Source organism: Gigantopelta aegis, chromosome 3 (assembly GCF_016097555.1).
Source record: "Gigantopelta aegis isolate Gae_Host chromosome 3, Gae_host_genome, whole genome shotgun sequence".
NCBI classification, from domain to species: Eukaryota; Metazoa; Mollusca; class Gastropoda; order Neomphalida; family Peltospiridae; genus Gigantopelta; species Gigantopelta aegis.
This window is the reverse complement of record NC_054701.1, coordinates 8,855,269-8,923,321: the sequence shown is the minus strand read 5'-3', so window position 1 is coordinate 8,923,321 and position 68,053 is coordinate 8,855,269. Positions and strand designations below refer to the sequence as shown.

At 37.0% G+C, this 68,053-nt stretch overlaps 1 protein-coding gene across 1 annotated transcript; it reads left to right on the top strand.

Annotated features, from left to right (window-relative positions):
* The first annotated feature begins 10,608 nt into the window (after positions 1-10,608).
* Positions 10,609-29,143, top strand: LOC121367481 (translocon-associated protein subunit delta-like). The gene is made up of 6 exons (XM_041491677.1): positions 10,609-10,762; positions 14,661-14,779; positions 19,354-19,425; positions 24,383-24,472; positions 27,875-27,940; positions 28,989-29,143. The coding sequence occupies exons 1-6, from the start codon at positions 10,699-10,701 to the stop codon at positions 29,091-29,093; spliced, it is 516 nt and encodes a 171-aa protein (XP_041347611.1). The 5' UTR covers positions 10,609-10,698; the 3' UTR covers positions 29,094-29,143.
* The last annotated feature ends 38,910 nt before the right edge of the window (positions 29,144-68,053 follow it).

Sequence of the window (68,053 nt, the reverse complement as noted above, 5' to 3'; positions counted from 1 at the left end):
ACTAGAGCACATTAATTAATTATCGGCTATTGGATGTCAAACATTTGCTAATTCTGACATTCTTTGAGAACAAATGCTCTTTTATATGTGCCATTCCACAGACAGGATAGCACATACACGTACACCAGTCGTGGTGCACTGGCTGGAACGAGAAATAGCCCAATTGGCCCACTAACGGGGATCGATCCTAGACAGACCGCGCATCAGGCGATCGCTTTATTACTGGGATACGTCCTATCCTAGAGACTGATCCCGAGATCAACGTGCCTGAACAGTGTTTGGTAGTGGTGCAGGCTGTCAGCTTAAGCGTGTCACATAAATATTACCTAAATTAGTTGAGAATGAAGACCCTCAAAATGGGCAATCACATAGTGAAAAAAAAAAAGATTTATGAAAAAAAGGAAATATAAATAAATATAATATGTATAATTTCATGTACTATCAGGAACGAAGTAATACTATTAGAAAATCCACAATAGGTTGGCAGGCAGGTTAACGTGTGAGGTTATCTTTTGAATTTAAATTATATTTCCACATTGAAAAATAACTGAATGCTGTTTTGATGGAAACGAGACGTAGATTTGCTATGTAATTTCATTTTTAACCATGGGTTCTTGACAGCACGTTATAATATTGGATACCAAGGTCATACATGTGTAGAATCAAATAATATGTTGTTATTTATTACAAATGAATGTATAAATAGTCTAATATGTCACTTGCAATTGAGATACTACACCTTTAAGGTTAATACCAATGTCCATATGGTAAGTAAATCATTGCCATCTGTAAATACTGTTTTGTTATAAATGCTTGAATTGGTCTACTTGATATCATGACACTTAAAACAACTGACATTCGTAACTGTATGAACCTCAGCTTTCCACTATTTTCGGCAATGCTTAAAAAATACATCATTTCAGCTGTTTAATATTAATACAATAACTGTTGTCGTTATCTGTTAATGTTGAGTCAGTAAATGTTGTTGTTTATTAAAATAACATACAGACACACTTTCATAAACATCAACAATTATCACGATCAATACATAAAGAACACATTTGTAAGAACGAATTTGATTGGATCAGTACTAATATCCCAGGAGGCAAATCCTTCGTCGCCAATAAAATTAAATTTGCGACAGTAAACCAACGATATACGTCGGCAAATCGGAAAAAACAGTAGGTCAAAACAGTTTTGGATGTAGGGTACTGGGGAGTGGCAGTCTTCCCTTAGTGAAACACCTGACAGTTGGGGCATCGTATAACCTGCAGTGGCTGTTGGTGTTGTTATTGTTGTTGTTGATGATGATGATCATCATCATCATCATCATTATGATGATGATGATACTTTTTGTTTTGTTTTTGTTGTTGTTTTGTTGTTGTTTTTTTCTTTTGGGGTCCCTTTTTTGTTTTTACATTTAGCATGATACAATGATACAGTACAATTCAATATTTTTATGGAGTAATTATCAAAACATCTGAGAGAGAGAGAGAGAGAGAGAGAGAGAGAGAGAGAGAGAGAGAGAGAGAGAGAGAGAGAGAGAGAGAGAGAGAGAGAGAGAGAGAGAGAGAGAGATACAGAGAGATACAGAGAGACAGACACAGACAGACAGACAGAGAGAAAGAAAGAAAGACAGAGAGAAAGAAAGACAGAAAGACAAACAGACAGACAGATAGGCAGACAGATAGACAGAGAAAGAGAGACAGAGACATACAAACAGACAGACAGACAGACAGAAAGACAGACAGACGTACACAGAGAGAGAGAGAGAGAGAGAGAGAGAGAGAGAGAGAGAGAGAGAGACAGACAGACAGACAGACAGACAGAAAGACAGAGAGAAAGACAAACAGACAGATAGGCAGACAGATAGACAGAGAAAGAGAGACAGAAACAGAGAGACAGACAGAGAGAGAGAGAGAGAGAGAGAGAGAGAGAGAGAGAGAGAGAGAGAGAGAGAGAGATATTATTACATTATTACATTGGGAACGGGACGTGACCCAGTGGTAAAGCATTCGCTTGATGCGCGGTCGATTTGGGTTCGATCCCCGTCGGGCCCATTAGGTTATTTCTCGTTCCAGCCAGTGCACCACGACTGGTATATCAAAGGCCCTTGCTACTACTGTGAAAATGTAACGGGTTTCCTCCCTATGACTATGTCAAAATTACCAAATGTATGACAACCTATAGCAGATGATTAATAAATCAATGTGCTCTAGTGGTGCCGTTAAGCAAAACAAACTTTTTATTATTATTGCATTGTATGATGATGATGATGATGATGATGATGATGCTGATGATAATCTTATCGTGTTATGAAGGGGGAAAAAACACTGTGTTTGGTGTGTACTCAAAGTTCGCATGGTTAGAAATGTACACAGATGCTCACGTGTTATCCAGGTAATAAAATAACAAACACTTTGATACAACAACAAGTCTCACCAATACGTACACTGTAGCTCTTTAGTATGGTAGTCATTTGGGATGGAGGATAGTGGATAGAGGAGGATAAAATAACAAACACTTTGATACAACAACAAGTCTCACCAATACTTACACTGTAGCTCTTTAGTATGGTAGTCATTTGGGATGGAGGATAGTGGATAGAGGAGGATAAAATAACAAACACTTTGATACAACAACAAGTCTCACCAATACTTACACTATAGCTCTTTAGCATGGAAGTCATTGGGGATGGAGGATAGTGGATAGAGGCTGAAGGAGGGGGGAAATAACAAACAAACAAAACAAAACAGACAAAAAAAGAAAGACATCAAGAAAATGTCATCTTGGTCTGAGAAGACTAACACATGTTCAAGGTTATGTTAGAAAATTAAAAAATATATACTACTATATAAAGAATGATTGGTTTATTCCATGGAACATAAACACAATTTAATGGATAAACAATGAAAATAAACTGAAAGTGGAGATTTACATTGAACATTATCATAGTTGTCATCATCGTCGTCGTCGTCGTCGTCGTTGCCTTCGTGTTTTGTTGTTTTTACTATCTTGTTTTGCTGTTGTTATTGCTCCAGAGACGAGCGTTAATAGAGGCATGTTTTAGTTTTTAAAGTGTCCATTAAGAACTATCCCAGATCTAACTTATAAAATTTGTTTCACATAAAATCTGCGACACGTCGCAGACCAAACAAAAAATTTATGACAACACACTTGAAGACGGTCCACGATGGAACTGCGATGGATCTACGAAGTTAAAACATACATGGATGGTCCTGAATCTACTGCCATTGTAGGCTGTTTCCTATTAACTGAGCCCTTTGCACTACTAAAATCGCATGCTAAATATAGTTTTGTTTTGCTCAGGAAAGTCAGTTATATTCTGTGTTTTTCTGATCGCCCCATTTTTTTCTAAATTTTACTTCTTAATGCTCTTTTGGGGTTTTTGGGTTGGGGTTTTTAATTGTTTTTTTTTATGTTATATAATTATAATATATATACGAAATTATTGGCAAATAAAATCAAGTTTAAACTACCAGTACTACAAGCGATATGACAACGAGAAACACGTCAATTGTTCTGAAACTGATATTGTATTTAATACATGATTTCAATAGTTGAAAGGGTTCTGTTATTTGGATTGCCGTCATTTTACAGCATGCTCCTCACATAAATTTATTACACTGTAAACATATAAATACACATCTATTAATAAACAGTCATGTCAAAAGTGAATATAAAATTAAGGGATACTAAATAAATGACAAGTCATGTCAAATTTGATATGTAAACTATTTTGCCTCGCTATATACATGCACTTAAATGGTTTTAATGCAAGCAAACCGAGGCCAGTCTCTTTAATCAACGTTTCATGTCTGTCCCAAAGCATCTGCCTCGTTCTGCGACGTGTCTCAGATTGGATAGCAACCAGGAATTAGCTAGGTCAAATCACAGAAAACTTAAATGTCACATAGCACCGTTTCCGGTAATTGACCAATTGAAATTCATGTCAAGTGTTGTTGAATATTAACACATTTCCAGTGGTGTAGCATACGACACGATGGCCGGCAGATTACGACACTTAATTTGGTGTCAAAAGCACAGCAAACGTCCGCTTCCATGTTATACAAACTTAATATACAAGTATATATAAATACATTAGGACTGACTGACTTTCGGCCGAATTATTTTAAATGTTGTTTGGCTATTGGAAGAAATAATAAATTCGTACATATTTTACATTAAAAAAATAAGAAGAAGTCGATATTGAAATAAAACGTTACAATTTTCAGAAAATGCATTGATAGTCGTATTTTAAGCCAAAAGTGTAAGTAAATTGTAATTGTTTAATGTAATGCCGAAATGGCTACCATCTCAGGATACTTCATTTAAGATTTCTTTGTTTACTGTTTCTCTCTTGTTTTGAGTTCAGCGAGCAATTTGAAAGCATTAGGGCCTAGGAGATACGCTTCCATATCATAACATTTCTCTCTTTCAATAGAGTGAAACGAAAGTTGTTTATCATTAAAAAAATGAATTTTGGACTATTTTATAACAAGTGTTTGCATTGTAAGAGATTATCAGTATAATTATAGGCTATAACCTATAATGACCATCCAAGTAGAAATAATGACAATACGACGCTTAAGCAACTTTGTTTTGTAAATATCTTTCTCTCTCTCTCTCTCTCTCTCTCTCTCTCTCTCTCTCTCTCTCTCTCTCTCTCTCTCTCTCTCTCTCTCTCTCTCTCTATAGTAGTATATGTCTGTCTGCCTGTCTCCATGTGTCTGTCCGTCTGTCTATCTATCTATCTATCTATCTATCTATCTATATACCAATCAAACTATCGTCTGTCTGTGTCTGTCTGTATTTCTATCTATCTGTGTCTTCCCCTCCCCCGGTAGCTGGGACACATCTCATTCGTACCTTTTCTGCGTGTGTTGATTTAATTTAAAATCAACTGTTACAGACCATAGTGACTATGCAGTGTAACCTAGAAATGGGTCTAGACTCTAGCACTCGAGACATGCTTCTCCAGAAAATGTATTGAAAAAAAAAAAACCATTGCTTGAGTTGGGTGAGGATCGACCACCAAAGCCCAACCGCTGCACACGCGCTTGTTCGTTTTTGGCCCCTTTTTTTAAAATTACCTTTTGCGATACTGATGAAAACAGTGAAGCAGAAATTAACTCAAGAATCTCCAAGGCAAGCCAGACCTTTGCATCGCACCGAAACATCCCAGGGGCCAAATTCATAAAAGCTTGCTAAGCCTAGTTACTTGCTAAACTGGCTTCTAACTCCAGTTTGTTGCTAAGTGTTATTCATAAAACCCTTCTAATGGTAGCAAGCTTCTAAGTTGCTTGCTAAGTGTAGAGTTGATCGGGAGTACCTCTAACTCATTAGCAAGCTGCTAAGTCACTTGTTTGTGTTACGTCGTGCAGTCAAGATGGCACGTAGAATTTTGCAGTTGGCGGGGTTACCACGAGCAATGCGACGGGAATGTATTTTGAGGGATCGTAAGAACCCTTTGGATGTCTTTTCCGACTCTGAAGTTATAAAACGCTATAGATTTTCGCGCATGGGAATAATGCGTATTACGGATATAGTAGCCGTGGATATTCAACACGAAACAAGACGAAATTGCGCCCTTCTGTCCTATCAGCAAGTCCTCATAGCTTTGCAATACTATGTGTCTGGAACATTTCATATCATTGTTAGCGATCTTCTACATATATCACAATCTACAGCTTGCAGATCGATCCACCGTGTATCCACTTCCCTAGCCCGAGTACTCTGACTGTAAGAGACGGACATTTGGACATAAATACGCTCTCATTACAGTCAGAGACCAAGCTATGTATTTTTTTGGCAATTCCCGACAACCAAAAAGTTGGCAAAGATTTCCGCTCTAATAGCACAACAATCCTATGTTTACATCGATAATTTTCGAGTTAATTGATAAAAAAAATCCACATATTAATCACTAATACACACACTACAGAAAGAAACCCGACAGCACCCACATTCAGCTAAGCTTCGGCAAACTCCGGACAGCAGAATTCTAAGTTCGCCTACCTATATCGTGACGTTGCGTCACATGATCGCCCACTCAGCCATTCCGTCTACTAGGCGGAATCGCCCAGTGGGCGATCACGTGATCTACGTCACGAAATAAGTCACCGAGCTTTATAATTCTTGCGACGGAGTGTCACGAAGCGTAGCTGAATGTGGGTGCTGTCGGATTTCTTTCTGTACTATGTGTATTAGTGATTAATATACTCTTCAAAAAAAGAAACGCAAAAGGGTACAAATGGGTTATAACTCCGATTTTATGTTTCCTACCGGTTCATGCTTTGTGAATATAAGGTCATTGCATGTCCCAAACACATTCCCACGGTTACATTCGATAAAACGCAGCTACTGTACAATAAAGTTCCAAAATGTGAATATTCGCAAAAACGCAGCCACGTGCAAACCATGTCACCACTGCACGTGCGTTGTCTGCACGTGCAACATGAACACCGACAGTATAAAAGTGCAGGGTGTTCGCTTGCCTGGCCTCTGTATCTGGCCGACAGTTGACAATCCAGGACATGCCACGTCTCAGTGAACCGCAGAGAAACAATGCCATCGGCCGACTAGACGCAGGCGAATCCAGAACGGCCGTTGCCAGGGCATTCCATGTGTCCCCAAGCACCATCTCCAGACTGTGGGACCGTTACCAGCAATATGGATCAACACGTGACCTCCCTAGATCCGGTCGACCACGGGTCACTACCCCCGGGCAGGACCGCTACATCCGGGTACGCCACCTTCGGGAACGATTGACTACTGCCACCTCCACAGCCGCAGCAATACCAGGTTTGCGCAGGATATCCGACCAGACCGTACGGAACCGCCTACGTGAGGTAGGAATTCGTGCCAGACGTCCAGTTCGAGGTGTCATCTTAACACCACAACACCGTCGACTCCGACTGCAGTGGTGCCAGATTCATCGACAATGGCCTCAACTGCGATGGAGACAGGTGTGGTTCAGTGACGAGTCCCGATTTCTGCTCCGACGTCATGATGGAAGATGTCGCGTGTATAGGCGTCGTGGTGAACGTTATGCGGCAAACTGCGTGCAGGAAGTGGACAGATTCGGCGGGGGTAGTGTCATGGTGTGGGCAGCCATCTCACACACTGGCAGAAACTGACCTGGTCCACGTGCAGGGCAACCTGAATGCACAGGGCTACATTGACCAGATCCTCCGGCCACACATCGTTCCAGTTATGGCCAACGCCAACGCAGTGTTCCAACATGACAACGCCAGGCCTCACACAGCACGTCTCACAACGGCTTTCCTACAGAACAACAACATTAATGTCCTTCCTTGGCCATCGACATCACCGGATTTGAACCCAATTGAGCATCTATGGGACGAGTTGGACCGACGCCTCCGACAGCGACAACCACAACCCCAGACCCTGCCCGAGCTGGCAGCAGCCTTGCAGGCCGAGTGGGCCACCATCCCCCGGGACGTCATCCGTACTCTGGTTGCTTCAATGGGCAGGCGGTGCCAGGCAGTTGTCAACACACGCGGAGGCCACACCCGGTATTGACTCCAGATGACCTTGACCTTGGTGGTGTGTCCTATCACTTACTCACAATGGACTAGAGTGAATTGTGAACAATCCTGCAACATTTGGTAATTATCGGACTCACCATTCAATAATTAAATCAATTCTCCAAATGTTACGACAATGTGGTTTTGCGTTTCTTCTTTTGAAGAGTATATGTCCAAATGTCCGTCTAGTTCTCTTACAGTCAGAGTACTCGGGCTACCACTTCTCTAGCACAGAAAATAGATGACTTTGTGAAATTTCCAAATAACGCCGAGACTCAAAGAATTAAGGACGAGCTTTTCCAAATAGGACAGTTCCCTCGTGTTATCGGATGTGTAGATGGCAAACATCTTTCTGGGGTGCGTTGAGTGTATCTTTAAATTCCTCGTACTTTTGCGCCGAAAATAAATTTTCATTTTGCGAATAATTAGACTTTCTGCTTTTTTGTTGCTACATTTAACTCACAACTCATATCGAATGTTCAATAAAGATGTAACTATTATCTTATCACAAAATTACCAACATTACATTTGAAATGGACATGTGTGTAAAGAAATTGACATGGTGTTGTCAAGGATTGGACGTGTGCTTATCAGGCAGCTATGGAGCAGCATGTTTAACATGGTTTTATGAATTACATTTTAGCTGCCAGCTCTGTAGCAATGAACTAGGCATTTAGAAACGGGCTAACATCTAGCAATCAACTAAGTTAGATGCCTTTTTATGAATTTGGCCCCTGGAAAGCAAGCAACATTAGTTTGAAGACAAAGGTACGCCTTTTTAAAAGCATTGTGTTAAGCAATCTACTGTATGGAGCAGAATCCTGGAAAATGACCAAGACCATTGGTCAGAAGTTGGAGGTCTTTCAGAATCGGTGCCTTCGCAGGATTCTGAATATCTTCTGGCCCAACATCATAACCAACGAAGAACTCCATAAACAAACCTCCACACAGTTATTAGTATCGGAGATCTAGCGCCGAAGATGGCGCTGGATTGGCCATGTCATCAGAATGCTTCAAACAGCCCTATCAAGAGTGGCACTCCGATGGAACCCTCCTGGAAAAAGGAAACGAGGAAGACCGAAAGAAACATGGAGGAGGACAGTAGAGAAGGAATTCCGAGAGGGCAGTCTGAGTTAGGGACTGCTGGAGAAGCTGGCAAAAGACAGGCGGCAATGGCGATCTCTGGTTACAGCCATATGTGCTTCTTAGCAGGAAGGGGATTAAGTAAGTAAGTAAGATACTGTGACATTTAAAAACTTTAATATACACATGTGGAGTAATTTTACTGTTTACAACTTGTAGTCTAACAAGAATTGTCTCCCCTTCTACAATGTGTTACTTATAGTGTTATATTTCAATCTATTAAACTTAATATTCTGTTTTGGTCTGTAACAAAATGTATATAAAATTATATCAACTTTAGCAATAACTTTATTGCAGTTTTAATATTTCACTTACGGAATTAATTATTATAATGTTGACCATAATGCATTGCTAAAACAGGCTTCATACACTTCAAATGGCTTCATTTTTTCATGACTTTTTTTGTTTGTTTTTTGTTTACATTTTTCCTGGAGTCCGACTATTTTACTTAAAAACGAATGCTAACGACATCCAAGCACACTGTTTTTTATGTGCTGTTTTGTCTCAAACATACAGTATTTGATACACGTGGTCCACAGTAGATTTTATGTACAAAACTCTATTACCCAGAGGAAAATTAGTTACGGTAATTCATTTTAATTATTTTGTTCAACATTTATACAGTTAATATGTTGCCATATGTGTAGGAAGAAGAAGACAAAATTAAGAAGATTAGAAGAAGATAAAGAAGAAAGAGAACCAAACAACAAAAAACCCAAACCACCAACTAACATCCACCCCCCCCCCCCAAAAAAAATATAATAATAATAATAATAAACCCAACAAAAAAACTCCCCCCAAAACCCCCCAGAAAAAAACAAACAAAAACATCAACAAAACAAAACAAAACAAAACCAACCAACCAACCAACCAACCAAACCAAACCAAACCAAACAAAAACTATCATAAAAAGCAACCTACATGTACATTAGGTTAGGCCTGAAATGTTATCTTATTTATGGGGATTTTATTTTGGGTATCAACTTTTGAAACCTATATAGGCCTATATATATTAATAAACACAATTGGAAATGTGCTTCAAATTGATTTTTGTGTTTTATTTGTTTGTTACACCTGGTCCCGACTCCAAATATGCATATCTCCTAATTTCTCTGGTTGTTTTGGGGCCGTGGTTTGTTTGTTCTTGTTATTTTTGTTTTTGTCATTAGATTTACTGTTTATAATATTGTTAGTTAAATTTATCATGACACTAAATCACTAACCCTCCACCCTCACTCGGAGCGGGGGGGGGGGGGGGGGGGGGGCGTAGCTCAGTGGTACAGCGCTCGCCTGATGTGCGATCAATCTAGGATCGATTCCCGTCGGTAGGCCCATTTGGGCTATTTCTTGTTCCTGCCACTGCTCCATAACTGGTGTAACAAAGGCCATGGTATGTACTATTCTGTCTGTGGGATGGTGCATATAAAAGATCCCTTGCTGCTAATCGAAAGAGTAACCCATGAAGTGGCGACAGCGGGTTTCCTCTCTCAGTATCTGTGTGTGGTCCTTCACCATATGTCCGACGCCATATAACCGTAAATAAAATGTGTTGAATGCGTCGTTAAATAAAACATTTCCTTCCTTCCTGATCATAATCAGGCGCCGATTAAGAGGGAGGATGTTGGGGTGTTCACCCCCTAGAATTTCGAAATATCGCGAAAATCAAATGTGTAACTACCAATTTTGAAACGGTGCACGCACTCCCGGGGAAATCTCGAATCCGCCCTTGATCATTAAAAATATCGATATACCGTTCAACTTGGGTACTTGGGGCCTTATTCACAAAGGTCTCTTAGGCTCTACTAGACGACAAAGTATCCTCTTTGCAAGTCTTTTAGCATTACACTGCGAGATCGCAAAGCTACGAGAGTTTAATGAATTAGGACCATGGCTTGAAATTCGGTCGTTTACCCAGTACACGTACGCTGAACTAGCTTGGAACGTGCCAATCGAACTCGACCTCTCTCTTTTTCTCGTGGGTAAAATGGCTTCCACACACAAAATGCTTGTTGTCGTCGGATTGTTTTTGCTACCTATATTTGCAGCAGGTACAAATTATTAAAAGTACAGTGTATTTGTATTGGTTCACTAAAATAAATGTATGTGATTAAGTGAAGATAAGCTTTAGGGTTTTATGAAGTAGATACCCGATTAATTAGTGAACCGGCGAGTCCCGAGTGCGTCACTGCGTGCGTGGCATTTTTTTTACTGGCAGTATGGACCGCGCACACTTTTTGGATTTAATATTAACTAAATAAAGCGCAAGTGAACTCAATTTTATGCGTGCGTCTCTCCCTCTCCCTCTCCCTCTCCCTCTCCCTCTCCCTCTCTCTCTCCCTCTCTCTCTCCTCTCTCTCTCTCTCTCTCTCTCTCTCTCTCTCTCTCTCTCTCTCTCTCTCTCTCTCTCTCTCTCTCTCTCTCTCTCTCTCTCTGAGGTCTCTCTCTGAAATAGTGTTCAGATTTGATATCATCAATGTAGAGAACGCACCGGAAGCAGGTATCGCCACCCACAAAACACATGTTCCATCAACGTTTAGTATTGCAAGAACACCAGTACTTGTAATATTGATAAAACTTTATACCAAATATAGAACTCATGTTACTTGCCACTTTACGTTTTATTCAGTGGAAAATTGAAAAATTAACAATACCACCTTTAATTATTGAAAAATGATGTTGTTGTGACTTTAAAGGGACAGCCCTGAGTTTCTTGCTTGAGATATTGGCGACTATTACTACTACTCATGCACTCGGATTATTCGACTAACAGTACAACCGTGTCCGGTGTATCGGCGCGTCCGGTGATTCGGCGCACTTGGTATTTTGCTTGAGTATGCTTAGGAAGTTGTCATGTTGTCGGAGTTTTTAACGAATTAAAGTTCAATTCCTTTTTCAGTGGTTAATCAAGTATCAACATATTTATTGTTAAGGGTGCAATTATTTTTTTTTTTAGAATTATCAATAATTATATAATAATTTCAAAATAAATCATTCACCTGTTTTTGTGTTTATAAACGCGAAGTAGGTCATCCTTTATTGATATTAAGAATGTTAAAACCAGTCTAAAAACATGTTTCCCGCATTTTAAAAATTATAGTAAACAGTATAAATGTAATTATTTTTGTTCCGTTATTTTTTTATTTAAACCGAAAAAGAAAACACAGGCAAAAGCAAACAAAACTAAAATTTTACACCTTAATTGACAGTCATTCCAGTTCACAACTGTCACATTGTTATAAAAAATAAAAGCGAAATAAGATCCACGTGTGTGCACAATCTACCCGAGAAAAATAAAATCCATGTAGGCATCTTAGCCATGCATGACAGTGAACATGTATGCATCTGCAGTACTGTGCCACTCGAGAAAACGATTCCGAAACTGATCATGAGATGGGTCATATATGTGATCGTTCATTTTCATAGTAATATTTTTAACAAGACAAAAAAAAAAAAGTACTAAAATAATTCTGGGACAATAGTGTAGCATTTATGGGATAAAAGTGAGGTCATGGGCGGTTTATCATGGGCGTACATAGGGGGGGGAGTTCGATGGGTTCGACCGAACCCCCCCTGAAATCGCTTTTTTTATAATTTAATATATTTGACATTATTATATTTACTGAACATAGAAATATATGCCCAATATATCTGCAATCTATTTTGGAACCCCCCTTTTCAAAACTCAACATATAAATATATGCCCAATATCTCTGCAATCTATTTTGGAACCCCCCTTTTCAAAATCCTATGTACGCCCATGTTTATAAATAGTTGGGTTAACGATCTACATCTACTGCACCGAATCACCGGACATGCAAATCGTTTTGGATACAAGGGGGTGCCTATATTTATGCACCATTTTAAAATGTTTATATACTACAGACATAAAACAGTTTGTAGTGTATTTCAGATTATGCACTTCTTCATTGGTGAGAGACGCATTTTATTAAATATTTCACAATGTTCACATAGAAAATGGTCCTTGAAAGCTTAGGTGTGCCGATACACCGGACAGCACTGTAAGTCTAGATAACACTGACAGACTAAAATTGGTTATCAACTAATTTTTCCTGCATAACATGTGAGTTGTTTTGTATACTAAGGTCGACGACAGTCATATTTCGCACCCTTGTTTTGGCTTCGTACACAGTAAATAAAACATATCCAACGGTAATTTTTTGATAAGATATATTTGACAAAAGGTAATTTTTATTTCTTTCATCTTTTGAAACTTAAAATTAATATTTTGTCCAGAATTATGAAAAATAACAAAATACCAACTAGTAAACAACGTTGTCTGCTTGTTATAGAAATTTGACAGGGGTCAAGGTTAGTAGACCAGTTTTTATTTTAATGTGGCGAAGCATTGTAATAATATAGCTAATTTTGAATTTGAATGACGTCAGTATTCCAATGACGTCACTTTGAATCGCCTTGCAATAACCATACACTGGGTACATGAAGTTTCCGTTTTAAGATACAGGCTGGTAGGGACTGGGTTCGGATCCCAGTCGAGGCATGGGATTTTTAATCCAGATACTGACTCCAAATCCTGAGTGAGTGTTCCGCAAGGCTCAATGGGTAGGTGTAAACCACTTGCACCGACCAGTAATCCATAACTGGTTCAACAAAGGCCATGGTTTGTGCTATCCTGCCTGTGGGAAGTGCAAATAAAAGATCCCTTGCTGCTAATCGGAAAGAGTAGCCCATGTAGTGGCGACAGTGGGTTTCCTCTCAAAATCTGTGTGGTCCTTAACCATATGTCTGACGCCATATAACCGTAAATAAAATGTGTCGAGTGCGTCGTTAAATAAAACATTTCTTTTTTTTTCCCTTTTAAGAATGCTGGAAAAATTCCAATGCAAACTTGCTATTGAAATTTTTTTGTTTGAACATTACTAATGCATCTGAATGTGTTTGAAGAAAATCTTGTAATAAAAAAAATAGTACCTTTTACGAAATATGGATTTCAAGTGAAATTATGGGAAGATATGCTATATTTATTGTGTACGAACCCAAAACAAGGATGCAAAAAGTGACTATCATCGACCTTAAATGGGTTTCTGATCGTCCTGGTGTCAAACATCATTGTACAAAATTATTGGGAAACCAAATCCATTTTGGGCTACTGACAAACGGTAGGATGACCACAAACACACTGGGTCAGTCCATCTCAAATAAACCAGTTTTGAAGGTCACCCACATACTTTGGCAGGGCTAGTTTTGCCACTCGCCAAATTCACCAATTACAAATTTTAGGTACAATTGGCAAATTTTATTTTAATTTGGCGAAAACAATTTGTGTAATAATTGATATTTTGTTGGAAAATAGCTATTGTTTTGCTTTTTTTATATAATTGGGAAAAAGTTTCTGATCACCCAGAGCTAGCCCTGTTGCACTTGAAATTTGTTTGAAATATTCCTTGGTCATCAACATGAATAAATCAGAAAATTGGACTCTATATTCCAAGTAGTTTTTGAGAAATCGTCATTTTGCTAACCATGGTACATGTAGGTGTTAAATTTAGCGTGGAAATGACCATTATGGTTTTTGCGCTATATTTCAAGTCACATTATCTCATGTAATAATATACAAAAAGGCATGAAATTTTGTATGAGCACTAAGAAGATTATGAAGGTTGATATATATAGCTGACTGGTAGTTCCCAGTAGTTAACGGAATGCCTAGAGACAACTGAAACATTTTTCAAATTAAATTATTTCTTACGAGTAACCATTTTTGAGACATTGTCTTACATTTACACACATTTAACTTTTTTCTCTGTCAAGTCCACCTCAGTTGCTGTATAAATCTTAAATATTACACCTATGTGATGATTAATTATGGAACAACATCCTTCTGAAATATTTGGGGAAAAAATCTTTTGGGGGCCATTTTCCATGAGAAATTATTATATATATATATTTTCTCTTTCTCTTTTTCAGGAGATACCTGTTTGAGTCCACAGATAAAAGCAGAAACATACACCACCCCAGAAATAACCGTCTCATCAGAAACCATCTTCATTGTACAGTTCAGTCTCGCCTGTCGCAATGGCCTGCAGGTACACACCTCTTTATCAGCTGTTAAAACTGTCACTCTACATGCTTTTAGGTGCTGCAAGGACAGGTTTCGAACTTAACAACGGCAAGTGCCGTCGCTCAGATAAAATTTGCCATGGTTCGAGAGCATCACCAATGGCACTTTTGTGCCGCTGGATAAAAATTACTGCCGTCGATAATACCCATCAGTGACTGCAAAATGAAGATATCTGGTATACATTATTTGCCAGTATTTAACATTTGTACATTTAAAAAAAATTATGTTGGTAAAAAATTGTTGTTTCAGCCCTGCAGTGAGATGGGACAAGGCACACAATACCCTTCCCCTTCCCAGATTCTGAAACAGGTGGCTAGAATATATATATCCAGGAGTAATCAATAGTCGTGCACATAAGGAAAAAAAAGAGTATAGTTAATAAGTGTAACCAAAAAACAATTAAAGTACGGTAAATATGATTAACTAACTTGTTGGTTCAGTGCTATACCGGGTATATATATATATGTGTGTGTGTATATGTATATGTATATAACACTGGTATTAATATCTACTTCCGAATTCATTTGCCAAAGTTTTTAAATAAATCCCATGTTTGACGTACAACATAACAAATAGTTACACACTTCATTTTTGTTATTTGATCAGTAATTTCCATCTCTGGACTCTGTATTTGATATTAGAAAAAGCTGACTTTTGTTGGTGAAAAAAGATGTAAATTATATTCTCATTTGTGGACATACTCTGTTAAATAGACCAGTAAGTGTTTGTTCTTCGTTTGTTCATAAATGTGACGTCATTGGTTCGCACATGCTCACAAGCTATAGAAAAAATGTACATGAATGACTATTTATTGATTACTTTATGATATATCATCTAGCAATTTAATATGGTTACGGACCACACAGTTATTAAGAGACAAAACCTGCTGTCGCCAATTCATAGGCTACTCTTTTGATTAGCAGCAAGGGATCTTTTATATGCACCATCCCACAGACAGGATAGTACATACCACAGCCTTTGTTACACCAGTTGTGGAACATTGGCTGGAACGAGAAATAGCCCAATGGGTCCACCGATGGGGATCGATCCTAGACCGACTGCGCATCAGTGAACACTTTACCACTGGGCTACGTCCCGCCCCTAATGTATGAGATGACCATATGTTAAACTGTTAGACATCAACTGTCTGTAGTCATTAAAGGAAACATGACACGAGACCATATTATAGCTCATTTTAAAAGAAAAATTATATAAAAATAATATACAAATAACTTTATAACAATAAAATACGTGTAGTTAACTTAAAATGAAGAAATTACGCTAATCAGTATCAAAGTACGATTTATGCATATTTCTTCGTGAGCGTTCGGAAAAAAAGGGAAGTGACGTCAGAGCCGCTGTACTCTTCCATTGTTGTTAACTGTTTATATATGGAGTAAGGGGCTTACGATCTTTTCAGTCCAACAGTGCCGTACTGCGCGGCCTTTGGGTGTAAAATAAACACTTTAAACGATCGGGATTGTCTTTTTATGGTTTTCCAAAGGATTGTATCCGAAGAAAGACGCGTGTATTTTATCGCAAAAGAAAATATTGGACACCAACACCGCATAGTACTTTGGTGTCAGCCTATTTACAGCCCGGAGCCCGAACGTTACCCGGAGACAAATACAGTACTCGGTTGCGAATGCCGAGGTGTACATTGTACATATTTGGCACAAAGATACACCTCAGCATGATGTATTTATATATGTTAAAACAAAAATGTAGAATTTTTTATTTATTTATTTTTTTGGAAAAAAAAAAGATTTTTCATGTTAGGGCTGTAGGCCTACATAACAAAATCTGTATTCACCGTCCGAAGAAGGAAACGTCAATAAGTAATTAAATATGGCATATACAAACGTGGGATTTGGCATGAGGATACATCTCAGTACGATGTATTTAAATATGTTTTTAAAAAAACGTGTAGAAAACAATAATAATTTTAAATAATGTTTTTAATCTTCGGGCGGAATACGTCACAAAAACGTTCCTCATCGCCCGAAGCCCCAAAGCAACACGAAGTTCAATACAAAATAAACCACTACTGTCGGTGTCGAAATAACTATTATGTTTCATCCACGGGCTGACTTGAGAATCGGAGTGTTGTTTTAGTTAATTGGTCCTTTCTTTCCGTGGCTTGCACATGTGATTCCTGATTGGCAGGTGTATATTGCAGGGTATCGACCAGGTAAGTGATTACCACGGTCTAGACATACGTACAAAATACGTGCCAGTTTTTTTAAGATCACAGGGTATTGTGGCGTAACCTGTCGCGACTATAGTACAATGTTAATGGACATTATCAGCCGCCCTGCTTCATTACTGTAAATAATGCTGTAAAACCCTTGATTAAGTAGACTTTCCCATCTAAAATTACAAAACTGACCAATTACGTAGTACCAAAGAAAAGAAAATTATCACTTGGGTATCGTGAGTGGTCGTTTTTACTCTAACGCACCCAACCAATAGGCCTAATAATATGCTACTTTTTTTTATGAGAGAAAAATACTATAACCCCATTTCGTTCTATTGATGCAAATAGAAATATATTTAGTTTAAAAGTTGATTATACTCTCGTCATTTATGTTGTTTTACAAGCCAGGTTAATTAAAGTGAAGCGCCTTGTCGTAAATTAGAGCGTTTGTTTACACTGTGCATACAGATTTCATTATGTACAGCCCGAACATAAAAAATGCGATATTTTCTAAAAAAAAAACCACCCAAAAATGTTTGTCCTACATTTATATTTTTTACATATTTAAATACATCATATCGAGGTGTATCTTTATGCTAAATATGAACAGTATACACCTCGGCATTAGCATCCGAGTTTTGGTTTTGTCTCCGGGTTACTTTCGGGCTCCGGGCTGTAAATTGGTCGACCGGTCTGGTCTGGCACCATCAGTTTCTCCACCCTCCGACTCGCTATCCGTTTTTTTTTCAGTATCACTGTTGTAAGTAAATGTGTGTCTTTCTTCATTTACTAACAGCTCATATTGATACGGCAAAACGTTTTGCGAACGAACACTCATTGTTTTGGTAAGCTGTGCAAGTCTTAGATTCTTTATGCGTGGTACGGACTAATGCTTTTAAGTGTAAGGCGTCAGATCAAGCGACGCGTCTCTGACGTCACGGACCTCGTGATTGCCCTGCTCATTAAAGATCGGCAATTTCCGCTAAGAGCTCGTATCTGGGGTTCTTTTATGGAGATATTTTAAGTAATTAATTTTTTATAATTTTTTTTTTTAGGTGATTCAATTTATAATTAATTGTACATGGTTGGTGCCAAATATGGTTTACGTGACATGTTTCCTTTAAATAAACAGTCCTTAGACAAGCCGGTAGATATCTACTATTATGTTAAACTGTTAGACATCAACTGTCTGTAGTCATTAAATAAACAGTCCTTAGACAAGCCGGTAGATATCTACTATTATGTTAAACCTTTAGACATCAACTGTCTGTAGTCATTAAATAAACAGTCCTTAAGACAAGCCGGTAGGTATCTACTATTATGTTAAACTGTTAGACATCAACTGTCTGTAGTCATCAAATAAACAGTCCTTAGACAAGCCGGTAGGTATCTACTATTATGTTAAATTGTTAGCCATCAACTGTCTGTAGTCATCAAATAAACAGTCCTTAGACAAGCCGGTAGGTATCTACTATTATGTTAAATTGTTAGCCATCAACTGTCTGTAGTCATCAAATAAACAGTCCTTAGACAAGCCGGTAGGTATCTACTATTATGTTAAATTGTTAGCCATCAACTGTCTGTAGTCATCAAATAAACAGTCCTTAGACAAGCCGGTAGGTATCTACTATTACGTTAAATTGTTAGCCATCAACTGTCTGTAGACATTAAATAAACAGTCGTTAGACAAGCCTGTAGATATCTACTAATGAAAAAAGAGAACTTATAGTAACTCAAGATGTAGTGGAGAATGTACGAGAAAGTGTAGATTCTTGAAAGTATACTTCATTTCGAGTGTATTCTCCAACTTAATCCATTATTTGTTTTAAAAATATATGTGACTGCAAAATTAACTTCCATTGTATCTTTTTTACAAAAATATTGGTTAAAATGGCAAAGAATGTTTCAAAACTTACTAACCCAAAACCATAGGAACCTTTTGGACCTAACCTGAATGATTCAGCCATGAAATTCTCAGCAATGGATGGCTGACATTAAGTGTGATGCATACATGTGCTAAACGTCTAATCTATGATTTCCGATTTAGTTTCCAACATTCTTCTATGTCCTGCGAGTGGAATTTCGCTCAGTCAATTTAGTGCTTGCTTGAGGTGCTTGCATCTCGGGATCAAACCACCTTGGTGGATCTATTCAGCTGATTGGGTTTTTTCTCGTTCCATTCAGTGCACCACAACTGGTCAAAGGTTGTGGTATGTGCTTTCCTGTCTGTATGTATGTACTAATCATGAAAAAAAAGAAGAATAACTTGATTTGGTAGACAACATGCATGTATTGTAATACTAGTACATGAATTTGCAATAAATTTTGTTATTTTTTTTTAGAATTTGAACTTGCATGCTGAAATTGCAGGAAAAACTGTTCCAGTCACAAAAGTGGAAAATACTCTGTACCAGGTTTGTGAACATTTTAGAATTGTTATATCAATTCACATTGAAAATACATTGAACAGTGTGAAATGTTTACTGTATATAGGAATGATGATTGATCCCCATCCAATAATTATTGTTTAATCTAATTTAATGCAGTATTTGTTTATTATGACAGCAATAAAATAATAAAATGAGAGCAGTGTTGAGGAACTGTGTTGAATAATAATATCCATGTTTTGAAATGTGGTATTTTGAAAGTTCAAATCAATATTTCTCATTAGTCTGAAAATGTAAAATCCCGGAAGACTGAATTGTCATTAGGCCAAAAAAAAAAATAGGTGTGTTTCCGATTGCATCCCCCCAAAAATTAGGGTAGGTAGGTAGGGGTTTTTTTTAGTTTTTTTTAAATTGAATACTATAATAATAATAATAATAATAATAAAATTAGGGTAGGTAGGTAGTTTTTTTTTTTTTTTTTTAAATTGCATACTATAATAATAATGATAATGATAATGATAATGATAATGATAATGATAATGATAATGATAATGATAATGATAATGATAATTATTATTATTATTATTATTTATCATCATTATCATTAATGTTATTGTCGTTGTAGTAGTAGTAGTAGTATTGGTATGCACTGTTTGTGTATTTCCTTAAATTAATGGGACATTTGTATTAATTTCGTTGTTCTTAATTTAAATACTTTATGCAAACATTTGAGATCCATTAATAATAAGACCTGTTGATTTAAGTAAAGATGAGAATTAAGCTGAATTGATACAATTATATTTAATCGAAATAACCTGTACCAAGGCTATGTTCGAACATTCGGTTACTTCCGTGACTGACCAAGCTGTTTGGTGGTAGCTAATCAGGGGAAGGAACTCTATTACAAAAGCTTTTCCATAATTTCTCGATGTTTTTCGGAAGGGAATTGCATGTGCAAAATGTATCGTATAATAGTACGTAAACAATGTGCAAGGAAGAAAATACTCTTGTTTGGTGATGTTGTCCTCTTTTATTTTTACTTCTTTTTTTAATTTTTTTTTTTTTTATTATTATTTTTTTTTCAGTTTAAGAGAAAAAATATTAGGGTCAGGGGTAAAACTTATGACGGACGGTCGACCGGAAACACACCTATTTTTTTTGGGGGGGGCCTTACTTATCTGTCTGATTGGTTCTCAACCAGTACCTCTGTGACTCGTTATTCTCTATGAACGTAGTTACGGCCAGCCACATGTCGGACTGGATGGCTGTTGGGATCCAGTGGACCCACTTTTCAGTACTAAAACTTAATGGACATTTTCTTTCTGATGAGGCAAGCTCAGCTATGTAGAGCTGCATGAAGAAATCCACGCATGTCATACAATGTAGGGCCAGTCCTTTTTAAGTAGAAATGGATTCTCTCCCCTTAACTACCCCCACCCCCAGTGCTCCATTACTAGATAATATTATAATGGTATTTGTTGTGCTTGTGAGAAAGTACATATGCAAGGCTGTTAACTGTCCGTCGTGAGACGGATTTCCGTCGTCGGAGAAACTGTCTCAATTATTTTTTCAGTCTGTTTTTTTTTTTTTTTTTAAAATGAGAATCACTTCGGTCGTTTTCGGTTTCCGTAATGTCAACCCGATCACTTCGGACCTTTTCTTTGCCCCACTGACCCCCTTTAGGGACCCATCCCAGAGTATAATCTACAATACATTTTGGGGCCGGTGAATGGCCCCATTCCCCTAACGTAAATTCCCAATCCAATATCAAACAATCCCCAATTATGCCCTTCGACCCAACAGTTTCCCAATAAAGATTCCCAAAGTTGCTCTTACCGTGGACACTTGAACTCATAAAAATGTTTACAAATTTAGCTAATTGTATATTAAAAAAAAAAAAAACCTGACATCGAAAAGGTTTTGTTTTGGTTTTCCGATCGATTACGAACATGTGACGAACAACTCTGACCTGGATATGCAAATTAAGTGTATCCTGTTTTGATACAGTCTGTTGCATCGTAGTAATAATGCCTACATTGTCTGACATAATACATTTTTGGTAGAAGAATACAACTTTTTGTTTTAATCCATCCATTTGCGTTAACACATATTTGGGATCTATCGCAACACGTCCAATCCGCTATTTACTTAGTCTGAACGGACGTAGAAAGTAAAGTATTGACTTAATGTGCATCCTGCACTACTATTTGCTGTGCTATTTTAAGCAGACGATCTTATTTTGTAAAAAGGGGTGTACATATGTTTCGTACTTTTTTTCAGATATTTTATTTTTTATTATTATTATTTTTTAAATCATGTTTGATATGGTTTTTGTAATTAAAGCCCCCCCTTTGAAGTAATGGCCGTACCCGATGTCACACCATGTGACGAACAGCATGTGCGAGTTTGAACACAATTACAATGTAATAGTTCTGTTGGGAGATATTAAATTGCGTATTATAGATCCGGTCAAAAAGTAACATTTACCGACCAGCGGTATGTTACCGTATTTTTCGGCATATAAGCCGCTACTTTTTACTGTGAATTGCAAGGTGTGGTTTATAAAACGATGCGCTTTATTTATGAATTTTACGGTAACTGCTGTGCATATAAACTAGAACTTTTTTTTTCATTCTCATAATAATAATAATATAGCATACCAAATGACTGGGGCTGAAGTATTACAATGGAATGGCTCTTTATTAATAGTCTAGTCAGGCTAGAAACAATACATCACTTGTGTATTGTTATACTTACAGTTTCAAAAATGGACTCATCAGCAAACTTTCTTAGTTTGATTTTTGTAACATTTATTGTTAGTAGTGCATCAGATGTGTTTGTCAGATGTTCTAAAATGAAGTAACTTTCCTCATATTATACAAAGTAGTGTTGTTATACTTTGTAGTAAACACACCCAACTTGCATGTATATTGAAGATAAAAAGCATGTGGCAGTCTGAACAATGTCACGTGATACAATTACAATGTTATGGCCATTTATGGCCAGTTGCAAAAGCCGGACCCTAACAAGGACATCAAAACAGTTTCTTGATATCTTTAACACCACTGTTTCTAACCTGTTTGTAATGTTTTTAATTAATATATAAAAAATTAAGTTTAGTACGAAGCTTGCGAATTAAAATCACATAATCGGAGTACCTGTAATGTTTGTATTAAATGTCGACTTTTCCAATCTAATTAGCCCGCTAATTTATACAGAGCATAACATTGATGTAATGAATTTCGTTATATTACATGTAATTATACATATATAATTCTCGTCAAATATATATATATATATATTTTAAAGGCCGTCGTTTAAAAGTTATAAAACAATGTCGAAACTGTAAACGATCGATAGGACTGTGCTTAGTTTCGGTTCACTGCCACTCCAGCTTGACCCAACCTCATTTAAATATGTAATTTTTGCACATGGCACGCTAGTTAGATTACAGAGAAACGCTAGATCTACTAGTAATTTTCACTTGTGCCTCCTTTTTTTGGGGGGATCACGCTTTGTAATCATACTGGGACAAATAAAATATTATCATGTTGTTGCTTTTTTCTTTGCAACTAATGCAAGATTACGAAATTAGCATTATCAAGTTCTTGTTCATATTTTCGTATAAAATAGCGGGGTTTGTCAACAGTGTTTTGTTTACGAAACTTTCCCATTAGGTGAAATGAAACTGAAAGCAACACAATCAACAATTATTTATTGTTTGAATTTAAGGGAGAATGGATCTCTTTATTATTATTCAATAGAAACAATAATTAATTGTAATTAAGATTGTGGCTTTATTTTAACTGCGGCTTATTTAAAGGTGCGGTTTATGTACGAACAAAGGTTGGAACTTGGTCTAAAAACAAGGGGTGCGGTTTATACACCAGTGCGTGTAATACGCCGGAAAATACAGTACTTCTTTATTATTTATGATTGAATAATGGGGTCATTCAAGAACTACGGAGAGTGGGAATTATGAGATGTGTGACAAAACATTTTTTTTGGGGGGGGGGGGGATGTGTGTTATTGTGTCACGTAATGTTAATTAATAAAGTAAAATGGAACCAGTCATTGCCATTTTATTTTAACATATATATATTACTAAAGACCCCAAAGTAAAATATGACACGGTCACAAAACGTTACACGAGGGAGAGGGGTATTAAAACTGCAAGATTTTGCATTACGTATTGTTAAATGGACACAAATATCAACAGAGGACTATTCAACATTAGCGTAATGCAGTATCAGACATTGGCCGTTACCCCAATTTTTAACGACCATAATTAATTTGCAATAAGACTAGGGCAACCCGATGTAAATGTATTTGAATATTTGACTTGCCATCCATTAGCTGGCGGTGAAGCCTAAATAAATAATATCAAGTAATAATGCAAACTTTAAAAAAATGCCCGTAGCTTATGAAAGAACACCCCAGTAAATGTCAGCCTAATAGGACTATTTTTTATTAATATAGGTTCACTGCAGGACCCATCAAATTAATGTTTTTGTCCAATAAAAAAAAAACAAATAACAGGGTTTGGGTTAGGAGAAATACATATTTAAAGTGGACTACAATTGTCATATAAAACACTACCATTTTGAATGGTGATATAATCATGGCACTGACATCCGCTATCTAAACCCCCAACGAGTGCAATGCCCTGTACCTTGAAATTTCAGTCACAACATTTTACTTTTGTTAACAGCCATGCATATCTGTAAATTCATTAATTTATTTTGGTTTGCTGTTATCTTTTTTTTTGTTATGGGTGCAGGTCATGTAGCGTCTTAGAAACTTTAATGGAATGTTTTCTAACAATGTCAAAGTAAAAATTGAATAAACCAGACAATACAAAGCCAACTGTTTCACTGTACTATCAAACCTTCCAGAGCCGTACAAGAATCACATAAAAATAAAACAACTGAAGTCACCATGTGTCACAATTTGATTTATATTGTTTTGTATTCTTGAATTCCAGGTCAGTATAGCAGATGAACACAAAAACCTCCCCGCCGGCTCCTACAATGTGAAGATTTATGATGAAGAAGGATACACAGACCTCAGAAAGGTAAACAAACAAAGGTTAACAAGATACAGATACATATAAATATGTTGACATCACTGGGCTCTGTAACTAATTAAAACCACAGAACTTAAAGTATGCAGCCACCACACATATATATTGGTCTTATAGGGAATCCCAACCAGTATTCCACAATTAGTATACCTGATATATCAAAGGCTGTGATATGTGCCATCCTATCTGTTGGAAAGTCTATATAAAACTTAAAAGATATCTTGGTGTTAATGGAAAAATGTGGTTAGTTTCCTCTGATGACCAGGGCCCGCACTGTCGGTAGCCAAATTAGCCATTGGCTAATTTTTACCAAAAATGGCTAATAAAATTTGCAAGTGGCTAAAATTTTGGCTACGCCATTTTCTGTCTTCTGATGTGAACAAATGGTTACATAATCTATCCGACACCTCAAACATAATAATACTACCAAATATTCATTTAGCGTAATAGCGATCTCGCGACCGGTAACGAGAAACGGTGCCATGCAGAATTCAGCGTAGGCCTTATAATGTTTGCTTATTTTAATAATCACTGTTATTAATTTTAACGGCATGCATTCAACATGTATGACAGCAATGTCTGGAAGATCTGTAACTTGTTATTTTTACTTTGTAAAATTTTCGAACCAAAGTAATAAAAACAGACTGACAATGCGTGTCAATTTGAATACACATGCCAGTTCAGGGCCAAAAGACATGTAGGCCATCTCAAGGTCTGAGTTCAGCCAGACCGAGCGAAAACAAAATGTTTGTTAGACTGGTTTGTGCGCTTCACGTTAAACCAAATGGACACGACGAACACCAATCAAATAGTTCGCGAACATTAGGAAGAACGTTTGTTGGCTGAACTGAGAACAGCTCTCGGTGCGAATATACGTCACGCTTCAGAGTCAGCTGACACCCGTGTGTCAAGAGACATCATTGCAGACATTAAACAATACGATTACACAAAAGTAAATCTTGATGTAAATTTGTAGAAAAACAATAGTTATTCGCATCAATGAATACCTAACTGCAGTTTTTGTTTATTCCTTTGTCTTTGTTAGTTTCGTACCCATGGTTGAGAGCACGAATGCAGATCGCGATCGCCGGAAATGAACATGCAGTATTTAAATTATACAAATTGCAGTTAAATGTACACTGAATAAAATTAGTTTACAGTAATCATATTTGTTAGATAATTTTAGATATAAATTTGTAAGACTGTGAGGTGACATTTGTTGTTGGGGTTGTTTTTGGGGGTTTTTTTTAATAAATGGAGTATACTGTGGTGAAGTCGGCATTCTTAGCTGAGGTATTTTGTAAGCAGAAATCACAACAAGCATTTAACACGACGCTGAAATCAACAGCAACAACATGGCACAAATTATGAAATCGTTTGGGGTGGGGAATTGATGGGTCACTTAAAAAAAAGAAAGAAAAAAAAGTTATTCAAACTAACATAAAGATTGCTATTTAAAGAAATAATGAGTTCTATATAAAAAAAAAAAAAAGCTCTCAAATTTTTATTTGGGAAAAAAGGAAGAAAGAAAAAACAACACCATCCATAAACATTCACCCACCCCCATATTTCTGTATGTTTGTTAATTTAATATCATAAGCCTTAGAAGTAGGGGTGGGGGTGGTTGTATGGGGTACTGGCTTCAGACTCTGAAGATATTGCTTAACCCCATCCCAACCCCACCCCCACTGAAAAAACTCGAAGTAATATATTAACTGCCCCTACCCCATTAAGATTTTGTTATTCCTATTTATTCCAGTTTGTACACAATTAGCTGAAAAAGATACATTTTCATATTCATATATAAATACTCTATACAGTACTGCATAAAACAAATTTGGCTAAAGCATTTTCAATATGGCTAATAAAAATTCCATTTGGCTACAGGTATTTTTGATCCAGGGTGATGTTTGTCATCGAATAGCCGATGATTATTAATTCATCAATATGCTCTAGTGCTGTTGTTAAACAAACATTTAACTTTTTAAGAATAATAGTCTTGTTTATAATATTTCAAGTGAATTATATATATATATATATATATATATATATATATATACTCACGGAAAAAAGTTCCTGTGCATCATTAAAATTTCAGTGAGACGTATATTTATAAAATTTTAAAATATTGTGTTTTACATAGATGTACTATTTATCTGTCAAAAGTACAGTGATCCCCTCCTGTCTTCTGAACCTGAAATACTGTCTACACAGTGCATGGTGCACCGTCGGTGACGATATAACAGAACAACTAATCGGTTGCGTAAAGTTCTTCCACTGATTGGCCTTAACACAGGGATGTATTGGGATGTTAAACTTGTCATTTCCAAATGAAAAAGAAAGAAAGAAAGAAATGTTTTATTTAACGACGCACTCAACACATTTTATTTACGGTTATATGGCGTCAGACATATGGTTACGGACCACACAGATTTTGAAAGGAAACCCGCTGTCGCCATTACATGGGCTACTCTTCCGATTAGCAGCAAGGGATCTTTTATTTGCGCTTCCCACAGGCAGGATAGCACAAACCATGGCCTTTGTTGAACCAGTTATGGATCACTGGTCGGTGCAAGTGGTTTACACCTACCCATTGAGCCTTGCGGAGCACTCACTCAGGGTTTGGAGTCGGTATCTGGATTAAAAATCCCATGCCTCGACTGGGATCCGAACCCAGTACCTACCAGCCTGTAGACCGATGGCCTGCCACGACGCCACGGAGGCCGGTCTTTCCAAATGATTCCACATGTGTACCCACTTGATATTGACAATTGGTTAACATGACGTCACATGTCGACTCACTAAACGTGGAAGATCCCTAGTATTTCTAAACTGTCGAGAACATCTCTGCAGACACTGCATAGTTTTCTAACTGCAATCATGCCCATCTTTCGAAGAAGTTAATTTTTTTGGAGGCGTGACATCACACTGACCACGATCAGATGCCAACAAAGTATTTTTCTGAGTGATGAGAATCCATACAGAGTCCAGTGATAAGAAAAATGACGTCAAACAGGAGCACGTGACCAAGAATGCTAGTAATGCAACTTATGATCACAAAGCATGAATAGCTTGTGCAATTGACTGGGCACTGCTGGGATATGGAAGGAAGTGGTTACACGTATATTTATTGAATTTTTTATGACCAGATTTCAAGTAAATTATACTCTATATGCAATTATTTGGTGCACAGGAACTTTTTTCAGCGAGTATATTATATATATATATATATATATATATATATTGATAAATTATTTTAGAGTGTATTTGGATATTGTCTATTCAAATTCTTAGTCTGATTTTGCAGTGGAAAAGAATAAAGTATACTCGGTATATGATATTTATAGATGTATATTATAGTATATATTCTAAGGACAAGATTTACTCTTTTAGGCTCAGAGAAGTGGTGACCGTTCAAGTGAAGGCAAGCCTCTGGTGACCCTTACTCTTCAACATGCAGTAAGTTTGTGTATACAATTTTCTCTGTCACTAAAGTTCCATCAGAGACGATACAGTAGTCTATGATACATGGTTTCTGTGAGTGAAAAAGGATACATATGAGTGAAAATTACAATGTTTTGGGGTCATTTTGTGAAAGCCAGTGGTCATAAGAGTATGATGTTTAGGGTTTAAGCTGGATGCCAAAAATGAATAGCAATTTGGAAAATTTGATCAGGAAATCTGTAGCCCAATTCAAGCAATATTTAGTTAAACAGAATTATTTTTAAAATACCTGTAGCTATAAACATACAAACGAAACATGGTTTTCGAATTAGCTTTTTTTTGAGAATTGGTAACAACATATATTTACCAAATTCAACGTTAAATGCATTTGGCAATTGGCAAATGACAGCTTAAACCTTGGATGTTCACATTTGTTTGCTCAAAGATATACAATGTATATGATGACTGGAACCTTGAAGGTGTAATAATCATGAGAATTTAAAGAGGTTTATGATAATATGTCAGGCAATTAAAGTATACATGTAGTCAACCCATTAAAATAAATGTTTGACAACTAAGTTTTGGTTTTGGTGTAAAGTATTAAATTTGTACCTCATAATAATTTTTCCAACAAGTACTAGAACATAGCCACATTGAAATTCCATATGACATCACGGGCCTTAAATTTCTGTACTAATGTGTCTAATACTGGACGCTAAGTTAACCTACAAAGCTGCAACACATTTGGATACAGTTATAACAGCTAAAGTCAGTGAAGTTTAAACGGAACAATACTGTCTAAAATAACTTTAGTTTGTCTCGATAACCATTACTTCTCAGGCAAATTACAAAAATATGGATGACCAAAAACACTTCATGTGTACGAAAATTAATATTCTAAATAATAAAATCTAAGTACTTCAAACTTAAATTATCAAAAATGTCTTTAATAGTGAAAAATATGTTGTTGTGTTTGAAAAGTATGGTCTCACTATAAGTGATAACATGTATAAGATGTTCAGTGAAAGTCAGTAGACTCAGTGCTGCTGTTTTCTTCTTGCAGGGAGTGTGGAAAGGACACCTTCTACAGAGCGAGTTCGTAGCTGCGATGACGGCCATTGTTGTGTGGTGGATGGCCTACACCGCCAAGACAAAACTTCAGGCATAGACATCATTCATTCCATCATTTAATAATCAATAAATTACGTTTTTTAATTACATCTGTGTCCTGGATTGCTTTCCTGTTTACAAATGAAGTGGCCTGAAGTGTATGTTTTATTATTAAAACATGTTTTATTACGTAAGTGTTGAAGTTGAAAATGCTAAAAGAACTGATCAGGAAAGTTGGGGGTTTCCATAAGATACGAATAGTAACGTTGAACTCCTAAACCTGGTTACCACATTGAAGAGCTTAATCAAGACATTGTTTGAAAACCTGACCCAGCAAAAGTCTGATTGTGACAAAAGGGTACCAATGAATAATAGTTTGTGTGAAATATTGTCGGCTGTTAAAAGTTTTGTTTTTATCTGGTGGGTTTTTTTTATTTCACACGTTACAGCTTTTCGCTTAAGGTACCAATTTTGGAAAATCCAACCTGTCTCTTATATTAAGGTGAATAATCTATATTGTGTACTTCAGGTGATCTTAATGCTATGATCGCTTCGTGGAACAAGGCACTGGTGGTAGTGTTTCAAAATTAATTTTTTGTAAAACAAAAAATGGTATGTACCTTTGATATTTACTTGCCATATGCACTGAACATAAATTTCCAAACCTACTGCTAAAATGGACTGCTTCTATATTTCTAGGGTTATCTTCAAAAAGGGGTGGGTATCCCTCTAGGTGGTGGTGTATAGTACTGATTTCTATATTTCTAGGGTTATCTTCAAAAAGGGGTGGGTATCCCTCTATGTGGTGGTTTATAGTACTGATTTCTATATTTCTAGGGTTATCTTCAAAAAGGGGTGGGTATCCCTCTAGGTGGTGGTGTATAGTATGATTTCTCATGGTGAGCCAACCCACTGTTATTTTTCTTTTCTGGTTTCCCAACCAGTACCTCAAGACTGCAATATTTAAAGATACTTTTTTTAATATAATTACATAATCACCAAACAAGCCAGTAGCATTATTGAAACAGAATACACATGTATCAGATTGTTACCTCCCTATATTTGTTAAAAGTATAGCTTTAATTCATGAAAATGGTAGGAAAACCCTCTCCAGTAGTATTTGTTTAAAATGTTCACCGATACATTGAAGAAAGATAACTCTTGCTGGATTATTTGACAAAATCGACGAACTAGTTGCATATTACGATATGTATTGTAATTATTGCTATCCACCAACATCTCGAAGATATGCAAAATGTATTTGAAATCAAATTTGTCAACATTGTGCCGGTGCTGATTTGCTGTCAAGATTATTGCAGGTTTTAAATTAAACACGTCTTTTAAGGCAGAATATGATCTTTCTAAAAATCCTGAAACTTGACAAAGGATATTTAAAGTTTGTGCTATTTTGGGTGTTATTGATAATAGTAATATCCCAACAAAGGTTGAAGCACGCTACCCTGGCCACTTATCTCCACTGCCCGAGCTTCTTGCTTGGTGGTCATTGGTCTTTAGCCATGATGGGATGTTGCTCAGTCGTAGAATGCATACCGTATGTAACGGGATCGATTGCCCTCAATAGTCGTGTTTTTCATCCCATCCATTCTGTGAGAAACGGCATATACAAGATCCCTTTGTGGTTTATCGGTAGGAATAGTCTTTGGCGACAGACCCAGAGCGAGTTCTTAATGGCTCAATGGGTAGGTGTAAAGCAACTACATCCTCTTCTCTTTGACTAACCACTAACCAACTATCCCAGTGTCCTGGACAGACAGCCCAGATAGCTGAGGTGTGTACCTAGGAGAATTCCTCTACTTTCTCTGGCTCCAACCAGGAGTGAATTTTGACACATCGCTTGGGAGGTTTAACATCACTATACCGACATATCTTTCATTTAACTAACCATAACAGGTAGCCCATGTATCTTAGGTGTGCCTGAGCCTTTAAATAGATATAAAGCGCAACTTAAATTTAAGTGTAATAACATCTGGGTATATTATTGCAGCACTGGGTCTAGTAGATGGGTCATATTACAGCATTCTACTTCCACAAGGGCTATTCTGTCGAATATCAGCAAGGAACCTGTTTACGTAGGCATGTCGACAGATAAGACAGCACATGCTATGGTCTTTGATATATCAGGCGTAGAGCAATGATTGTGATGAAAAAAATAGTCAATGCAGTCATGGGACACTGAATGTGGAAGAAAGCCAGCGTGTCTCCACTCTCCAGTGCATGAAACGTTTGTTTTGTTTTACGACACAACTGGAGCACATTGATTTATTAATGATCGGCTATTGAAAGAACTATTTTATTTAACGACGCACTCAACACATTTTATTTACGGTTGTATGGCGTCAGACATATGGTTAAGGACCACACAGATTTTTTTAGAGGAAACCCGCTGTCGCCACATAGGCTACTCTTTTATGACAGGCAGCAAGGGATCTTTTATTTGCGCTTCCCACAGGCAGGATAGCACAAACCATGGCCTTTGTTGAACCAGTTATGGATCACTGGTCGGTGCAAGTGGTTTACACCTACCCATTGAGCCTTGCGGAGCACTCGCTCAGGGTTTGGAGTCGATATCTGGATTAAAAATCCCATGCCTCGACTGGGATCCGAACCCAGTACCTACCAGCCTGTAGACCGATGGCCTGCCACGACGCCACCGAGGCCGGTCTGATCGGCTATTGGGTTTCAAACATTTGGTAATTCTGACATATACTTACAGAAGGAACCCGTTACATTTTTGCATTTGTAGCAAGGGATATTTTATATACACCATTCCACAGACCGGATAGCACACACCACGGCCTTTGATATACCAGTCGTGGTGCTGTGGCTGGAACGAGAAATAGCCCAATGAGCCCACTGATGGGGATGCATTGAAAATGTATAGGCCTAATAACCAGCACGCGAACTAAAAGAAAGAAAGAAACACGTTTTATTTACGGTTATATGGCGTCGGACATATGATTAAGGACCACACAGACATTGAGAAAGGAAACTCGCTGTTGCCACTTCATGGGCTATCCTTTTCGATTAGCAGCAAGAGATCTTTTATATGCACCATCCCACAGACAGAATAGTACATTCCACGGCCTTTGTTGCACTAGTGATGCACTGGTTATAACGAGAAATAGCACAATGGGCTCACCGACGGAGATGCATTGACTAGTGTATAGGCCTAATAACCAGCACGCGAACTGAACGGACGTTCGCCTGTAACTGTGTTCCCTGCAATACAAGGTAGATTAACACACCAGGCGTGGAGCACTGTTTCAAAGTGCAAGAAGCATAGCATGTCTCCACTCCATTGAATGAAACGTTTGGTAATTTTGATATAATAGTCAGAGAGGAAACCCGTAAAAGTTTTCCATTAGTAGCAAGTGATCTTTTATAAAGTTTGTTTTGTTTAACGATACCACTTGAGCACATTTATTTATTAATCATCGGCTATTGGATGTCAAAGATTTTGTAATTTTTATATATATAGGAAATCCGCTACATTTTTCCATTAGTAGCAAGGGATATTTTATATGCACCATCCCATAGACACGATAGCACATACCACGGCCTTTGATGTACCGGTCGTGGTGCACTGGCTGGAGTGAGACATATCCCAATGGGCTCGACCGTGCATCAAACGAGCGCTTTACCACAGGGCTTCGTTCCGCCCGATCTTTTATATGCACCATCCCACAAACAGGATAGCATATATTAAGAACTTTGATATATCAGCCATGGTACACTAGCTGGAACGAGAAATAGCCCAATGGGCCACCGACAGGGATCGATCTTAGACCGACCGCACATCAGGCGAGCGCTTTTTCACTGAGCTTCGTCCCGCACTCTAGCGGATGGTGGTCAATACCAGACGTGGCGCTCCTGGGGCCAGTGTTGTATCTGTCCGAGTCGAGTGGGGCTCCACAGACGACTGGACTCTTCATTAGATGATGAGATGTTGCATGTCTGACGAGAAGCTACTCGAGTACGCCCCTCACATCCACTGTGTTATCTCGTGACGGCAATAACGAAAGTGACCCCCGGCAGTTTGACACAGTGTGACACGGCGTCCATTACGTCATTACTTACAGCAGTGTCAGATGTCATCGCACCAAGGATGCTGTAGCCTAATAAATGGAATTAAAATGTGCATATTGTATATTCACAAACAGACAAGTAATAGTTAGCATCTTTATGATAGTAATAAGGCCTTTTATTGATGACACTTTTAGTACGCACCTATGCCTATTCATTACACATGAAATACAAATTATGCTTAGGATTATTTTATTACCTTATATCGTACTGTATAAATCTAAACCAGAAAATAAATTTTACATTGTTTCAATTTGAACATTTGGATATGAATTTAAAAGGAAATATTTGCTAAAATAGTAATTTTGTTTTTCGTGTCAATGAGAGAGAGAGAGAGAGAGAGAGAGAGAGAGAGAGAGAGAGAGAGAGAGAGAGAGAGAGAGAGAGAGAGAGAGAGAGAGAGAGAGAGCGACAGACTGATGGGGAGGGTGGAGGCAGAGAGAGAGACACACAGAGGAGGGAAATGGAGCGAGAGGAAAGCACTAAACAAAAATCATTTCTTAATGGACATGATACCCCCAATTCCCAACTAATTGTCTTACTTCATATAATCTTTCTATTGTGTCATATACAAAACATATTATTCAATTATGAATATTTTGCATTTATTTTTCACTCACAGCTGGGCGTCAATAACTAATGACTACAGCAGCGAACGATGTTCGATTTTTGATTACATTTCATACACGGAACAGCATTAACAACGGCTTTTATTGGCTGCTAATGAAACTTCGCAGCACCATTCCACCAATAAAGCCGCACAGTCGTCTTTCAATTTAGCTAATGAAGAATATTTTATAAGCTGTTGAGAGAAGCATCGCACCTAAGGGGCTTTTGACTTACACTAAGGGATAGAAAAATCAATTCGCTGATTGGACACCAAGACGCAGACGACATTTGCATGGGCCGCAGACAGACAGACGACCATGGAGACGTCAGTAAATCATTTTCCAATTTGTGTGGTCGCAGAAATCTCCTTTTACTTAATAAAAGCTCGATCGTCTGAACGGTGCGTTTTTGGCCAGGAGCAGACGACTGTGGAAAGTGATTGAGATCAACAGACTTCCTTTGTAGACTTAATTGTCTGTGAAGTGAGGTGTGTTTTGTCCACTGGCTGGGAGTTGATTTGCAGCTTGTTCTGCAGGTATGGGTGTGGTATTAATAGCCGCGATTTGCGCCTTTCACACGGGACGGATTCCCAGCGCCCAGTCGTAATCACAGCACGTCTGGCTATTACGGTAAGAGCAGATCTTTCTTTCGGTTCTCTACTTCATTTGTAAAGCAGGGCTCACACTGGAACATATTTTGGTTTAGCCAGTTTTTAGATATATAGAGTATTTCCTTGATTTTTTTTTTTAATTTGGTTAATTTCAGGAATATTTTATTAGCCAAGCAGTAAATGGTGTAGCCACTTTGTATAAAAATTAGCAACTGGCTACTTTGGCAATGGACAGGGTGAGCTCTGGTAATGATTGCCGTAAAATATATTTTCCAGTGCAAAACATATTTCAAATATTATTAATTTTAATAAGTTGTTTTAAAAACAAGTGTTTGCATTTAGTGGAAAGTGTAACATCGGGTCTGAAGATAAAATGCATTTGTATTTTGCATAAATATATAGATTCCCCCATATTACTGGACCTATGTTGATGTTACAATTCACATGATTAATGTATTTTGTTCATATATCTAACTAAAGGTTTAGCACGCTAGATCATAGACACTCATCTTGGCCTACCTGTTCAGGTTAGCTTAATAAGTTGGTGCAAAATAGGACACCTATTTACATGTTTAATAGAAACTAGCATAAACCTCAATAAGACGTTAACGTATTTATAATAGTGTCATGTGACTCAACAGTATGGCTCGACTGTGAAGTTATGACCAAGTATGTTTCTATGTCTTCGTGTAGTTTGGCATAATATGTGACGGTGTGTGTGTATGTGTGTGTCAGTGTGGTATATGTGACGGTGTGTGTGTGTGTGTGTGTGTGTCTCTCTCTCTCTCTCTCTCTCTCTCTCTCTCTCTCTCTCTCTCTCTCTCTCTCTCTCTCTCTCTCTCTCTGCGTGTGTGTGTGGGGTTTTTTGTTAGCATAGTATGTGTACGAGAGGAAAAGACATAAAGAGAGAACGTGTGCGTGCGTTATTATACTAGAACATAACATGTTGACACAGTACAATTTTCCGTGCACTTCTCTCCACCAGTATCTAAGACTTAAATACTAAGTATCTGTCCACTACTGGTTTATTACTGCGTGGACCATCGAAACGAACAGCGGTCAAATGTTTACGTATTACGCAATTCTTCATTTCCATGTTCCCTGAAGGATTACCGTACCCCGCAATAATTTCCACTGAGTAATAAAACACAACGGTCTGCCTATTGAGTATATATGCAGTGGATATATAGACCTGGTCACGAAACGGTATTAACATTAATAAGTCAGCTGTACCCGATAGCCGCAGGGATGTTAAATGATTCGTGTTTATTCGGGGAGATTAGTTCGGAGACGAAGTTTTATGTAAACCCATGCCTGAGAGTTGAAACAGGCCTATAGGGCACAAGCTGTTTAGGGGGTCCGTAGGCATTCTGCACCGAGAAATTGTAATCTCTGCATGGCCTCAAACGCGATTTGTTTGAGCATCTGAAGTATATATAAATATAATAAAACAAAGATGCAAGCTGTGTGTACCTCAAATCCCAGAACTCTCTTCCCATGGACCTATGACAGAAAATGAATTTCCAGGGATTGGGGTCACACACCTAAATTATCATTGCATTGTACAAAATTAATTTATGATTGCATTTCAAAACCAAATGATGATGATATATACACAATGTAGATGATATTTCATGGGGTTTTTTTGTGTGTCAAAAATGATTTATATCTCATCGAGTGAAGTTTGGAATCATATCTCACGAGTCGCGCTTGCGTGATGAGTGTGATATGATTGCAAACTTCACGAGATGAGATATAAATCATATTTGACAAAACACATGACATTTTCTATTTATTATATAACTTTTGGCAATTTACCTTTATTTTCAACATGCCAGCAGCAAATTAATTCCGGCTATCTTACAGTGAAGATAACACTTTCTACAGTGACGATAACACATTTTAGAGTAAAATAGTGAAATTTTCACTCTAAAATGTGTTATCGTCACTGAGTGACTGATAACACTTTTATTTCAATGATATTTTAAGATATTTCACTAAATGTTATATAATAAATTTTTCTAATAACTGGTTTTTGAAACAAGCACAAACAAATATCGTCAGACAGTGGTTTTTTTCTGTAATTATTTCTCATTAGCTCATATCTTGTAACTGGTTTTGCAAACATGCATAAGCAAATGCTGTTAGTACTTTTTCGGTAACCATTTCTCATTAACTCTTAAAATAATTTTGTAAAAAAAAGGTAATATTCAATATTTAAAAAATATATATACATGTGTAGTTGTTTCCTGTTGATCGCGAATACAATTCTACAGTAGTTCCTATTCTCTCTATTTTGACAGTGGCTCATTTCTGCCCTAACCCTCACCCCATTACAGTATATAACACACGTAAATTCCTACTGTTCAATACAGTCACAGTGGAATTTAACGACAAAGGCTGCTGGAAAGTGTTTGTTAAAAATAGTATTCTTGTTGACTTGACCACTGTGAAACCATTCATGATGTTAAATATTTCCTCTTTGTGCATTCAGCGTTAACGATGTTTCACAAACGCCAATTTCCCACTTGTTTAGAAGAACTCGAGGTCTCAGCTAGGCCCCACGCGTACATCCATTCATCGTATCACGATTTGGAGATGGCAGACGATGAATAATACACTCTTTATGGGTTTTCTTGTTAGGGTCATGGCGGTCATCATTTACGTCAGCCATACACGTATATGCTTCTGTCCTGCACTATTTTATAGTAGGTCTACTTACAAAACCTGTTTAAAGTGTACAATGTATGTACAGTGGATTTTGCGTCATAACGTTTTTTCTTTTAGAATTTTATATTATATATTCAACGGACATTATTTCATGTGAGAGTACGTACCATACAACTGATTCTATAGGTTTTATTTTATATGATATATTCAACGGACATTATTTCATGTGAGAGTACGTACCATACAACTGATTCTATAGGTTGTATTTGAATAGCATTTTCGGATTCGGGGTGCGCATGCCCAGCACCCACACATACAAACACGAACACATACAGCCACACACGCACACGCATGCACACATACAGATACACAACACAGCCACACACACACACACGCGCGCACACACACACACACACACACACACACGCACCCACCCACACCTCACACACACACATATACACACGTACACACCCTCCCACCACACACAGAGCGTCCAAGTTGTAACATGCCATGCCCCTCCCCTCACACTTTATCATACCTATTTTCCCCACACACAAACACATACACACGTACACACCCTCCCACCACACACAGCGTCCAAGTTGTCACATGCCATGCCCCTCCCCCTTCCCCACACTTTATCATACCTATTTTTCCCACACACAAACACATACACACGTACACACCCTCCCACCACACACAGAGCGTCCAAGTTGTCACATGCCATGCCCCTCCCCCCTTACCCCACACTTTATCATACCTATTTTCCTCACACACAAACACATACACACGTACACACCCTCCCACCACACACAGAGCGTCCAAGTTGTCACATGCCATGCCCCTCCCCCCTTCCCCCATACTTTATCATACCTATTTTCCTCACACACAAACACATACACACGTACACACCCTCCCACCACACACAGAGCGTCCAAGTTATCACATGCCATGCCCCTACCCCCTTCCCCCACAATTTATCATACCTATTTTCCCCACTCCTTTGAATTTCATATTGTTGCGTGTCGCTCTTTAACACAACTCATATATGTAGACATTGTGGTTGTCCAACCCCATTATAAAATCCTGGCTGTGCCAATCATTAAATTCAAGTTTATAGGTTACAACTGGACTAATTTCACCCAAGCACAATGATTGAGCCATAAATATTAACACATGGAGGACAAAGCATATTGGCGAATTAGTAATGTCGGTCAGACCGTCTACAGAGATCGAAACGTTGTTGTTAGCTGTAGACTTCTTGTCAATGGACATATCCCGTACAGGGGGATAACCAAACAGTCGTGTCAACAGTAGGTGACGAAGCTACCTCCAGTCAATTTATTGGCCACCATGTTGAAAGGCAGCAATAGATATATGACGATGCTGGCCGATGTAACAATTGGCACACCTAAATATTCCATGATCAAGCCAGTCCTGGGAGAGTGGCAGTCCTGCTACGGGCGGTGCAAAAAAAGGATGAAGTAGTCTTGTGCCGTGGCCGTATCGGCCATACGTATTTGACGCATTCATTTATTTTAAATAAGGACCCTCCTCCTCAGTGAACATTGTCAGTGCACACTGACTGCGCCACATTTTGGTGGAGGGTAAAAAACGATGTATTTCTCAACAAAAATGTTTTGGAATCTGTTATTCCACCTAGAGTTAGTTTTGAAGTTTTTGAAGCACTATGATTTCTATACAAAGTTTTAAAATATACTAACCTAGATTGGAAATATACTTACCACTTACCTTGGTATTTGTGTTGTATTCTATTGTGCGGGGCGAGACCTAGCTTGGTACAGCGCTTGCATGGTGTGCGATCGACCTAGGATCGATATCCGTCCGCCCATTGGACTATTTCTCGTGCTCCACAACCGGTGTAATAAAGGCCATGGTATGTACTATCATGTCTGTGGTGGATATAAAAGATCGCTTGCTGCTAATCGAAAAGAGTAGTCCACGAAGTGGCGGCAGCGGGTTTCCGCTCTCAGCATCTGTGTGGTCTGACGCCATATAACCGTAAATAAAATGTGTTGAGTGCGTCGTTACATAGAGCATATCCTTCATTCTTTCTATTGTGCGTTTCCCACAACTCTTTACACCGTGTTTTACATAATTATACAATTTTTATTGCAAATAATCAACTTGATGTACTTACCTTTTTTGACACCCAATAGTCGATGTCTATTTTTGTGTCGTTAAACGTACTTTCATTACGTCATTTGTAGGAACCTTGAAGATAGGGATATGTGCCTGTCCCCATTTGTGGATGAAAATGTACGGATCGTTTTGGTCCTACTTTATATACAACCCCGACCCTGACCCCCCCCCCCCCCCCATCCACACACACACATACACACTTGAGGACTAAAACGATATCACGCCCATAGGAAAGGCAGCAGGGGCATAGTCTCTATTGAGGGCACAAGTCAGATTAAATCAAATATAATATTTATTTATACAGAGTAGGACAAAAAAAACATATATTTCCATCCTCGATACGCGTTGATCAACACGTGTGGACCTACTACTCAGTAAAACCGTAAAATTGTAAAAGTAATAACATAAAATGGTTGATATAATGTCATTTATATTTCGTATTATGTAGGACTTTCTTAAGATATCGGCTGTAATCCGCTCATTTCGAATGACGAATGCCGCGAGGCTGGTCAGGTCATAGGGCTTTACGTGCACATTCAGAGCAAGCTGTTGTAGCGCACACTACCGCGAAGCTAACCATTTATTTTTTATATAATGTACCTGTGAAGTAAGTTTTAAACTCTTTGTTTAATCAGAAGCTGGCAGGTGACACCCTTGTCCAACACATTATGCATAGTAAGCACTTTGAGCTAGCATTCTTTGCCCAATGGCGGACCCACTAGAGCGCATTGATTAATTAATAATCGGCTATTGGATGTCAACACATTATGCATAGTAAGCACTTCGAGCTAGCATTCTTTGCCCAATGGCGGACCCACTAGAGCGCATTGATTAATTAATCATCGGCTATTGGATGTGAAACATTCTCGTAGTCATAAGATGAAAACCGTTATATGTTTCCTAATGCAGCAAGTGATCTTTTATATGCACTTTTCCACAGACAGGATAGCACATGGCACGGCCTTTGACCAGTTGTGGTGCACTTGTTGGAACGATAAAAACCTCAATCAGTTGAATGGATCTACCGAGGTGGGACAGGGGTCAGGTAATCCCCTCCCGTTTAAATTGCTTTTTAAAATGACTTTAAAAATATAAACATCCACAATTTAGCTTACACTAAACTGAGCTGAAAACAATTTCTTAGGTGTCAAACATTTGGCATCGGACGAGCGCCCTGTCACTGGGCTCCGACTCGTCTTTATTTTAAAATTTTCTAAGGAGCATGCCGTCGAACCTTTCTACAGATCAGCTTATTTGCCCTCGGCGAACTCAAACTTGCCCATTTTAGAATTTTTTGACACTCCCTTTTCAAAATCATGGATCCACCCTTGCTACCACACCTTCCGCACCTTCATCCCTCCCACCGGAAATGAGATATATAATTCTGTCCTATTAAATTGGTCAGCTGACGCGATATACTGTTAGTGGACCAGTGGCCAGCATTGATCACTGTGCAAGCTGCTGTTCGCGCTGTTACAAGGAAATGTTATAATGTATCAACTGTGTTTCACTAGGTATTGTCTGTCGCTTTTCAATCGGGATTAATCCCTACTAGCAATAAGGATTGTCAGCGTATTTCAGAAATTCCATTCATCAAATTTCAGTGAGTGAGTGAATTAGTGAGTGTGTGTGTGTGTGTGTGTGTGTGTGTGTGTGTGTGTGCGTGCGTGTGCGTGTCAGAGAGAGAGAGAGAGAGAGAGAGAGAGAGAGAGAGAGAGAGAGGGAGGGAGGAGAGAGAGAGAGAGAGAGAGACAAAGACAGAGAGAGAGTTTGAAGTAGAGAAAGAGACAGACAGACAGACAAAGACAAACAGAGAGAGAGAGAGAGAGAGAGAGAGAGAGAGAGAGAGAGAGAGAGAGAGAGAGAGAGAGGGGGGGGGGGGGAGGGAGAGGAAAGCACTAAACAAAAATCATTTCTTAACGGACATGACACCCTCAATCCCCAACTAATTGTTAGTACATCATATAATCTTTCTATTGTGTCATATATAAAACATATTATTCAATTATGAATAATTTGCATTTATTTTTCACTCGCAGTTGGGCGTCAATAACTAATGACTACAGCAGCGAACGATGTTCGATTTTTTGATTACTTTTCATACACGGAACAGCATTAACAACGGCTTTTATTGGCTGCTAATGAAACTTCGCAGCACCATGAAATAGAGAGAAAGACAGACAGAGACGCATAAAGGCAGCAGCCGAAGGAGAAATGGAGTGAGGTAGTCTATCAGACTGACACACTTACAGACGGACAGTTGAAAAAAATAGAAGAGTAGGGAGCGAGTGTTTATTTGGTGTGTTTAACAACACCACTAGAGCACACTGACTTAATTACCGGCTAATGTGTGTCAAACATTTGAACATTTTGACACAGTCTAAGAGGAAACTTGCTACATTTTTCCATTAGTAGCAAGGGGTCTTTTAGATACACCATCCCACTGACACGATAGCACATCCAACGGCGTTCGATACCAGTTGTGGTGTACTGGCTAGAATGAGAAAATGGGCCCACAGACTGGGATCGATCATAGACCGACGCTTTACCTCTGGGCTACGTCTCGCCGCAGGGAGCGAGAGAGACAGACCGAAAAGACAAACATACAGAGAGAACATAGACAGATGCAAAGAAATGTTAGAAGAAAACCCTCGAGAGTTATGCATGCATATAATGACGGATTTGTCGAAATATATCTTGGACTATATCTTATATAGGTACAATTTTGAAGGCTGAAAAAGAAAAGGAAAACAAGAGAAGAAGAGAAAAAACGGTTAATGATTTTTGTCCCTTTTCTCCTGTGTACATAAGTTCACGTATTGTTAAGCGATAACCGAGAAAATAACGAGGAGTACAAAAAGAGAGGGTGAGAGTAGACAACCTTGCACCTCCCCACACGGTTTACAAACAGTCTGTTTTTAACAATCGTTTGTTTGCCCACCCTGAACATCCACAGCACACATTATTTGAACTCAAGGGGAATCCCATGGTTTTGCTAAAGTAATACGAGTAGCTATTCTCCAACAGGTACCGTCTTCACCCGTGTACATTAATTTTGATAATGTTGTCCGGCGTGAAACGGGAAATGAGTATTGCTGGAATGGGTGGGGACCAATTCTACCCTGGGCACACACCTCAGATATCTTTACTGTCTGTCCACGATAGAAGTTAATGGTTAGTTGCTAGTGGTTAGTCAGATAAAGTTGGAGCTGTCGTGTAATATCTACCACTGAATCGGCAGTACCGAGAAGCGAACGCAGTTTCTGTCTATCTTAAGGCCTATGACTAAACCACTACGCCACAGAGGCCGATAATACACATTGCAAATTAGAGTCTGCTATTTCATTTCAACTTATTTTCGTGCTTATATTCAATTAAACTGGCCTCGGTGGCGTAGTGGTTAGGCCATCGGTCTACAGGCTGGTAGGTACTGGGTTCGGATCCCAGTCGAGGCATGGGATTTTTAATCCAGATACCGACTCCAAACCCTGAGTGAGTGCTCCGCAAGGCTCAGTGGGTAGGTGTAAACCACTTGCACCGACCAGTGATCCATAACTGGTTCAACAAAGGCCATGGTTTGTGCTATCCTGCCTGTGGGAAGCGCAAATAAAAGATCCCTTGCTGCCTGTCGTAAAAGAGTAGCCTATATGGCGACAGCGGGTTTCCTCTAAAAAAAACAGTGTCAGAATGACCATATGTTTGACGTCCAATAGCCTATGATAAGATAAAAAAATCAATGTGCTCTAGTGGCGTCTTTAAATAAAACAAACTTTACTTTACTTTATATTCAATTAATGTAAATTTCAGTGGTCTTACACCTACTAACGGTGTCGTTAAAACTCGTTCTAGGTGGGAGCCGGCACCGAGCTGCGAACTCAATACCTGCCAACCTTATGTCCGATGGCTTAACCATGAGTCCACCGAGGCAGGTGTCTGCTATTAACAGACAATGTTGAGGAGGTGTATCATACTTCTACATCAAAAAGAATTCGAAAGAACGAAATAATGAACCAAATAAATAAATAAATAAATAAATAAAGTAAAAAGAAAAACTACAATAAAAAAGATGTCTCACTTTTTGTATTTATATAAAAGTTTACGACTCTGCTGAAAGAGTAAAGGAAAATACAAATACACGTCGGAAAGAAAGACATCACGTGCCATATACCTCTTTCCTCTACTATAATCACCAATAATAAAAACCATAATCACCAACACGTTTCGGTCTGTCCAGTTAAATCCACTACGCAACAGACACCTACACCAAGCGGAATGCTAACAGTGTAGAGAAACGAAAGAAAAAACATAATCGCCAGAGATTACGGTTTTTCTACGAATTTGGCCAGGGACATTGTTTAATTATCCGCTAACCCTTTCACACACTGCCAGGGGACATAATACGTATAATAGGCATATCCTGCAGAGACGCTGGCACCGACCCCAAGGATCTTGATACATTCTACTATTAGTTTCACTTTCAGAAAGGTGCTGTTTTTGTCTACGTGCATGGAAGTGCTAAATCGCAAATAGTGTTCTAAACCAGGGAGCCGGAAATAGCCCAGTGCTGGAGTACCCACTCGGTGTGATATATTTATACTGGAATTGAATCACCGCAGTGGATCGACTGACGGGGTTTTATTTTATTGTTTTGTTCGTCCCACAAATGTCTGCATGAAATGAACACAAGTCGCATCTCCTTACAATGCAGAGGAAATACAAAACCCATGCTAACATGTTCTGAGGTGTGGTTTGTCATAGGATCGATCGCCTGTAGTGAACCTGGTCTGTCTGTCTGTCTGTCTATCTGTCTGTCTGTCTGTCTCTCTGTCTCACTCTGTCTGTCTGTCTCTCTCTTTCTCTCTCTCTCTCTCTCTCTCTCTCTCTCTCTCTCTCTCTCTCTCTCTGTCTCTCTCTCCAAGGAATGTCCCTTGACTGGTGTACCCAAAGCCATGGTATGTACTGTTCTGTCTGTGGCAAAGCGCGTGGACAGATTCCTTGACGCTATTCGTATGAGTAGCCCGTATGACGGCAGCGTGTTTCCTCTTTCACTGTTCAGACCATACATGTTAGACACTAAATAGTCGTAGTTCAAAATGTTTTGAGGAGTCGTTAAATCATTCCTTGTGTTTCTTTTAGAATGTCATGTGCGTGTGTGTTTATAATTTACATTCATAAGTATTGATTTGTTGGATTTTTTTCAATATATTTTCCCTCATACTTATGGTTATCATTTTGATTGTGATGATGATGTTGGCGATCATGTTAAATGGACTATCGTGAGTTTTCGGTGATTTTTAAGATGATTCAGACCAACAGTTAAATTTTGATTTGTTTAACGACACCCCTGGAGTACATTCACTTATTAAGCATCGGCTATTGGATTTCAGACAATCGGCTATTGGATTTCAGACAATCGGCTATTGGATTTCAGACATTTGGTAATTCTGACATAATACAGTCTTAGTGAGGAAACCCGCTATATTTTCCATTAGTAGCATGGGATCTTTTATATGCACTATCTCAATGACATGATAGCACAAACCACGGCCTTTCATATACTGGGATGGGACGAAAAATAGCACAATGGGTCTACCGACAGGGATCGATCGTAGTCTGACCGCACACCAAGCGAGCGCTTTACCACTGGACTAGAATTGCATATTAAATATGTATTAAAATATCAGTGATTGTATATCTAACGTGTTTCTGATCGTCCTAGTGTTTGCACTAGGAAAAACTTTATTTTCGTTTCTAACATATATATGTTTTCGTATACTGATATTCAAAGAAATATACATTTAATATGTAATACTAGTGGTAAGACATTTTTATTATTCAGAAATAGCTTACAGTGCAGCAAACTCGGGATAGTCCCTTTAACAGTTGGGGCGGGACGTAGCCCAGTGGTAAAGCGTTCGCTTGATGCGCGGTCGGTCTAGGATCGATCCCCGTCGGTGGACCCATTGTGCTATTTCTCTTTCCAGCCAGTGCTCCACAACTGGTGTAAGAAAGACCGTTGTATGTACTATCCTGTCTGTGGGATGGTGCATATAAAAGATCCCTTGCTGCTAGTCGAAAAGAGTAGCCCATGAAGTGGCAACAGCGGGTTTCTTCTCTCAATATCTGTGTGGTCTTTAACCATATGTCTGGCGCCATATAACCGTAAATAAAATGTGATGAGTGCGTCGTTAAATAAAACATTTCCTTCCTTCCCTTTAAAAGTTAAACAAACCACTGATTAATAATATCTCACTGAGATGGCAGCCAGGACAGCAGAGCCGATTTATCCTAGTAGCATATGTAGCACGTGCTACGGGCCTCGCGCTTCAGGGAGCCCCACGCTGATGTGTACATTTAGTTCCCCCAGGTAATTTTTCTCCTCTCCCCGAGGGGGTTGCAAAATATATATCCTGGGAAGGGGCACCCTGTTATTTGTGCTACAGGCTCCGCGGATCCTTAAACCGGCTCCGCAGGACAGTGATCTCATTCCATTACTGTACAACGCAACTCAATGCAACACACCACAGCAAAACACAACACAGCACAACACAACACAACACAACACAATACAATACAAGTCCTCAAAGCTCACTGGTACATCCAGTTAAGGTTGAAGCACGTTGTCCTGGATATACACATCAGCAATCTGAACAGTCTGTCCAGGACAATGCGTTAGTTGTTAATGAGATGTTAATGTTGTTGAAATATATATTAATTCGCCTTTTAGTGTTACCGTGCATAATTTTGGGGGAGTTGGGGGATTTCCGACGCCCGTGTTCAACCCAAATATTCATACTTATTGTCATCTTCTTTCTAATATCGGTCTTATGTAGACATCAGTACAAAACACACTGCAATTTATAATAAATGTATTCGTTTTAATATCAAGAAAAATATGGACACTTAATGCAAATACAAATTTAATTCTCAGTGAGTCTGGGGGTTTTCTTTTAAAAAAAATGTTTAATTTTAATTTTTAAATTAATTAATTAATTAGAAAAGAGAAAATTCATTTCTATACATTTTATGTGTTATTGGACTATCGGACCCTCCCGATATGTTATTTCTGGCTTCCTGGCGATGTGCAGTGTTCCTGTTAATAATGTTTGCCTTACTGTACAACGTGGGAGTAACAACGTAGCCGTCTCGAGTGGCCGAGCAGCGCGACTCAACGACCTTATAACGATCTAGAAAAGCAAATCACCGAAAAGCAAACACCAGAGGCAGAGGTTTCGTTTTCCCATCCACAACGACGTCGCTTGTTTAACTGTTGTTGTGCCCGCTAAAGCCAGAGAGCGACAACATTTGTCACCTGTGTTTGAAGTCCAGTCGAAACAATTTCTCTTCGCTTGTGTGTATGTGGTCAGCAGCCTCGTTTGATCCCCTTTTCCTCTAATTTGTTTTAAAAACTGTAAATAATTACACCGCAATCATTTTTTCCACTTCTCTCTGTATTTTTTTTTAGGTCTTCAAAGCGTTGGATGAAAGAGCGACACATTGTAATGTGTTGACATAGCATAGCAGTCGAATGGGAGACCACCTGTCAATCAAACTACGTCATTGAAAACTACGTCGGTTCCAAACTTCATCAGCAGACGACAACAGTAGCAGAAGAAGCAATATCTATATGACTCGCTCCGAGCGAGCGCGACATATACACATATATAAATATGTCAGCACTAAGTTTTAACGTGTTTGTCTTTACACTTCTGACATTTTTTAATCAACATGGATTATGCAATGGATATGAACCTGTTTTGTCTCAGAATGGCGATGTACAAATCATTTGTCTGCTCGACATACATAAGTCGTATTCGTCCTCGGATGCAAAGTGCACGGATTTTCGCCCCAAGACAGTGTTCGTGGCTTTAACGGCATTGTGGAAGTGGAGTACAGTTTCAAATAATTCGGATCCAGGTGAAAAAATAGGTAAGTCTGCAAAATTAAAATAAGGGGGTGGGGTGGAAGAAGTAACAAAAAGAGGGAATTCTTTTATAAAATTATTATTACTACTATAGTCCATCTCACAAGGAATGGCGTTTTTTATACTATGGAATTTACTACAAGTTATTTATTTTTGAGCCGATTGGTTTCTAAATTGAACACAAAAATTCTATTGTTTTATTTCCAAAACATTTTACTTTTCTTCTTAGTCAAACACCCCCTGCGTGTGCTGTAACCTCACTGTGGTGCAGGGGTGTAACATTCTCTTTGAGAATGGCCAATACAGCACAAAATTGAAGTTTTTAGTAAAATTCAGTATCCGTAAAATTCTGTGATATTTGTGCTTTTGCACAGTTCTTTACACTGTTTTTGTTTAAGTCTTGAATTTTTATATTGATGTTGATCATCACTTTATTTATTTGCATTACCATAGTTTGACACCCAATAGCCGATGTATTGTTCGTGCTGGGGTGTCGTTAAACATTCATTCATTCATTCATTCATTCTTAGTCAAACAAACCCTCAAAACCCCCAACATTTTTGTAGTAGGATGAAACGAACTATAGGCTATAACAACAACAACAACAACAATTACTACTACTACTGCTGCTGCTACTACTACTGGTTCTGCTGCTACTACTACTACTACTACTACTACTACTACTACTATGTCGTCGTCGTTTTCCATACACTCATACACAAAATGTTCTCATGAATTGGTCAATATGTCAGCAGCCATGAAACACTTTATATACCCCAGAAGTAAATTCAATAGCTTCTAATTTTCATTATCTATGGATTGGAAGTCCCTTTCAAACTAACCTCAATGCCGCCAATTAACCAAAGTTTCTGGATTTGTCCTTGGAATCGGCTTTTTTGTGTTAGTGGTGTGAAGACATGAAAGATACGCTGTCGTCTGAAATCATAGCGGAGCGCACATACTTTGGTTAAATCACTGCTTATTGGTTGGCTGTCCCATCAATTTATAAATACAGCATAAGTATTATTTTAATTACAATTTCTGTTTCTGTATCTCACATTGTTTTTGTTAACACAAGTTCTGCTCAACATCTAATTCAAACATTTGCTTCATTAAGCGTAATTCATCTTCGAAATCATAAAGAAACCTGTCAGTTTGTTTTGGATCAGCAGGCATATTTTGTATTTTGGTTGTATTTATACTAAATCAACCAAACAACTATCGTCAAGTTTGTATCATTACCTTACGAGATTACACATTTTCTATGTTTCTTAAAATAGACAAATCTACGTCGTGTGCTGACAGTTGAATTGACTAATAACAATTAGTCTTAGAGAAGAAACACGCTACATTTTCCATTAGTAGGAAGGGGTCTTTTATATGCACCATCCCACAGACAGAATAGCACATATCACAGCCATTTATATTCCAGTCGTGTTGCACTGGCTGGAACGAGAAATAGCCCAATGGGTCCACTGACGGGGATCGATCCAAAACTTACCGCGCATCACAACAACAACAACAACATGCATGCCTATTAATACCACTGACAATAGTTTTAGGAGTACAAATATTTGTTGTTCTATTACAGATTGTTTTAAACAATGAAAGTAAACACTACCTATTATTTGTTTAAATTACCAATTTGGGTGAAACAACGCGTTTTTTTGGTCGTTCTGGTGTTTATATTAGCCCCAAGTACATTTTATATGAAACAAATAGGATATATACTAGTACATATTTTATGTAATATTTATTGAATATATACCAATTACCACATATAAGCATATTTACTAAAAGGTGTGCTGCCGGTAATGGGTTTGATACAAACGAGGATCAGTGACTTAAAATAGTTAAAGGATAGACAAGTAAATGAAAACTTTGAAATAAAACCTTTCAAAAGCATGACCGGCCTCGGTGGCGTAGTGGTTAAGCCATCGGACATAAGGTTGGTAGGCACAGGGTTCGTAGCCCGGTGCCGGCTCCCACTCAGAGCGAGTTTTAACGACTCAATGGGTAGGTGTAAATCCACTACACCCTCTTCTCATTCATTAACCACTAACAACTAACAACTAACCCACTGTCCTTGACAGACAGCCAAGATAGCTGGGGGGTGTGCCCAGGACAGCGTGTTTGAACCTTAATTGGATATAAGCACAAAAATAAGTTGAAATGAATGAAATGAATGGTTTACGGTATCGAACTGTATTGGAACTAGCGTGACGATAGAACTAGAACCCCTTGAGAAATATAATATATATTGTATGCGTTTTATATCATTTATTAAGTGTTACCGTATCATTACAATTAAACCATTGACAATTTTAGATAATAATAAAAAGGAAACATTTATAGCGTCCAGTATCCACAGCTAGCAGGTCTGTTTAGTCAATATAATTTTAAATTCAGGTGCTGTAGGTTTAGCTAGGCTGGAAATTAATCGGTATATTGTAAGGACTTTTACAAACATTTAATCATAAATGTTGGATGGTGACGCTGAAGTATTAAAATGTCTTGATAACATCCAACTAACAAAATGTGTTTTCTTTACTGTTTCCAACTTGAAAGTAACACTGCCGTCAAACATGTTGATTTCATTTAAAACTTTCCAAGATTGGCTAAATGATCAGTTTCATTTATTCATTTTAATCCATGTTCGTCTTTTTATCCAATTTAACGTTCAAGCACGCTGTCCTGAACACAGACGTTAGATTGTGTTTTTGTATGCCCAGGAAAGAGGTTACTGGTAGCCATGAAGGACCGGGGTAGTGGTCTTTTGCATATTAAAATTGAACTGTTAAGGTATCCGATACTAAGATGCGAACCTGTTACTTACCAGTGATCTGTTTTAAGATATAGGCGATCAATCGTGTTAGGGGCGGGACCTAGCTCAGTGGTAAAGCGTTCGCTTAGTGCGTTGTCGGTCTAGGATCGATGCCCGTCGGTGGGCCCATTGGGCTATTTTTCGTTCCAGCCAGTGCACCACGACTGGTATACCAAAGGTCATGGTATGTGCTAAGCTGTCTGAGGGATGGTGCATATAAAAGATCCCTTGCTACTAATGGAAAACTGTAGCGGGATTCCTCTCTATGTCTATATTTGAAAATTACCAAATGTTTGATATCCAATAGCCGATGATTAATAAATCAATGTACTCTAGTGATGTCGTTAAACAAAACACATTTTAACTTTTAATCCTGTTAAGGCATGTGGCATTACAGTTCATTTAGAAATCCATATACATTGTATAAAGATAGGGAATATAATTGTTTATGTAATAATGAATATGATACATCTTCAGCCAGATGCAAACTCTATATTGTTTATTAGTTTGTTTAATACATTAAATTTTATACAATGTACCAAAAATGCCAACTATTTCAGAGTTTGATAATTTTATTGATTCGAGATGAATGGAAGCAATACTAATTATAATTACCACTAAATATTAATGGAAAACATCTATGTCAGCTTACGTCCATTTCTGTCAGTGACATCAAAAACCAAGCAACAACTTGTTTAGTCTACTATCATAAGATGCCAAATCACTTAGGCTCTGAAAGGTTGCAGCTACAAAACGATCGGCAACCCCTTTGCATCGCTAACAGTGGCAATATACATATTAGCATTGTACATTTGTCTCAATGTAGAATATGTCAAAGCTGCAAAACGATCGGCAACCCCTTTGCATCGCTAACAGTGGCAGTATACATATTAGCATTGTACATTTGTCTCCATGTAGAATATGTCAAAGCTGCAAAACGATCTGCAACCCCTTTGCATCGCTAACAGTGGCAGTATACATATTAGCATTGTACATTTGTCTCAATGTAGAATATGTCAAAGCTGCAAAACGATCGGCAACCCCTTTGCATCGCTAACAGTGGCAATATACATATTAGCATTGTACATTTGTCTCAATGTAGAATATGTCAAAGCTGCAAAAGGTACTGTTTATGGTTTTTTCTCTCAACGAGCTTTGCAAAAAACATATTTTAGTGACGTATAGTTGGTTTCAGTTGTTTACTAACTTTCTTCTTCTGAGGTGAGTAAAGGGAGCAATGACTTTTATGTTGGTCAGTATCAAACTTGGTAATATGTTCCGGTCCTAACATTTATAAATACATATATATATTTATCCTATAACTTACCCATGATATCCATGTCATAAACCCATGTGATAATTTACTTTATCAACCCGGTTAATAATGGTATGCAAATTGGCAAGGTCTCTAGGTAATGTGTTGCTGTGGATAGGTCATTTGCTTACAAGCTAACAAAACCCGTATACCTGAGTGTAACATTTTCAAAGATTTGTTTAAAATGCGTGACATCAAACTAATCTGTGCTAATCGTGATGACGTCATATTATCGATGGCGGCGACTTTAGTACTGTGATTTACTAAAACATTAACTAAAATGTCAACCTCGTCTAGTTAATCGGTATTTGTCTCAGCAGAGCCTTGACAAATACCGATTAACATAGACTCGGTTGATATTTTCCATATTAAAAAATACTCGTGACGAATCCTCTGTGTATTCTCTCCCACAAATTATACAATATTGTCCTAGTACAAATGCAATAAAATAAACACACATTTAAAGTATACTATAGTCATTAGTTAAAATAAACACACATTTAAAGTATACTGTAGTCATTAGTTAAAATAAACACACATTTAAAGTATACTATAGTCATTAGTTAAAATAAACACACATTTAAAGTATACTATAGTCATTAGTTAAAATAAATCTAGTTTTTTATTTCAGAAATTATGTCAAAATTTTATGTTCCGTACAAGGAGTATGATAGATAAAGTTGAAGTTCTTATTTAAACACCTCTTGTTTGTTTTGGGGGTTTTCTGTGGAAATGTGCTCACGAGATGTCAGGTAATCATACTATGTTATTAACGTTTATTTATCTTATTTCTTTACCAAATCCACCGGAAAGAATATTAAAACAAATAAATAAATTACTTTTTAATTTTGTATGGCAAAACAAACCTGACCGGATAAAAAGAACAATACTAGTGCAAGATTATGAAAAAGGTGGGCTTAAAATGATAGATATTATACATTTCTCTACAGCATTAAAACTGACTTGGATAAAAAGACTGTTTGGGTCAAATTCTAAATTGGCAAATATGTTTCAGTCTATAACAGGTTTGACAACCAGAGACTTAGTTATACAAGGTGATTTTTTAATTCAGCTTAGGATAAAGAAAATTAAAAATATGTTTTGGAAGGATGTATTAAATAGTTGGATTTTATTTCAACAAAAATTAACATTTCAAAATGAAGAAGAAATTCTAAGTTTGAACATTTGGAGTAATAGTAATATACTAATAGACAGAAAACCTATATTATATAAGAATTTCATTGAAAAAGGCGTTATATTTTTATATGATTTACTAGATAGTTTATGGATTATAACACTTTTAATGCAAAATATAATATACGATCAATTTTTTTAGAATATGCGTCTTTAATATGTGCAATCAAATTATTTATACGAAACAAAACAAATTTAAATAAACAACATACGAAGTGCCTAAACATCCAGTATTTTCTTCGAAAATAAAGCTTCTTGCGAAAAACAAATCGGGAAGTAGAGAAATATATAAAGTACTGAATAATGCTACTGTAGTTCCTACATCACAATTGAAATATTCTCGTGAAGGATGCTGTTTTCCTACTTAAAAATGGGCAAAGTATTATAGTCTTCCATTTATGATTTTGAAAGACCCATCTCTACTATGGTTTCAGTACCAAATTTTACATAGGATTAGACCAACAAATTCGTTTTCATATAAAATAAAGTATATTGCTTCCAGTACTTGTAACTTTTGTAATCAGCAACCAGAAACATTGCAACACTTGTTTTATGATTGCCCTAAAGTCAGTGAACTTTGGAAAACTATAGAACAATGGTTACAGCAAAAAGACGAATATATTCAGCTTGATAAAAGTATGGTTCTGTTCGGCAGCATACATACAAATCATAAATTTGTGAATTGGCTTATTGTCAATGTAAAGCATTATATATATAGAACAAAACTTCAAAAGAATATACTTCATATAACTGGAATTAAAAATGTAATTACAGATAAATTACAAATAGAGAAATACATACTCTATAAAAACTGTTCACATAAAGAGTTTGATGAAAACTGGGCACCTTGGCAAAGATGTCTAGAAAATTAAACTTAGCCTTAATAGTTAAAAATAACTCCAATATAAGACACATACTGTTGGTGGTTGGGTTTTTTTTTTTTTTTTTTTTTTGGGGGGGGGGGTTAACCTAAAAACCAATAACGTTTGTTTTCTATATTTGGAAATATGGATTTTTCTTTTCTTCTTTTCTCTCTGTCTATCTGTTTAATTTCTTTTTTATTATATATTTAGTCTGTCATTAATTTTGTGCTCCAAATTTGACTGTTACAATTAACTAGTAATTTTATTGAATGCACTTTATATTTATGTATCTATTGTTAGATAATGATTTCAGGGCCCCAACCCTGACAATATCAATATATAAATATCTGGGACAATAAATATATATATTTTTTAAAATTAGAAGAAAAAAAAAAGAAGAAGATATACTACAAATTTCGTTTAAAAAAAAAAAAAAAAAAAAAATAAAAATTAACGTTTATTTTTGATAACTATATTTTAGGAATTTTAAACTATATATGTGCGTCCCTAACATGTATTTTCATGGTGTTACCAGCATACTAAAAGTTGCATAATTGATACTCCCTGAACGTGGTCATGGTGTTCTGCTACAAGGGATGTTTCACTTCGTTTTTCATCATTTGAATCTGACATTTATCATTAAATCAGTGTCGTGGACTACACGACATAAATCTCTGAACAAGTAAGAGAATTTGTTTCCATGTAAGTTTTGAGTGTTCATACTGATACTGTGTTTGGATAGAGAGTTTGTTTTGTTTAACGGCACCACTTGAGCACATTGATTAATTAATCATCGGCTATTAGATGTCAAACATTTGATAATTCTGACATGTAGTCATCAGAGGAAACCCGCTACATGTTTTCTAATGCAGCAAGGGATCTTTTATATGCACTTTTCCCACAAACAGGAAAGCACATACCACGGCTTTTGACCAGTTGTGGTGCACTGGTTGGAACGAGAAAAAACCCAGTCAGTTGAATGGATGTGTTTAAATATGACCAAATTGGAAATAAAATTTTAAAACATTTAATGCAATTATTTTATCTAAGAACACACCATGCATAGGCATTCTGTATTTGATCTGAATCTTGTGTACATAACTGAAAAACAGATCATTTAAAATATATATATTTATGGGGTTTTTTTAAAGTAACATAGTCTGAACTTGATAATTATTATGCTCTCACTCCAGTACTCTCATTTAATTGTACTAAAATAGTTTTAAAATATTAAACAGATCCCCCCCAAAAAAAAACAACAACAAAAAAACAAACAAAAAACAACCCACACAAAAAAACCCACAACAACAACAACCCAACAACAAATTAATAATAAAAAAATATAATAATAGAAATAAAATGTTACCGTTTTTATATGTGCCTATATTAGTAACTGATAACTGATATACATCAACATAAATTCGCGTCCATTGCTGTCAGTGACAACAATGACAAGGCAGTCATGTGTAATAAATCCTATTTGTTATGCTTTGCTAAAATGCCACATTAGAGAGGTTCTGAAAGTATCGATATGACCATGTAATGCGTATTTGTTCAATGTAGAATCTATCAAGGTCACAAAAGACATTGTTTGTGTATTTTATCTCAGAAAAGAACATTTTGAAAAGTATTTTGGTGTTAACATATTTATAATAGCGTGCGTCAAAGATTTATGGTTTTGCTTTTTTTTTTAAATTCGGCCATGGTTTTATTTATCGACTTTTTCAAAAGTAAACATAAATCCATGCTAGTTCGTGCTGTAAAACGAAAATAACCAACTTCTAGCTATTTTTTAATACCCACTTCCGTCCATAAATCAACCCTCACACACCTGTTTTAACACGTGACACCAAACTGTTGGTCTCACACCATATTAATATTATCTCGACTATTTGTTTTGACAAATTCAATACCGACATGTCAAAAATCAATTATCGCCGTATGAAGCATATTGTTAAAACTAGGAAGCCCTACCTATGGATGACATGGAAGTGTGACATCTTTGACTGTTTGGAGAAGATTTCGCCTGGCCCACCGAATGGCAATCCGATTTAAAATTGGCTTAAGATAAAGGGTAGTGTAAGTTTGTTGACCACGACTAAGCCAACAAACACAGTGACCCGGACGGCTCCCGTACGTGCCACTGCCAACAACAAGAGGGCAGGATCATCAGATTCTGTGATGGAACATTTCCACATTGTATTATCTCCAGTAGTGACCGACACTAATAGAACTGGTCGTGCTCAACAACACAACATATAGACCACTCGTGACTCTTCTTTCATATCGCCACAAGTTTTTTCTGTGTTTTTTTAAAAAAGTAAGACAGTCATAGTAATTGTTAACATATGTGCCTCTACAAGATCTCTTTTACATCTTATTGTCCGATTATTCAAGCCCATGAGCTAATAACTGGTAAATACGCGAATTAGCAAATGTAAGGATCTTAACATTCTGCGCATTCATGTAGCCATTGATAGAGAACAAATATATTGAAAAAAAAACAAACAATAGAACAAAACACCCGTAATATTAAAACCCCCACAAAGTGTCAACTGGCATGTATCCACAATTATTAAGCAATGCAATTAAAGAGACATTCCTGATTTTGCTGCATTATAAGATGTTACCACTAATAAAATATTTCTACGATTAAACTTGCATATTAATTATATTTTCTTGTTTAGAATATCGGTGTCTGTATATTCAATGTGTCGTCTTAATATTTGTAAGAAGCCCAAACTGGATTTTGTCTTCAAATAATTTTGTACGTATGAAAAAACCTATATTTTAGGAAATAAGATGATATTTAACCTAGTACAAATATTAGAACGATCAGAAACACGTTTAATATACAGCCAATAATATTTGATGCAGAAAATATATTTAATATTTAATTACAATCGTTAAAAAGTCTGTTAGTCGATAACATCTTAAAAATTGCAGCAAACTCGTGAATGTCCCTTTAAAGTGAATCGATAATCAGTTTTTAATATTATGCTTACAGATTATATAACACATTCAAAATTGACCAATAAAATAATAAATCTCCTTGTAGCTTTAAGCGTATAATATGAATATGAAGGGATGTAATACCTACATTACGGAAAAGAATATCTTTCCAGCCGCCAGGTGTTAAAAATTAATAGCATTGCACCGACCAGGTGTTAAAATGTCCCACGGCTCCATGGTTTAGAAAATGCACTCATAGCAAGCTGAATATTTTAACACATAAGTCTTCAAGCGAATTTATGTGTACAGAAATGTGTTCAACTTTCAATGTAGCACACCCAGTTCAATAAGCATACACATGTATTTATTTATTATAGATTTCAGAAACATCTTGTTTTCCATTTACATTAGAAGATTTATTTAAACGGCTTGAACATCATACACACATCTAGTCCCGTAAAACCGACAATGTTACGCTGTTTTTCTTTCAGTAGATTCCCCCCTCCAAGTCCAGTAAAACCAATAATAAATAAGTAATTTCCAGTAGAAACCTAAACAAAACCCCGGTGTTATCACTTTCCATACCCGAAAACCTCCCACATTATCATACATTTATGCACTGTGTATGCTATTTTAATCAGCTACGAACATACGAGTATTTCTGAATTACTGGAGCACTTTGAGGTATAAATCTGATCCAACCCAGTTTTAACACAGTTTACATTTTTCAATGCAGAAATAACCATGGTATTATCAGTTTATGTGGTGTATACCTGTGTATCATGTAAATGAAAAAACAAGAAAACAAAAAACAAAGAAACCAGAACAAAAACAAAATCCCCAACACATTTGTCAACTCATACAATCAGAATACAAATTATTAAAAAAGTAGAACATGCACCTTTTATAAATCTTTATCTCTAGGAGGACTGCCACCTCTATTTTCTTCGTCTATCGGTGTGTGTGTGTTATTGCGTACATATATTTTAAAGTTTTCATTATTTGTTTTGTATAAGATAGGCTTAGTGAAAGTCGAGCAATATGTACGCGATAAAACAAGTACATGTACATGTATTCACTAGGATTGGCCACTGATAAACGTGATTTCTTCCACTTCAGGTTTGACTGTCTATGACACGTGCGGTTCGGAAAAACGAGTGGTCCAGATTCTAAGCGGCTATTTAGTCAACAGTACCATGACAAGATCTATTGCAGGTAAGAATTAACAGTACCATGACAAGATTTATTGCAGGTAAGAATTAACAGTACCATGACAAGATCTATTGCAGGTAAGAATTAACAGTACCATGATAAGATCTGTTGCAGGTAAGAATTAACAGTACCATGACGATCTGTTGCAGGTAAGAATTAACAGTACCATGACAAGATCTGTTGCAGGTAAGAATTAACAGTACCATGACAAGATCTATTGCAGGTAAGAATTAACGGAAAACACTTTCTTAGAAATCAGGAAAAGAGAAAAGGTGAGTTACATTCACACTTCACTTAGAAAGTTTGTTTTGTTTAACGACACCACTAGAGCACATTGATTTATTACTCATCGGCTATTGGATGTCAAGCATTTGGTAATTTTGACATATAGTTTTAGAGAGGAAACCCGGTACACTTTTCCAATAGTAGCGAGGGATCTTTTATATGCACCATCCCACGGCCTTTGATATATCAGTCATGGTATACTGACTGGAACGAAAAATCCTAGACAGACCGCGCATCAAGTTAGCTCTTTATTACTGGGATACCCCCCCACCCCCCCCCCCCCCCCCCCCCCCCCCCCCCACACACACACTTAATTTAAAATTATTGTGCCTATGTTGTTATTTATTAACTGCATTGCATGTTGCGCAAAATAAACTCTTGTGTCTCAGTGACTATTAGCTGAAACATAGGACTGCTCTTCTTATGTCGAACAATTTTCAAAAATCTTTTAAAAAATATATTTAATATGCAAGACTCGAAACTGGCATGGAGCAGACAGTAAATAACGCTCAAACAGCGCAAAGTCGTACTTACAATCAGCTTAACACGCATCTTTGAAAGAGAAGATTAAACGTAACATTATTTAAAATACGGTACAGAAGACGTTTTCCAATTGCGGATTAAATTATTGTTTGTCTGTTCCTTTAATATAACGTCTAATGGGTGCCTTGTCCGGCGTTTATTACGTCCATAATAAAAGGCAGCCCGAAATCTTTGTCTCGAATATTTCGCATTCCTTTATGACTTAATCATAGTGACGTTTAGAAACACGTGTGTTTTTCAGATATTAAATACCCTAAGCAAGATCATACAGAATTGCTATCATATGTTCTGATACGTGCAAATATTTTACCACAATAAAAACAACTGCAACCTGTATCTTTAATAAGCGCATGTTGCAGATTACGTGAGGATTTCTAGCTGCAGTTGCACAGGATTATGCTCCTTTAAGAATGCAGCGTCTGCCAAGAGGAATGACGTGCCCTCTTTGATGAACAGTCTTTTCTCTGATTTCCAGTTCAAGTCTGTTTACTCTTGATAGCAAAATATTCTCAGTACAAAGTGTGTCTTCAAAATTAACCCGCACATATCTTTATAAATGGTCACTCTTCTGCGAAACTCTGTAAATAGATTTTGTGACGTAATCAGGTCTGGGATTATAAGATTCTTTTATTGTCTGAACTAGACTGAGTATTGAAACAATGTTTTCACAATAATTTTTCAAGAATTATGCGCCGATTTTGACAGGATTATAAGGGGATCAACGTATTATATGAAATATTTGTTACGCATGCCCTTTTAATCCCGTGTTGCAGTGCCGAACACAAGGGTGATATTGTGGGACCAAACTACTACATAACCGAAATGCGGGATCATTGCATGATTGTCAGGTTCACTATACGTCACAATGTAATCGATTTCCATTGTGTAGTTTTTCATTAGATATGTGCCAGTGGTGACCTGGTCATCACCTAGGAGCAGTCTTGAAATTGTTAACACACGTACATGTGTAAACAACCTTGTGTTATCAAACATAATGAGGTTACAGAAGACGACAAGTTAAAAGTTTTGAATGAACTACCGAATAACAAATCCATACAAGGGATGGGTGAATGGATAGGTGGATGGATGGATGTGTGGAAGGATGGATGGATGGATGGATGGATGGATGCGTGGATGGATAGATAGGTGGATGGATGCATAGGTGGATTGATTGATGGATGAATGGATGGATGCACGGACGTGCATAGGTGGATTGATGGATGGATGGGTGGATGGATGGATGGATGGATCGATGGATGGATGCACGGACGTTCGGGTCATGGTCTGCGGTTATAAGTGTATGATTAGTACCAGTCGATGGAACACCGATGCGCGCAACGCTGTATAGCCGTTGTTCATGTATATATAGAGAGGTTAGGAAACGAAGATCGATCACACACACACACACACACACGCACGCACACACACGCACGTACACACGCACATACACACACATACATACACACACGCACACACGCACACACACACACGCATATACGCACATGCACACGCACACGCACGCACGCACGCGCACGCACACACGCATGCACACACACACACGCACACACACACACATCCAGACACGCACGCACACAGGCACACAAAAACGCACACACACAGACACACACACACACATACACACACACACACACGCGAACACGCGCACACGCACGCACACACGTACACATACACACGCACGCACACACACGCACGCACACACGCACGCACGCGCACACACACACACACACACATATACACACACACACACACACGTCGCTAAAAACGACAAATATAAAACGTACACAATTATATTTACACCACAAAACTTATATCAGTCGATTCCTAGAATGATAATCTTTTTACCTATATCGTTAATGGTAGTCATTGAATAATATATATATATATATATATATATATTATATAAAGAAAAAGTCAGAAGCCTCTTTTAAAAGTCATATATCCCTCTTTAATTCAAATTTTCGCCTATTCAGGCTTCATCAGGGAAATCTGTCAACAAAAATAAAAATACACACATGAAACCACTAGCAAAAACAGAGTTAAAGCTGTAACTAAAATAATAAATAATATACTTAAGTCTGTATAAGACGAGGACCTACAAATAAAGTAACGTAAGATAAAAGCTGTAGAACAAACTACTGGTCAAAGATAAAAATTATGGTAACACTATGACTGAGGTAAAACGAAGTGTGGGTAGGGGGAATAAAATAATAATTAAGGGTAAATAAAAAAAGAACAAAATAATGAACAAAATAATAATGAACGAATGAATGCATAAATGGATAAACCAATAGCAAAACCAATCTGAATACATAAAATGAATTACTCGGATAATTTACAAGTAATAAAGACGAAAAGTTATTTGAGTATATGTGTAAAATAAAATAAAAAATCGTACTAATATTAGGCCTAAATATAACGTAACTTTAGATGAAAATAATTACTGAGCTAGCTCAGCTAATAATAATATATTCATTAAAATTTAATAAAATAATCTTAAAACATAAAAAGAAACTTACTTTAAAACTAAACTAAAAGAAGTCAAACCATCCTGCATGAAAACATGGATTGAATATATACAAATGAATCATAAATGCTAGATTAAGTGGATAAAACCCCGGCAAGTACAATGTTCTCTATAACAAACAATTTTACTCAGTATTTCAGTACAAACAACAAGCACACTATTATGCCTCACACTCTCTGTCTAAAAGCCACCATTAAGTTCACCTTGCCATGTATATAAATCACAGCTAAGCTTGTTTCAAAATACATCGTCAGAATAATTAGGGGTTCCCACGGCGATAAGCATGTATCTGTAGCCCGATCATACACCCAGTCTGTGGGGGCTGGGTTTTCTTTATAGCATGCTATCTTTGGACAATGCATGTGAATACATGTCAGGAGACCTAAAATAAAAGCCCTGCAGTTTGCTATTGTTATAGATTGAACGTTAGAAGGCGCGAATCCAAGGATGGGTGATGGAAGTACGCACCATCTCTCTGAACTTGAAAAATTCCCGAAACTCGAGTGTCTAACACATTACTGGAAAAAAGTATTTTTAGTAACTGAGATGTACATGTATTATATTGTTCGACTGGGTGTTTTTGGGGAAATGTGCCAAGTATATTATAAATATTAGTGTATTTGGAATACTCAAGGTTCCATTGTTAAAACTCCTACCATGGTAAGGAACATAGAAGAAACCCTGAAACATGATATGCAGCCACGATAACAGGTCATTAAGGAGGAGTTATGGAGCCCCAAAATACTAGTGTTTTCAAAAAAGTTTCAGAACGATATTTGAAACATTTCAATTACGGTTCTGTGGCATCAAGCATACACTTATATAGTATTATTGTGACGTATGGTCGACAGTAAGCGAAGCAATCATTCTAGCCACACAGACTAGTCCTACTGAATAGCAGCAAGGAATATTTTAAACTATATATGGATGTAATTTTCTCGACCCGCATTAAAGGTGCATTCTCTAAGTTGCATGTATTGTATTTGTCCCTTTTTACATGAATTTGTGATAACTAACTATCAATTAATCGATCCAATATCTAACAATCGATGCATGATTAACTGAAGAGTTTCAAAATTGTAATATGTGAACAGAGAATCCTTGCCGAAAAATATATAGTGCAAAGAAAATCATCATGGCATATCCTTTAAAACAAGACAGGTATTTTTCAATATGGAAATTCAAACTCAAAATGTGACGTCACAAGAAAACAGAGGAGCTAGAGCGTGAAATAACATATTTCGAAGTATTAACTGGTCTTAAAAATATGAAAAATGACAAGAGTCCCGGTTCGGATGGGGTTACAAATGAATTTTTTTATCTGAAGTGATCTAGGACAGTTAGACAGATAGTTCGGTCTATTAATTATAGTTACAGTATTAAAGAAATGCCTAAGGTACAAAAGTTGGGTATTATTCCTAAACCGAATAAACCTAAATAATTCTTTAAAAATTGGCGGCCTATAACTCTTCTAAATTGTACTTATAAAATGGCCTCTGGTTGTATTGCAAATATAATTAAAAGGGTTCTTGATAAATTAATTAACACGGATCAAATTGGGTTTATAAAGGGTAGATACATAGGAAAACATATCAAGTATAATACAAAATGGATTTCTCTCTGAATCATTTAAATTAAAAAGAGGCTGTAGGCATCCCTTATCTCCTTATATATTTATTTTATGTGTTGAAATCCTCAACATCATAGTTAGGAATTCACTTAATATTAAAGGTATCACTATAGATGGAGAGGAATATTTAATATCACAATATGCAGATGATACTAGTTTTATTCTTGATGGCTCCCCATAATCTCTACACAATACACTGTCTATTTTAGACTATTATGCAGAAATATCTGGCCTCAAAATAAATTATTCTAAATCAAACGTTATATGGATAGGAAGTAAAAATATTCAAAGGAAGTATTTCACCATGCCAGATGAAAGCAAGAATGGGGTTCAGATCAGTTTACTTTATTGAGTATCAACTTTTCGGTAAATTTAGAAATAATTATTGAACTAAACTATGAATTTAAAATAATAGAAATGGAAAAGTTAACTAAAATATGGTCAGTTAGAAAGCTTACTGTGTTAGGAAGAATAACTGTTCTACAAAGTTTAATCATTCCTAAAGTAATACATCTATTTTTTTATGCTTTATCTAACCCAAGTCAACCACTACTCAAATATTTAAATACAATATTCTTTAAATTTATTCGGCACAACGGTACTGAAAAGTTTGATAATTTTAAAACGTGAACGAATACTAAATAAATGTTTGAGAAATACATTACACAGCTGGTTACAGATACAACAAAAACAACAACCACGAAATATAGATGGCATTTTAGGTATTAATATTTGTTACAACAGTAAATATGTATAGATAAAAATCATTTTTATATATAAAAAAAAATATCTTACAGCTGGTATCATATTTATAGGTGATCTATTGAATGAACAAAATACGAAGATTTCATAGCAAAATATCACATACCTACGAATTCTTTGCAATATGCTTCATTAATAAATGCTACTAAATCCTTTATACATAACTTAAACAGCTTAACGGATGATATTTTTAAAGTGGCTGCAAACATATATACGATATACTAAATACTAGAATAATAATACCAAAAGCACAAGTAAAATATGAAAATAAGGGATTTATATATAATATACAGGAATGGGAAACGTTTTATACTCTCCCTTTCCATAGCGTGAAAGATGTTGGGGGTTTTTCAATTCATTTATTTTTAAATAATACACATTTAGATCAGAAACAAAATTTTGGCAAGATGGTAAATATTATAACAATAACGGTAACTACAATGCAGTACTATAATTATAAGACATAATAGTAAATACGTTTTGTACATACATGTAGAGATATACGTATAGGACAATTGATTCTAGTGGGGGACAAAATCATGGATGCTATGTAAAACAGGAAACAAAATCAATTTCAGCAAAGATATTGTCATATCTGCTATAGCTAATAACAAAAACAGTAGCTTCAAAAATTGGTTAACTATAAACATCAAGTATTATATCTACAGTATGAAAATACAGAATTGTTTTTAAAATATAAATAGCGTTAAAAAAAATTAAAAACTAAATTTGATATCGACGAATATATTCTCTTTAAAAATTGTAGCTATGAAACATTCCATAAAAAATGGATTCCATGGTTTAACCTTTTTATTGAATGAAACTTAACAATACCACTCTTTATCAACAGGAAAGAAAGCAGAAATTTAGCTTGTCTGAAAATAGATTTCGTCAAAAGCAAACCTTCTTAATTATTTTTCACAATATTGCCTTCTTTCAATATTTTTTCTTCTCTTCCATACACAACATGTTTCTTGCCTTCCAAGCACTCTTTTTTCTTTCCATCTTCTTTTACTATTCTATTTTGATTTTAATTTAAATTACATCTTATACATTATCGCTATACGTGTGAAATAATAATACAGTAGTAGTAATGGTAATGAAGGTAGTGGTGATGATAATAATAATGATGATAAATGTACTATTTTCTATTTCAATTTATTCTTTAAATTAATTTACTTTTCCTTTCCGTCAGTCTTTCTTTCATCTTTCTTTCTGTCCTTCCTTCTCTTTATTTCTATTATTTCTAGCTTCTCTTTTAAACCCATAAAACTATAAACTATGTTTTGCATGTATCTATGTCCATTATTACTGTTCGATTAATGTGCTATACACACACACACACACACACACACACACACACACACACACACACTATTCACTTATGTACAATGTTTAACATATTAAATGATTGTAAAGTAGCGATACCAGGGCCCCAAACCTGGCAATACTATTTTTGGATTTTGGTGTCAATAAACTTTATTTAAAAAAAAGAAAATTAAATTCGAAACCGTCAAAAAATGTGACGTCACTTATTAGCCTGTCGGTTACCAAAAACATATATCTATAAATCGTGACAAATGAAATATTTGGAAGTAGTTTATTTTAGGTATGTAAGACAAGTAATAAACGTTACATATTACAGCAAAAAGAATAAATAGTGTTGGTCATTATTCAACTTTGAGACTACTTCTTTAAGGCGGGGTAGCGCTTATCCCACAGCATGGCTCTTTTTGTTCTTCTTTTTTTATCCCACTGCCCCCTTTCCTTTCTTTCCTTTTCATCTCTTCCCCGATCTGGCAGCTCCTATCTTTCCACTTCTTTCGTTCTCCACATCACAGTCCTTGTTTCTCCCACCACGACAGGTGCTTGTCTCTTGTGGCTCTCTGCCATACACCTGCCATTTGCCAGCATTGGCGGTGGGTTTAGTTTGCTCATTTGATCGCATACTGTTATTGCACGGTAATCCAGTTTAGGTAACCCCAGCCAAGGGTAGCGCGAACGCAAATGTTTAAAAAAATTAAGACTATATTACATGTCATTGTATAATAGTACCACGAGGGAGAGCTGGGAAAAAGTAGAAACGAGGACTTCAACGTTAACCAGTTATCAGTATTTCAACAATATTCCTTCTGCTCCAGCTTTTGGTGTCTACATATCGTAACCTTTTCTTTTCATTATATGCAGATTTTAAGCAACAAGCATACTCTGGTAGAAAATGTGTTTCATCAGGGTTTTGTCTTTCAAGTAAGTTTTATGGTAGACATTCAGAGCCCATTTCGCGTTATAACACATCACTGACTGAAAGTATGTCTCATTGTGTGGGCATGGTATATACCTTTTCTTTTATCATTTTTTAAAATATAAAAACAATGGATGTGACAAACAATAAAAATAATAAATAAAATGACTGTATTCATGGCTAATGCTAGCGACTGGCAAACATCTGATATCATGTTTGATTTTTGGTGTTTCACTGTAGCATGGAATTATGACTGTCAAAACATCTCTTTGATTTTGTGTTACTCTGGGATACGTTGACAGCGATAACCATTGTGTTACTTTAGCCTATTTTCCACCCACTCCTTCACCAATAAACACATTTGCATATTTGTGTTCTATTTTGGGCCCAGTGTGTTACGGAAAGTTCACGTAAAGTTCATGTAATATGTTGTATTTGTACTCCACGACTGTTGTTTGTTAGAACAAAATATAAATTCGTTGCCAATTTGCCATTTATTGGTTATTTATTGAGAAAGAAACACCGAATCGTGCATTAGAAGGGTTTTCGCGAACAAATTATATATACACATATTTGTTCGTACATTCCAGAAATGCGGTGCGGTCAAGTACGGCAAACACCTGGAAACGGTCGCTGTTTGTTGGAACATATAATTAGTACATGGAACGATATTTTTATTTTATGGGGGTTTTCTCATGCACCTTTCTCCCCATTCGTTTTACAGATTACAGATTTTGTTCGTTGACATTTTGTTGACGGATTGTATATTTTAGGCCCATTTTAGGATGGAAGGAAATATACATTTTTGTCTCACTCTATATCAATACAGGTAAAACTACGGATTGTGTTCCTGACTAGAATCCGTGCCCCCTCCAGATATCGTTCCCACGGGTCTGTATTTGTGTCACCGAATATGTATATAATTATTTACCACAGTCCATTTGATATTGTTGGAATAATATGCATTAAAAAGGCTTTTCTTAGGTTATGTGCTTATAGCTAACAATATTGTATTTCTACTAGTGTGATAGTATCTACTTAGTCGTATATAATACATATGCCTTGTCGGGTACTCTTCTCATGGTATGTACTTATATTTGACCAGGTATTTATATTTTCTTAAAAATATAGCTAAGTGCTAACTGTAACGCAAAGCATATTCTCATATTATAATTTGCCCTTCACCTTTTACGAATGTAAAGTCAGGGGACGAATCTATATAACAGAGGCATGGACAGGATGGCTAGGACTCACGGTCGCTTGCAAGACTGGCTTTTGCGCCTAGTATAAAATAAATGTGATATGATAGAACACGATGGTACCAGTCAAATTATTCGCGAGCGCCCGCCGTCCTGAACACGTCTCTGTTTGTCCTAACACATTGCCGCTGAGAAGCACAAGTTATGTCGCAAATGAAACTGTATCTTTATATCACCTTGAGTGACATTTACCGCAAGCTTAGCGAATTGTTGAGAAAACAGCACACTTGTGATGGGGCTGTTTTTATTAGATGGATTTGACAAGTATTTGATTTGTACAAATTGTTGGGGAATAAGTTTCAATATATCTGTCATTACGATTACTGTATACCATATGAGTAGACCAATTCATAAGGTGGACACTAGCCACAGTAATAACTGTAACATAAATGGTGAATGCAGCTTCCTATTACATCCCCGACATTTATTTTAGTGGAATAGCCTGAAAAAAGAGAACATTTATTGTTAGAAAACTATAGTTCCTCGAACAAAAGAGTGACTGTATAACGGAGGCCTTCTTTCTAAATGTCTTGGACCAGCCTCAGTATTGCCGTTTTCAGGTCATCCTTAAAAATACCGGCCTCGGTGGCGTCGTGGCAGGCCATCGGTCTACAGGCTGGTAGGTACTGGGTTCGGATCCCAGTTGAGGCATGGGATTTTTAATCCAGATACCGACTCCAAACCCTGAGTGAGTGCTCCGCAAGGCTCAATGGGTAGGTGTAAACCACTTGCACCGACCAGTGATCCATAACTGGTTCGACAAAGGCCATGGTTTGTGCTATCCTGCCTGTGGGAAGCGCAAATAAAAGATCCCTTGCTGCTAATCGGAAGAGTAGCCCATGTAGTGGCGACAGCGGGTTTCCTCTCAAAATCTGTGTGGTCCTTAACGATATGTCTGACGCCATATAACCGTAAATAAAATGTGTTGAGTGCGTCGTTAAATAAAACATTTCTTTCTTTCTTTTCCTTAAAAATGGTTTGCTTTGTTGTAACCCGGGACAAATGTGAATCGTGGCAGGTTTGGGATGGGGTGTGTTTTTGTTTATTTTATTATTTTATGTTATTACTGTTTTATTTTATTTTTAACGGTGACAAAATTGTTACTAATGTGTATTTAGTAACATATTTTCAAGGTTTTTCTCTCTACCTATTTAGTTGTATTGTTTTCTATAACTTGCACCGCCTACCCTGTTTTTCACACTTTCTGTTATCTCAGTATCTTTCTATTTTTGTCTGTCTTTTCACTGTTTCTGTTGCCTTTTAGAAATCCGAACGTATCTGATTTGTCTTTAAAATAGTATTCCTTAGTTCC

Coding starts and splice junctions, on each gene's coding strand:
- LOC121367481 (XM_041491677.1), top strand. CDS start 10,699: ATGGCTTCCACACACAAAATGCTTGTTGTCGTCGGATTGTTTTTGCTA. Junction 24,473..27,874: donor GATACACAGACCTCAGAAAG/GTAAACAAACAA, acceptor TTACTCTTTTAG/GCTCAGAGAAGTGGTGACCG. Junction 27,941..28,988: donor CCCTTACTCTTCAACATGCA/GTAAGTTTGTGT, acceptor TTCTTCTTGCAG/GGAGTGTGGAAAGGACACCT.